A 72,089-nucleotide genomic window follows, 5' to 3' on the forward strand; every position below is an offset into this window, starting at 1 on the left:
AATTTCCTGTGACTGCTTCTTTTGATGTCTGGCTGATTTTCACTCCTGTAGCACTTTCAAAGAAAACCTGTTGATATCCTGCAAAGCTGGACAGCTTTATATTGTTTTTCTCCTTTCTAAAAGCAGTTCACAGAACGACCTGGTGAGATTCCTATAATGGGTGTTCTGCTGTACAATTTAGATAGCATCTAGGGAGGATATTTTGTATTACAAGCATCAGAAAATTAATATTAAATTGGCTAAGCAAAATTGGGACTACACTGACTTCTACATAAGATAATTTCAGGAGTAGAATTCAGCTTCACTTATGATCCATGGACTCAGTAGTGATCATCAGGGACCTCCTGCGCTGTTTCTCTCACTTCTGTTTTCCTGTGTGTTGGCTTCACATGCATGAGGTCTCCCACGTGGCCACCTTATTGCCTTATTGTCTTAGGACTTCTTTGAGTCCAGCAGAATGAGAAGGCTTCTCTTCAACAGCATTTCCAAAATGTGCTAACTTGGATAAAGGATTATTCCTGAACTATAACAGTGGCCAGAAAGTGGCAAATACCACTGATTCAAATCATAATGACACAACAGTGGAGAGAGTTTCCTGAAAAAATCAGGCCTTTATAACTGGAAGTGGGGTGGATATTGTGAAAGCCAAAACTGAAAATCACAACAGTTCATGAATGTATTTTTCTCAAAAGGGAGTCTGTAGATTTAATAAGATATTCAATGTTATCAAATTCCCTTAAAATATCTAGGAACTGTTGACAAAGAGTCAAACTCTGTAAAATATTTGGAGAGATTTATTTTGAGCAAAATATGAGTGACCATGGCCCATGACACAGCCCTCAGGAGATCCTGAGGATGTGTGCCCAAGGTGGTCGGGATGCAGCTTGGTTTTATACAGTTTTGGGATGCATGAGGCTTCAATCAGATGCATTTAAGAAATGCATTGGTTTGGTCCAGAAAGGCAGGACAACTTGACGTGGGGGAGCTTCCAGCTTATAGGTAGATTAAAACATTTTCTGGTTGACAATTTGATGAGTCCATTTAAAGACCTGGGATCAAAAGAAAGGGATGTCTGGGTTAAGATAAGAGGTTGTGAAGACCAGAGTTCTTATTTGCAGAAGAATCCTTCAGGTAGGTAGCAGGCTTCAGAAAGAACAGGTTGTAACATGTTTCTTATCAGACTTAAGATCTGTGATGATATTAATGCTGGAGGGGTATAATGAGGCATATCTGACCCCCACTTCCCAGCAGGGCCTGAACCAGTCTCTTGAGTTAAATTTTAAAAATGCCCTGTCTGAGAAAGTCCATTCAGATGTGCGGGGAGTGGGTGGGGGTGTTACAATTTTAATTTTAGTTTACAGAACTAATACAAACCAATGCTCTTGTATAATGTCTGCAAATAGATACAAAACGGCAGAAAGCTGAAATAAAATTATCTCAGGTTCTGTCTAAAAAAACTGTTGGGTTATTTCAGTCTCTACATCTATAATATTAAAACTGAAATATTAACACTGCATTTATCAGAGTATATTATACTTCTTTCCTCAAAGACCCCGTAATTAGCATTTTTAGCTCAATGTCTGCCTCACATAAGCTATATGAAGGCAGAGACCATGCATTTTCTATTCAAATGATTGGTCATTTCCTGGTAGCATGCAATAAGGTATTAATAATATTTGAAAATAAATTTAAATAGATAAGATCTGAATAGGGCTAGGAACAAAAAGCAAATAAGATCAGAATTTTATTTAACTAATAGAAAAGCAGACCATGTACTGAATAGTTTGTCAGAATGTCTGGACTGTAATTTCAGCTCTTCTGTTAGCTAATGGCATAATCTCAAATAATTACTGACTTTCCTGAACCTTTTATTTTCTTCTGTAAGATATGGACTATATCTAAGTGATTCTTCAAACATTTTTTAGAACTGAAATGTATGAGTTTGATATGGGATTGACCAAAGTATGTCACTTGAAATACAATGTTTTAATTAATATTAATGATTAATGATCAATATTCTATATCAAAATTTAGATATAAAATGATTGCTCTAACTTTGTTGAGCATGCATATGAGGTCCTACTCTTGAGAATATCCATTTTATGCTTTTCCCTTCTTGTTTCCCTTCTCCTCTTTCATACATTCAGAATGACTGGACATTTGTTCTGTATGTATGTTGACCCAAGTTAGCACATTTTGGAAATGCTGTGGAAGAGAAGCCTTCTCAGGATCTACACCAATCCTGAGTGTTCTATAATTTAGTCACATTCCTCTGTAACCTGGCCTTGAATTAGTCATCCTACCTAATTGTATCTACCTTTTCATATCATATAATTTCTAGTTATTAATAAAATTCCATGACTTTATTTTAGAAAATAGTTATAAACACTTCTTTTCTGACTTAAATGCTCAGTCCATGACATATGATGTAAATGATAGGAAACGAATTCCTTGTGTAGCTTTATCTTAAGAATATACTCAGCAAACTAACTCAGGAACAGAAAACCAAACACTACATGTTGTCACTTATTAGTGGGAGCTGAATGAGGAGATCACATGGACACAGGAAGGAACAACACACACTGGAGCCTATAGGAAGGTGGGGGATTGGGGGATGGAGAGCATCAGGAAGAATAGCTAATGGATGCTGCACTTAATACCTAGGTGATGGGATAATCTGGGCAGCAAACTACCATGGCACACATTTAGCTATGTAAGAAACCTGCACATCCTGCATATGTACCTCTGAACTTAAATAAAAGTTGAAGAAAAAATAATAGTAATAATCATAGTCATTCTGACTGCTGTGAGATGGTATCATTGTGGTTTGATTTGTATTTCTCTAATAATCAGTGATGTTGAGCTTTTCTTTTTGAGACAGTCTCACTCTGTTGCCCAGGCTAGAGTGCAGTGGTGCAATCTTGGCTTACTGCAACCTCTGCCTTCCGGGTTCAAGTGATTCTCCTACCTTAGCCTCCCAAGTAGTTGGGATTACAGGCACAGGCACCTACCACCATGCCCAGCTAATTTTTTCTGTTTTTAGTAGAGCAGGGTTTCACCATGTTGGCCAGGCTGGTTTCGAACTCCTGACCTCAAGTGATCTATCCACCTTGGCCTCCCAAAGTGCTAGGATTACAGGCGTGAGCCACCCCGTCGGGCCTTGAGCTTTTGTGTGTGTGTTTCTTGGCCACATGTATGTGTCTTCTTTTGAGAAGTGTCTGTTCCTGTCCTTTGACTGCTTATTAATTTTTTTTTTATTAATTTGTTTAAGTACCTTGTCCAGGCATCAACCACTCAGTATTTACCCAATGAAAGCAAATGTATTTGCAAAGTCTTGTACAGAATGTTTATAGAAACTGCAATTGTAATAGTAAAAAGCTGGAAGCAACCCAAATGTTTACCATGAGGTGAATAAATAGACAAGTTTTTAGATACCCTTACAATAAAAACAACACAATACTATTCCACAATAAAGGAATGAACTATTGATATATTCTACAACATGAATGAATCTCAAAATAATTGTGCAGAGTTACAGAAGTCAGACAAAAAAGAGTTTATACTTAATGCTTTCTTTTATATAAAAGTCTAAAAGATCCAAACTAACTTACTATGACAGAAAGCAGATCAAGTTTGTCTAGAGTGGGTTGGTAAGAGTGGGAGAAAGATATTTTAAGGGGAACAGGTGACGACTTGGGAATGCTGACTTTGTTTGCTATATTGCAACAGTGATGGTTTTCAGGTTTGTACATATATCAAAATGAAGTCACTTACACTTCTTAAATGTCTGCATTTTATTGTGTGTCATATAGCTCAACACAGGTGATAAAAAGAAAACAAAACTTTTCAGAAATACAAATGGTGAAATAATTCATCAACACCAGAACCATAGTACCAGAAGTATAGTACAATGAATCTAATATATGTAGAACAAAGACTCCAAGACATTTGAAATTCTCATTGATGGTGAGATTTTTTGGCATAGAGAAGAATAATTTTCTCTAAAAGAAGTATGCCTAAAAGCTGAGTTTCACTGATACCATCATTCTACCCTTACCACCCAGACTGAAAATGAAAATCCTTCTTGACAATCAAAGGGAAATTTGACATCCTTTATTTATTTAATGACTACAGATAGGCTTAAATTATGAGCAAGTTTGGAAATCACCATTCTAGCCATAGCCAGTAAAAGAAGCCTTTCTTGCTTCTATAGCAAATGACAGGGATGAAGGGCTGACCCTTGCAAATAGGTAGCCATCCACAACATGTATCCAAAGGTATGTAACAAACTTAGAAGGGTTTCGGACATGTTCTGATATTCATGGATATCAAATCCAGAAGTGCCAACATGATTCCTGTAAACACATGTTTCTCTAAGTTTGAATTACTATCCCTCTGGGTAATATGTTCATTTGCCACAAGACGCTAGCCTATGGGTGATGATGAAAGAAGAAAATTCATCTTTATGGGAGAAGTTGATCACAAAATCAGGATGGAATGTCTAAGACCTTGCCAAGTAGGCTAAGATTCAGAAACCAAATGTGGGAACTCAAGTCTAGTACAAAAAAGCCAAGAGAGAAATGCCCAGTCCTATGGCCAGAACCAACATGGCAGGAAGATGAGGTTGAGAAGGCAGTAATGTTATAGACACATTTATATCCAGATCACACAACAGACATAATAGGCCAGGCACAGTGGCTTATGCCTGTAATCCCAGCACTTTGGGGGACCAAGGTGGGAGGATTGTTTAAGCCCTGGAGTTCAAGACCAGCATCAGCAACATAGGGAGACCCTGTCTCTACAAAAAACAAAATTAACCCAGGCATGGCAGTGCACGCCTGTGGTACCAGCTATTTAGAAGGGTAATAGGGACGATTGCTTTTGCTCAGGAAGTCAAGACTGCGCTACTGTACTCCAGCCTGGGCTACAAAAACCCAGTTTCAAAATATAAAATAAAATAACTAAAAAGTCATTATAAATCCTGTGAATTATTCAGCAGCCAGAAGTGCTACTTAAATTCCATGGCTCAGGAATGTCTCTGAAGTTAATTAGGGGTAGAGAGATGTCAAAAGCCCCGTTAACTCCAGTCAAAAGGAGATGGGAGAAGTGAAGGTTGCTTCAATGTTCTTTTTGATCAAATGGATTAAGCTGGTGGAACTATCCTCGGTCCCTCCAAACTAAGTGCCTGTTACGAGTCAGGTGTATGATCCTATGATTTTGTTATTTTGCTAACTCAAATTCATGACGTTATTATGATCAATATTGCATGGGAACTAAAAAACAGAGAAGTTAAGTAATCTATACAAGTTTACATAGCTGAGACAGTGACAAAACCATGATTCGAAGCAGAAAAGCCAAATTGTAGAACATGCATATTTAGCCAGTATGTTATAATGGCCCCGCTACTTGTTGGGATAACTTTGGCTGGGGGCAAGGAAGCATATTAGCTCACCAGCCCTAAATTCACTGCCACCTGACTAAGGACCCTTGATTTCCCGAAGCACGAGAAGTATTTTCTCTAGAATTCCAGGAGTGTCTTTAAGGTTTAGTAAATAGCAAGTACTGCATTTTCCTTTGTACACTAGAGTGTTATATTGATAGACTAGAGATAATAGTTTTCTAGTTACTGAATTTCAGTTGGAGCCAAAAGGAAAAACAAAACCTCTGTCTATAGCAATGAGATTATTATTTTCTTCTTAACACATACAGAAAAGAGGCATGGGGTGAGTAGAAAATTGGAAAAGTATAAAGAAGTATATAATACCAACCATTTTAAAATGCAGAGAAATTTACAAAATTATATTAAATGGAATTTATCATGTCTATTTTGAAATGCTGTACCAACCTCTTAACTATCAAAATCTGCATAATGGTGTTGCTATATTGTGATGAGCTGTATATTTTATCCAATGAACTATTCTCAGGTACAGAAATTTTCGTTTAATTTTATTATGGCTTGTTTTTCATTATATCTCAAACAAATTAGACTTTGATAAATTATAGAGTGAAAGCTAGATATGAATCCAGCACCCCTTGCACATAAAGCAAATATGATTCAAGTAAATGTATTTTTGACAAATGACTTGCGCCTTCGTGATTTAACAACATGATGTGAAATGGCCCTATAATAGCATGGTATCAGGCCTGTTTTGCATTTGTTTCCTCTATGGCAGACTGAGAGAACAGTGGCAGAAAATATAATTTATTTCCATGAGGAAGGTAGAGAAAAATTGGGTTTGTGTTAAATTCACAGTGTGTGGCTCAAACAACAGAGAAAAAGAAAAAGTAATAAAGAAATGTAAAATTTGCTTGAACCTACAATTATGGAAATTATCTTTGATCTCTGAAGAAAGAAGATGCATCATTAGAGCTAACTGAGCTTATTAAACCATAACACAAATTGCTTTTTTTAATGCGACACACTTCAGGAGGCTACACTCAGCTTAAAGGTAAGGGCACCATTACAGACTTAAGCAGGCTTTTAAAATGTCCTTATTTAGAAACTGCTACAGCAAAACAGTTTGCAGTTATTTACTTGAGCAATGCTATCAAGAGATACTTAGAATTACCAGAAACTGATGAAGAAACTAGATGCAGGGAGGAAGGGAGACAAAGATATGAAGGATGGTTTCTACATTTGTTCAACATAATAAATATTTAGACCTACACATTTGTGATGCTATGCATCAACCAGGTTATGGGAGTATTGACCAAGATCGCAGTTTTGGATTTGCTGAAATTGAGTTGCTTTTTAAATATTCAATTATATATGTTGAACGGGAAGTGGAATATAGTATACTAACCTGGATATCATAAGTAAGCTGTGGGATAAGCTGAAAATAGATACCTGAAAGGAGTTATCTAAACTTGATATCACTTGAGGGTGTGTGTGTGTGTATATGTATACACACAAATACATATATGCATGTATGAATATGTATTTCTGTATGTATGCATTTTGGGGGATATATGCTACAAAACTTCATTTTTAAAAAATCACATAGAAAACAACTAGAAAAGATGGTAGAGTAACAGCAGTCAGTGTGGTGGATGAGAGATCAGGAGAGACAGAAGCCAAAGGAAGTGGAAGTTTCAGGAAGAAAGGAATGGTCAACTGTGGCCACTGCTACTGAAATGTCAGGTATAATGAGGGTGGCGGCTGAATAATATGAGATTCAAGTATGTAATGTTTATTTTGTTTACATAAAATTGTTTTATTGTATATATAATATATATTGTATGTATATGTGTATGTATACATGTATGCGTATATATATATATGTATGTGTATATATATGTATTCATATATATCACATCATATAATACTGTGCCACACAATATAATTTGATTTTGGTAAGAACACGTAACATGAGGTCAATGCTTTTTATGAATACTGTATTTAAATGAACAATATTGTTAACTAAAGGGACAATATTGTACAGCAGATCTCTAGAACTTCTCCATATTGCAGAATTAAGACTTTATATATGTTGATTAATAATTCCTCATTTCACCCTCCAGTCAGCCCCTGGCAACAATCAACTGTACTCTGATTCTGTGAGTTTGAATAATTTAGATATCTCATATAAGTGGAATCATGCTGTATTTGTCCTTCTGTGATTGGCTTATTTCACTTAGCATAATGTACTCAAGGTTTAACCATGTTATTATATATTGGAGGAGTTTAAGAGTAAATATTATTCCACAGTATTTACATACCATATTTCCTTTATTTATTCATCGATGGACATTTAGGTTGTGACCACATCTTCACTATTATGAATAATTCTGCAATGAACACTAGAGTGCTAATAACTCTTTGACACCCTGATTTCAATTATTTTGAGTAAATAATTACCCAGAGGTGGGACTGATGAATTATATAGTAGTTCTAGTTTTAATATTTTTGAGGAAACTGTACTGTTTTTCATAGCAGCTATATCCATTTGCATTCCCACCAAGGGTTCCCTTTTCTCCTTATTCTCACCAACAATTATTATATTTTATCTTCTTGATAGTAGCCATCCCAGCAGGTGTGAGGTGATATCCCATCGTGGTTTTGATTTTCATTTCCTTGATCATTAGTGACACGGAGAATCTTTTGATATACCTGTTGCCCATTTTTATGACCTCTTTGGAAATGTCTGTTTAAGACTTTAGCCCATTTTATATATCACATCATTCATATTTTTTTGGTTTTGCTTTGTTTTGTTTTTGCTATTAAGTTGTAGAATTTCCATATAATTTGGAAATTAACTTTTTATCTGATACATGGTACACAAACATATTTTTCCATTTCATACATTGCCTTTTTACTCTGTTGATTATTTCCTTTGTTTTGCAAAGCTTTTTAGTGTGATGTACTCCCACTTGTCTATTTTTGCTTCTGTTGCCTACTGTTTTGGCGTCATATCCATAAAATCATTGCTAAAACCAATATCATAAACATGTTCCACTATGTTTTCTTCTAGGGGATTAACAGTTTCAGGACATACATTTAATTCTGTAACAGATTTTGGGTTGATTTTTGTGTGTAGTGTAAAAGAGGGATCCAATTTCATTTGTTTGCATGTGGATATCCAGTAGTCTTAAATCAATTTGTTGAAGAAGCTATCCTTTTCCCATTGTGTACTCTTGGCACCCTGATCAAAAATCAGTTAGCTATATATAGAGAGAGATTGGTTTCTGGACTCTCTATTATATTTCATTGAGCTATATAGTTGTCTTTATGCCAGCATCATACTTTTTTAGGTACTGTAGCTTTGTAATATATAGATGCTCCTCAACTTACAATGGGGTTACATTCCAAGAAACCCACTGTAAGTTGAAAATATCCTAAGTCAAAAACACATTTAATACATCTAACCTACTGATATGGTTTGGTTCTGTGTTCCCACCTAAATTTCATCTCAAATTGTCCCCCCGTGACAAGGTAGGAACCTGGTGGGAGGTGATTGGATTATGGGGTGGTTTTCCTCAAGCTGTTCTTGTGATAGTGAATGAGTTCTCTCAAGAGCTGATGGTTTTATAAATGTTTGACAGTTCCTTCTTCACACTTGTTCTCTTGTCTGCTGCCATGTAAGATGTGTCTGCTTCCTCTTCTGCCATGATTGTCAGTTTCCTGAAGCCTCCCTAACCATGCAGAACTGTGAGTCAATTAAACCTTCTTTTCTTTATAAGGTTACCCAATCTTGGGCAGCTATTTATAGCAGTGTGAACATGAACTAATACACCCACAAATACACATAGAAAACAAACTAATACACCTACACTAGTACACTAATACACGAACACACTATAGCTTAGCCTAGCCTACCTGAAACATGCTTAGATCACTTACGTTAGCCTAGAGTTGGGAAAAATCACGTACTAATATTAAAAGTGATTTACCACCCTGGTGCAGTGGCTCACGTCTGTAATCCCAGCACTTTGGGAGCCTGAGGTGGGTGGATCATGAGGTCAGGAGTTCAAGACCAGCCTGGCCAAGACTGTGAAATCCCATCTCTACTAAAAATACAAAAATTAGCCTGGTCTGGTGGAGAACACCTGTAATCCCAGCTACTTGGGAGGCTGAGGCAGGAGAATAGCTTGTACCCAGGAGGTGGAAGTTGCAGTGAGCTGAGATCATGCCACTGCAATCCAGCCTGGGCAACAGAGCAAGACTCCATCTCAAAATTAAAAAAAAATGATTTACCAGTCCCAGCTACAATACTGCAATATAGTTATCCTTATTATATGCAGTGGATTGGTTCTAGGACCAACCCCCCACCATATATACCAAACTCTGCATAGTCAGGTCCTGCTATTGGCCCTGTAGAATCTATGCATGTGGAAAGTATACAGAAGTTTCATGTGTATTTTAAATCTGCATTTTGTTGAAAAACATCCACATATAAATGCACCCACACGATTCAAACCTTTGTTGTTTAAGGATCAACTCAATTTGTATTTGTCTGTATATTTACCTTTAGCAATGAGTTTTATATGTTCTTATGTAGTCTTGTTGTGGTTTAGCATCTTTTACTTCAAGTTGAAAAACTTCCTTTAGCATTTCTTGGTAAGGCAAGTCTCCTGATAATGATCTCCCTCAACTTTTATTTGTCTGGAAAAGTCTCTTCATTTTTGAAGGACATTTTTGCTGAGTATAATATTCTTGGTTGGTAGTTGCTCTTTTTGATTTTGTGTTTTTAAATTTGTTTTGTTCTTTCATATCTTTCAATATATTATTACATTTCTTCCTGGCCTGCAAGGTTTCTGTTAAAAAAAAATTCATGGATAGTCTTGTGGAGATGTTCTCAAAAGTGGCAAGTGATTTTTTTCTTGCTGCTTTCAAAATTTTTTCTTTGTCTATCAGTTTTACTGATTCTAATGTGTCTTAGTATGGATTTCTTTGAATTCATTTTATTTATTATCTTTTGAGTTTCCTAGATTTGGATATCCACTTTCTTATCCAGATTTGCAAATATTTTAGCCATTATTTCTTTGAATACACTTTCCAGCCATTTCTCCCTTTCTTCCTTATTTTACTTCCATACACACATATTGGTCCACTTAATGGTGTCCTGTAAGTCCTTTAAGCTTTCTTCACTTTTTTCCCTCTTTTTCCTTTTATTTATTTTATTAATCCTGTTCCTCAGCTCCATGATTTTTGTTTGGTACTTTAAAAATATTACTATCTATTTTTTGATATTGTAAATACTCACATATTGTTCTTCTAACCTTGCTATCTTTAACAGTTATTTTGAAATCTCTTTCATATAAATTATAATAACTCCATTTCATGAGGGTCAATTTCTAGATATTTATTCTGTGTCTTTGTTTGGGTCACATTTCCCTGTGTCTTCATTTTCCTTGACTCTCTATGTTGGTGTCTGCACATTAGACAAAACACCCACCTTTCGAGTCTCCAAAGAGTGGACTTTTACAAAATAAGACCCTCACCAATTAGCCTGGCCAGAGATTCTGGGGGCCTCTCCAAACTTTATGGTGGTTCAGCTTGCTTTCTTTGTTGTTAGTGGCCTACTGTGGTCTGGAGAATGCTGCATTTCATTAGTTCTCCAAGATAAGCAAGAATAAAGAAAATTCCTTAGGGAAGCCCCCTCAAATTTAAATTTTTGGATGCTCTGCCCAAATCGCTCCCTCCCCAAAGAGAAGTTAGTATCTGGAGTTGAGATATTACCTTTTTGCTATGGATTCATAGTGGGGAAGGGCTGTGGCGGCTAGTTGTGTACTAGGTCCAACTATTAACTCTGTTCTCACTGACCCCCAAGTGGCTAGATTATGTTGGGTCCTATCAACACTCTGAGACAGACTAGACTGAAGCCAGTTCTCTGAGTAACCCCTGGAAATGTAGGGTAAAAGGTACACAGCCCATCTCTTTCCCTCCTCAGGGAGAAGCTGGAAGTTGGGTTATTTGCTTCCATTGAGCTGAAAGGAGCAGCTCTGGTGACTGCCAGCTTAAACAACTGCCTCTGTTCTGTCTCTTAAGTGGCTAGGTTATTTCAGATCCCATCAGTGCTGCAAGATGGGCTAGACAGAAGGCACTCCTATGGTTACCTCCCAGAAAAGTTAGGTCATTGGATGCAGTCTACTCTTTGCTTCCTCAGGGAGAAGCTGAGTGTTGGGGGGTTTCCTCCTAATTGTATGGCACTGTGCCAAAGCTAAGGAGTATTGTAATATGGTGTTTCAATTATCCCTACTCCCTTCAATTTGGGTAGCTTTGTTCTCATCCAGAATTTAAGAGAACTAGGGTTCTACTAGTTTCTAGATTTCTCACAAAGATAATTTGTTCATAAATTTTTGCTGAATAGGTATGTTTGTAGGGGAAAGGAGGGTCCAGGCCTTCTTATGCTACCATCTTGCTGATGTTCCAAGCAAAAAGTGGTTTCAGTATGTTTAAATGCTATGTTGCATAAAGAGGGAATGTTTGAAGAAATGAGAGAAGTAGGAAATAAATGAAAGCTTGGGATTCTTAAGAAGATGAGAAGAAATAGGATGCAGAACACAGGCAGAGGGATTGTTTTATTTTATAAAAGGAATTTATTTATGTATTATTTTCATTGAGATATATTGTGCGTGTTATACACACTGCTATTTGATAATTTTTCCATGGCTATTAAACCATCAACATTATGCAAAACCTGAATATTTTCATCAGCAGCAAAAGAAACCAACCATTAGTGGACATCCACTATACTCTCTTACTCTATTTTCTAGTGAACACCTATCTACTTTCTTTTTCTATAGATTTGCTGCTTCTGGGTACTTTATATAAATGAAATCTCACTGTATCTGGTTATTTAAATCAGTGCAGTGTTTTAAAGTGTCATTCATATTGTAGCTTGTAATACTGCTTCACTCATTTTTAATCAGGCAGTATAATATTCCATTATATGAATATATCATTTTTTCGTCCATTCAGTTGATGGACATTTTTCTTATTTTTACTATATGAAAAAAATTCATTATTATGAATAAGGCTACTATGGAAATTGTTTACTGGTATTTGAGTAAGTTTTCAATTATCTTGTTAATGTAAATAGGAATGAAATTGATGGGTTAGATAATGATTTTATTTTTAACTTTCTGAACGAATGCCAAAATGTTTTCAAAGTGCTTGGACCATTTTACATTTGCACGTCCAATGCAGGAGGGTTCCAATTTTCCCACATTTTTTCAACTCCTATTATCCATCTTTTTTATCATAGCCATCATAGCAGATGTGAAGTGGTATCTCACTGTGGGTTTGTTTTGAACTTCTCTAAACATTAATATTACATTTGCTTATTGGATAGTAGTATATTTATATTGGAAAAGGTCTATTTAAATTATTTGTTCCATTTCTAATTATTTATCTTTTTGTTGTTCAGTTGTAAGTGTTCTTTATATATACTTATACAACTCTTAATAATGGAATATGTTCTTTGAAATGCATCTTTAGGCAATTTAGTCCCTGTGAAAACATCATAGAGTGTATTTCCACCAACTTAGTATAGCCTACTACACATCTAGCATTTATGTTATAGCTTATTGTACCTAGGCCGCTAACCTGTACAATATGTTGCAGTACTGAATACTGTAGGCAATTGTAAAACAATGGTTAAGTATTTGTGAATCTAATCATCTAAACATTGAAAAGGTACAGTAAAATGTGGTTAAAAAAAAGGAAAGATGAAAAATTGTATACCTCTCTGTAGTACTTACCATGAATAGAGCTTACAGGACTGGAAGTTGCTTGCTCTGGGTAAGTCAGTGAGTGTATATTGAGTAAATGTGAAGACATAGGACATTATTTTACAAAAATGTAGACTTTATAAACACTATGCTTAGGCTATACTGTGTTTATAAAACTATTTTTCTTTCTTCAATAATAAATTAACCTTAGCTTATTGTTACCTTTTTATTTATAAACATTAAAAAAACCTTTGAATCTTTTGCAATAACACTTAGCTTAAAACACATTTCTGCAGCTGCATAAAATATTTTTCTCATCCTTATTCTTTAAGCTTTTTTCTATGTTTAATATTTTTATTTAACTTTTTAAACTGTTTTTATTAAAAAACTAAGGCACAAGCACCGCATTAGCCAAGGCCTACACAGGAACAGGATTATCAATATCACTGTATGTCTTGTCCCATTGGAAGCTCTTCGGGGCAATTACATGCATGGAGCTGCCATCTTCTATAATAACAATGCCTTCTTCTAAAATATCCCCTGAAGAATATTCCTGAAGCTATTTTACAGTTAAGTTTTTTATAAGTAGAATGAGTGAACTCTAAAATCACAATAGAAAATATAATATAGTGAATACATAAATCAGTAACAGTCATTTATTATCATTATCAAATATGATACACTGTACATATACACTGTACATATGTATGTGCTATACTTTTATATAACTGGCAGCACAGATTTGTTTACACCAATATCACCACATCATGTGAGAAATGTATTGTGCTATGATGCTATGATGGCTATGATATCATGAGGCAATTAGAATTTTTCAGCTCCATTATAATCTTATGGGATCATCATTGTATAGGCATTCTATCATTGACCAAAATGTCATTAAACAATGCGTGACTATAATCCTGATGCCTGATGCATAACAGACACATGATTTGACAATATTTTCTCTTCTTCTGAGGCTTGTCTTTCACTTTCTTGGATGTCCATTTTGAAGGATAAAATATTTTATTTTTGATGGAGTCCAATTCATCTATTTTTTTGTTGATTTGTCAATTTTTTTAACCTTTTCAAAGAACTGACTTATTTGTCTTTATTTCCTCTATTGTTTTTCTATTTTTATTTACTTTTGCTTTTATAATTACTATGTTCTTACTTCTGGGTGCTTTAGATTGCTTTTTCTTCTTTTTTAGTGTGTAACTAAAAAAGTTAAGATTTAAGTTTAGAATTTTTCATTTTAGATTTTAATTTTCTAAATATAAACATTTATAGCTATAAATTTCACTGAATATTCTCAATTTTGATATACTGTGTTTTCATTTTCATTGATCTCAAAGTACTTTCTAATTCCTTTGTGACTGGTTCTTTAATTATTTAGGAGTAATATTTAATTCCATGTATTTGTGAGACCCTCAAGTTTTCTTCTAATATTGATTTCTAATTTCATTTTTTGGTTGTCAGCAAACATTTTTTGCATAATTTCAATCATTTTAAATTTTGCCAAGGCTTGTTTTATGGCCTAAATATAGTCTACTCTGGAGAATGTTCCATGCATGTGTGCTGGAGAAGAATGTGTATATTCTGTTGTTTTGTTTTGTTTTGTTTTTTGATGGCTCTAGTGTTCTATATATGTCCGTAAGGTCAAGCTGGTTTACAAAATTGTTTAAGTCTTCTGTTTCCTTCCTAATCTTCTGTCTGATTGTTCTGAAAATGTCTTTTCAATTTTTATGATTTCGCTTTCATTTTAAACTAGTTTCTCACAGTGTGATAATTCTGTTAGGCCTGGTATCCATTATAACTTCTATAGACTATGTCAATGATGTTATTACGAGGATTATGGTATCATGATACTAACAATAAACAGTATTAATATCAGCTGCTTTTTAATCATGCCTTACGATAAGAGTTTTTAAGGTAAGAGTTTTCTTATGACAAATGATGATAGCAAGGGAAAATTCTAATTCTGAAACTATGTCCTTATATAGTCCGTGATACCTATAACTGGAAATATATTTTTTTTCTTTTTTGAGATGGAGTCTCCTTCTATTGCCCAGGCTGGAGAGCAGTGGAGTGATCTTGGCTCACTGCAAATTCTGCCTGCTGAGTTCAAGCGATTCCCCTGCCTCAGCCTCCCAAGTAGCTGGGACTACAGGTGCCTGCCACCACACCCGGCTAATTTTTTGTATTTTTAGTGGACACAGGGTTTCACCGTGTTAGCCAGGATAGTCCTGATCTCCTGACCTCATGATCTGCCCACCTCGACCTCCCAAAGTGCTGGGATTACAGGCATGAGCCACAGCACCCTGCCTGGAAATAGGCTTTTAAAAGATAGTCTTAAAAAGCTCTAAGGAGGGGTTGGAGAAACAACTATTAAATATTAGTTTTCCTTGAATAGCTGTCGCTGCCACTTTAGCAATTGGTTGGAGTACAGAATTAGCGCAATGACATCCACTATTAAACAATGTCAGCCTAATATTAATATGAAGATACATATCAGACACAGCAGACGACTCTTCTTCAGTTTATTTCCCTGATAAACATGGCCAATGCTTTTCACATGTTATATAGAAGAGAACAGTTTACAAGTTTGCAGTTATGATTGCCTTCAGCTCCAGAGAGAAAAGAAGTTACTGTGGCTTAAAATTGCATGTAGCCATCTATACAGTAAATGGTCTTATCACTAGATTCAACGTATGACATGAATGAAATGATTCAAAACGCACTTCTAAGAGAGAGATGGTAATGTTTTGCCTTTAATTTTTAAGTATTTTTTTCAGCTAAAAGATTTTTGCTGTTTTTATGAAAAATATCATTTTGCTTTTTAGATTCCTCTTTGTTCAAAATAAAAAATAAAGATATCTCTCTTTCCAAAATACTTTCATAGAAAAGGTGATGGCCCAAAGCTAAAGAGGAGAGGGAGTAGTAAGTTCCCGAAAGCTGAAGAGTGACTTGACACCTGCAGTGTCCTCTGGCTAAGTGACTGGGAGGTTAGTTACCTGGGCCCATGAATTGTGAATTGTAGCCTAGAAGACTCCTTCCCATGGCACTGCCCCATAGCTCTCTTGGAGATGACTACCACTGGCTTCCTAGCTGGTCTCTGTACTCAATTTTTCATAAGATTGCAGGATCTTTTGGTGAACTTAATGGACTCTTGTTTTATCTTCCCCAAGATCATTTTTTTCTCCCATCGTAGATCTTTTTACATGTGTATCATTTTTTTCCTCCAATCATAGATCTTTTTATATGTGTATCATTTTTTTCCTCCAATCATAGATCTTTTTATATGTGTTTGTTCTCTGGCTGCACATGCAGGGGCTACCTTGCTTCAATCGCCTTCACAATCATTCATAGTCAAGTGTCTCCACTGAGTGGAAGCCTGACATAGATGGTCACCGGACCTGTAATATCCCTAAATATGACTGCAACCCCCTGCCCTCCCCAAAACTGCCCAAGACAGGCACGGGGATTTTCTTTCTGCCTGCATGCCCCACTATGCCACTTCGGTTTCTCATCTGTCTGCTGCTGCTATAGATTTTACACCCCCCTCCCTCCTCCCACCATAAACCTGCTTGCTCATCTCTATCCAGGGAAGCTTTTATTTTAGCAAAACTGACAGCCGAAATAAAGAAGAGACAACTTTGACACATTTTTTTTTTCTCTACCCCATGACTCCCTTCTATCCCCAAGCTCTTATCTTTACATCTTCTAACCCTCAGGCCTTCTCACTTCATTTGTTTATTCCTTCTTTTCTTCATTTATTCCATAAACATTCACTAAACATGTCAATGTGCTTGGTATAGAATGGTGAATGAGAAAAAAATTCATGTTCTATCAAGATTTATATTCCAGTCAGGAAGGCAGGCAAAGAATAAGTAACTAAGTAAATACATAAATGGCAACATTTAAGGTAATAAGTGCAATGAATAAAAATAAAGTAGGGTAAATGAAGGGAGGTAACCAGGCTGGTGGCAACTGTGGCTATGTAGTTTAGATTAGAATAATCAGGAGAGACCTCACAGAGCACTTCTCATCAACCCATAGATCTTATCCTGCTGGATTCCCAAAGCCCCTTTCATCATTCATCAAGTGGAAGAATTTGAAGTAAAATGGAAGATAGATTCCTAGTATTAGAGGTAGAAACTTGAAATTCATTATCCACTAAATATTGTTCTGCAGTGGGGTAGAGGTTTTGTAGCAATTCATGCCAGCTGCTTATATAACATCCATTATCTTCTTCCATAACAGAACACCACTTTTTCTTAAAAAGTAACAAAGATGCAAAAATGTATACATCATAAGTACACAGTTTAATGAATGAATGCATGATGAACACACTTATTTATCCATCTCCTCTCAGACTTTCTTTTGTCTTGTCCTAATCATCATTCACTCTGTTCTTGACAAAGTTACACTTAATTTTAACTTTGAATACAATTGATTGGTTTTGCCTATTCTGAATTTTAAAAGTAATGATACATTTTGCATTATTTTTGTCTTTGGCTATTTTTGCTTAATATTATATTGGTGAGATTTTCTCAAGTGGTGACATATATAGGAGATTTACTCATTTTATTGAAATATGGTATTCTCTTATGTGAATATAAAGACACTTATTTAGGCATTCTAATTTAAATGAGCATTTTCATTTTTATTCAGATTTGGGAGATACAATAGTACTACTTTGAACATTCTTGTACGTGTCTTCTGGTTAAAAAGGTGTATGTATTCTGTTTTTATATGTCAGTAATGAAATGCTGGATCATAATTTATACATATGTTCAATACTGATTGTACTAATATAAATGCTTCTGAGCAGTTTATGAGTTTCTGCTGGTCTACATCTTTACTAGCATTTGGTATTGACAAACTTTTTAACTGTAGCCATTTCAAGTTGATAATTTTTCATATAGTTATTATCCATTTTGATATCATTAAAGTGACTATTCAAGTTTCTTATCTCTTTTTCTATTGCATTTTTTTATTTATCAGAAGTTCTTCATACATTCTTGGAAAGCAAAGCCTTTTGTTGTTTATAAATACAGAAAATACCATTTTTTTCCATATATAGGGACGCCTTTAATTCTGCTAATGGTATCCTTAAGTAAACATAGGATTTGTGGCAGATGAACTCTTCTGTATGTAGGTATTTATTTCTTGTACTATTTGCTAACACAAGTCACAGCTGTAGGAAAAAATAATTCTGAGATGAGAATTTGGTCTATTTTTTATACAGATTAATTTCATATTTTATGACTCAACAACTAAAAATATTAGCCTCAAGTTTTTAATCTCATCCATATTCCTTTCATAACTACACATAATACTACCTAAATTTAGTGGTTTTGCTCAAATAAAGAAGGGCTTTATGCAACATTATTATTTTCTAATAACATTGTTCTCTAGCTTAGTTCTTATGAAATATGAGTACCTTTTTCTTAGGGATAAACACGTTTATTTTATTGAAAATCCTGTGAAAGTGTGAAGTCAAACTTCAGGGTTTAAGATTGGTGTCCTGTTCAGAGGATTCTTATCAACCTGAATCTCATTCTGGGGTGAATTTTTATTACAGAAAACAAAAATACTTCTTTCATTTAGCCAACAGTGCAAGAAGCGTAAACATTCCAAGAGCAAAGGAAAAGCAAATTAAAACAAACACACACCAGTTCTTTTCTATACTAGGGATTATGTCATATAATCAGAAAGATCTTTAAAGGCAGATGGTTTCCCTCATTTTGAATTTCAGATGTTTTAGGAAAATTATCTTTTCACATTTGGGAACAATCCTAAAAGGAAACCCCTACTACAGTGTAGATAACCCTTATCTGAAGCTACTTTCTTTATCTTACAATTTGTATGTGAACATCTACTAGGACTGGAAAAATGTAATGGAGTCGAGAAGCAGGAGGCACAGAGAACAAACTGTGATCAGTTCAGTCCAGATCAGTAAATGGGCAACAGTTTAAAATTGTTGGGTTCAGAGGAAGATCATTTCAAATGGAACCAGAAATAACTTGAAGTTCAGGAAAGAAACAGGACATAAAATGATCTGAAATCTGTGACCATTTGAAGAGGAATATGGACAACTCAAGAGTTCAGTAACTAAAACCAGGATAGTACTGTGATTTGGTAACTACACTTCTTAAACACATTGCAGATAGGTTTGTTTAGATTACAGGTTGGTGGGAAATTGAGTAGCATCTGTGGATTAGTGGAAGCCCCTTTTTGGGATGAAGCCAGCAATATCAATATTTGTGCATGACAAACTAATGTCCTGAGATATTTCTCCTTCCACACTGTAAAATATTTAATAGAAAAGGTAGCTTTGGGGTCTCACTACTCCTCACTGGCAGACATGCATGCACATTTGATCTCTGTCCTATAGCCCCTTTTCCTGTGCTTCTGTTTCTCCCCGTGAGGAGAATGGCTCTCCCTGAGGTGCATTCTGGGGATGCAAGTCAATCCAGTTGGCCGTTATTGTCCAAAGGAAGTTGAAAGAGGCCACTACCAGGAAGAAAACATTGGAGTCTCTTCTGTATAGGAGTCAACCTCCTAGTTTCTGCTTCCAGAGAAGACTAGTCACACGTTGAATCCTCTCTCTGCCTCATTCACAATCCTTAGGCCTTAATCTCCTGTGAGCCTTTCCCCCTGCGGTGACCTGGAGGCATGGGCTGTTTGGGATTGCCATTTGGCTTCTTGATCACTTCGGTTCTGGGGTTCTGTGATACAGAGAAAAGGCCTTGGACAAGTCCACCTGTGGTGGTATCACCAGAAAGATGAGTGATGATGGTGTTTCTATAGAGCCCCATGAGGCCCTCTGCCATTGCTGAATTTTGTGTTGAACACAGAAATGATGTTAATATACATTTTGAAAAATCTGAAGTTGCATTTGTCTTGGAGAAAGTTAATCATTGTAAACATTTAAATGAAATTATCTTTTTCATTGGGTAGATCCAAATGTTTCCAAGCATAAAAGAACAGATGGGTCAACACTATGTTTGTGAAAAGGGGAATCTGGGCAGTCATGGCCAAGATTAACAAAAGAGCAAAGCATGTTTGGCTTAGTGTTGACTCACATAACTGGAAAGAAAAGAAAGATGATTTAGATATGTTTAATTCTGACCATTTCTCTGAGACGATAAACATGGGTGGTGATAAGGATGTATATTTACCAGAAGTACAGGGAACAGATGATGATCCAATGATGATTTTAAAAGGCCAAATCTGGAGTAAGGAATATTGCTGTCACCAGGATTGTGAGAAAAAGAAGCAAATTTTCTGCAAGATTCCATAATTGAGAGAATTTCTGAGTTGATAGCTATAATGGTAGAAGCTGTATTTCTCCCCTTTAACCGATTTTTTAACTTGTTTGTTTTTTAAAGGTCTTCACCAAGGGTTGAATGGGACAACTTTATATTGTGTAGGATAATTTTAAATCAGCTCAGGCAATAACCTTACACATAAACATTTCCCAGACTTCTATGAAATTGTTGAGGTCCTAGGCAATTGATATCACAGTTGTAATAAATAAAAACATTTTTTCTAAGTCTTCTTAACTTCCCAACATAGATATGGGCATGTAGAAAGTTCTCAGCATATGGAAAGATAACCAAATTTTAGACTTCAGAAAATGGACTTAAAAGTTGTGAAACAAATTGCCTGACACTTTAAACTGGCAACCTATTGTTCCTCTGGGGTATCCTTCAGGACTTTTTCACTACAATTTTAGTTTTATAAAAAAAATACACCTTGTTTTACATAAGAGTCACTTATCAGTGTTGCAGATACATAATAATTAAAACTAATGAATATCCTAACTTACATGGTTGTGAATCCTGTACATTTAGTATGGTTTGACCCTTAAGCTTTGACAACTTTGAGCATGGGGTACAAAGATAAACTATGTTATTTCTGGAAAGTCTGTATATTTAGAACCAAATTTGTAATTTCTCTATTGATATGGAAAATGAGAGATTTAAAAGGTTGACACGATATTGTATCTTTTTCATCTTTCTATTAAGCTTACATCAAGGCTGAAACACCTCAGTTTGTTTTCATAACAGTGGAGATATTTATTCATGTCCACATTTTTATAATAAATTATTAGAAGAATTAAAAAAGCATCCAGTGTTAGAATATCCCTCTTCTTACACAACCACACTTTCTCCCTCAATACATACACGCAGGTAAACTTAACATATTCTACTTTTTAATCACTGAGCATATTCGAACAGAGGTATCCACAATATGCAATTATCACTATATCTCTAAATTTAAAATTTGACCTTTGTCTTTGTCAGAGGCGAGAAAATGCCACAGTTGAAGAAGCACAGTATTCTTTATTCTTATTCAAAAGGCAGGGTCTTCATTTCCATTCCTGAGTACTTTTCCCACTTGAATATTTTCTTTATTGTTACAGCTAACAGAAGATGGATCCATTTTCAGTAAATATGATGATTCTAATTTTCAGTCCTTTAGTTTTCACCTGACTCTGTTCATTATTATTCCTCTTATTGTTTAATTCTACCTGAGGCTGCTTCCTCTAAGGGAACAATTCACTTAGATTCTTTAGAGTACAAACCTATAAATGCTGTATTTGCATAGTTTGGGTCATCCTAAATATTCTAGCTACTTATCTATTAAATTTTTTCTGTTTATTCTCTTAGAGTTAGGTAAGCTCAGATAAAGTGAGATAAAAGTGACTCTAAGAAAACTCAATTGTTTGTATTTTGACTGTAAAATATATATTTCAATAAAAGGTACTGACACTTTATAGATGTTTTTAATAAAAATAACTTGGGATGAAGTTAGTTGAATGTGAAGCCAGAAAGAACCATGTGTTATCATTTATGAATTATGTTTACATTTCCATTGATAATTCTCAAGTGTTATAAATTTAAACTAGATTCTTTGTTGTTATTTGTAACAACAGTAAATGATGATCATTTGAAATTCACAGTTATATTGCAGGATCTCCACAAGACTAACTTACCTAAATACATATGTATTTCATACAATTATTAAGAACATAAATATATAAACTATGACTCATATTTGCTAAAAGTTCTTTCCCACTGTGAACGTTAGTCTTTGTCTACTGTCTTTAAGCAAAGGTGATAAAATTGTCCACAGTTAAAGTGGCCATTAGGCAACTCTGTCATTCTGTGAACATCACAGAGTGTACTTACACAAAAGTAGATGGTATAGGCTGGGCGCGGTGGCTCATGCCTGTAATCCCAGCCCTTTGGGAGGCCAAGGTGGGCAGATAACCTCAGCTGAAGGCTTTGAGATCAGTCTGGCCACCACAGTGAAACCCCGTCTCTACTAAAAATACAAAGATTAGCCAGGCTTGGTGGCATGTGCCTGTAGTCTCAGCTACTCGGGAGGCTGAGGCAGAAGAATTGCTTGAACCTGGAAGGCGGTGGTTGCAGTGAGCCAAGATTGAGGCATTGCAGTCCAGCCTGGGTGACAGAGTGAGATTCCCCACCTCTCTCAAAAGAACAACAACAACAAAAAGATGTTATAGCCTACTATACTACCCACCTAGGCTATATGGTATAGCCTATTCCTCCTAGGCTATAAATTTATATATCATGTCACTGCACTTAATGCTGTAGGCAATAGTTACACAATGGTGTTTGTGTATCTAAACATGAAAAGGTACAATAAATAGGGTATGAAATATTTAAAATGATACCCCTGTATATGCAACCCATTATAATCTTATGGGGTCACCATCACATATGCAGTCCATCATTACCTGCAATGTCATGTTCCCACGGTTTGCCATGGTTACTATGGGACTGAATGAAGGGGGACAAATGCAGAAATGAAAACTTAAAAGAAACTGTTTTAGAGAAGGGGTCTGGGGAAGAAGAAGGGCTCCCTGCTTCTAGTGAGCAAAGGCAGCAGCCACCCTGAGCTTCTACAGCCCTTTGTATTTATTGGGCAGAAAGAGCAGCCAGGAGGAGGTAATGATTGGTCAGCTGCTTAACTGATCATGGGTTCATATTATTCCTAACAGGCTTCAGATGTGCCTAATCACAAGAAATACTGCACTTGGGGTGTGACTGCCCTCAGCATTCCTTCTGGGTGGCAGATGCAGTTTGTCAGTTTCCCAACATTCTGCATTCATGAGAACAGTCTGTTATTTACTCATATAGCTTCCAGTGATACACTGAGTTGATCACTAACCTCACTCTTTTGGCCTGCAACATCATGTGGCACATAATTATAAATTGATAAGTATTAATAAGTAGTTTTTAAAAAACTCTCAGTTTTACTGTATAATAGATTGGGTGTTGATAGAGATATAAACCACATAAACAAGAGCTCTTTGGGGTCCCCAGTGACGTTAAAGAATGAAGGATTTTTCAGTACAACAATTGTGAAAATAACAGCCTTAAATGACAGTTCACTGTTGTTATTACTAGGGCAGGTGGAAGCCACTGCCAGTTGAGAACTCTGTGACTGAGAAACACATTTGTTCCTTGAAACCTTGGTTTCATCATTTGTGGAATTAGGATAATAATGGTGCCGTAATATTAAGTAAATAGTATTACATCTGTAAAGTGCTTACTGAAGTGCCTGCACAGAAATAGATATTGAGCATTGCTAGTGATCATTTCTGTCATCACATAAATGAGAATTTATTGAATGTCCACTTCATGGCTAACACGAGACTCCTCTTTTGGAGATCAAAGAAGCACATGATGATGAACCAAATTTCCCCAATTAAATACTCATTGAGACAATGAATAGCAACACACACACATTGCTAAGAGAACAATAACAGAAAAACAAGAGAAAAATAAGATGAGGCACATTTAGCACAAGACACCTTGTAATTACTCTAGGTGTTCAGCGACCAGAAAGAGGTTGGAGTAGGCAACATTTCCCTGCTTTTATGGACTATTGAAAACTTCTGAACTTCTCAAAGAATGGGAGCAATGTGAATATCAGAGAGGAGAAAGAAGGGTATTCCAGGAAAGGTCATAGTAGAAGCAAAGAAATCTCCAAGAGAAGTGGCTGCTGGAGAAGAGTAAGAGAGACATCATATAAGGGTAAGGGAGTTAAATTAAAGAAATAGATTGAAAAAGTACGGAGAGGAGATTTAATTTGAAGAGGTGAGTTATAGGTAATTTATGCAGGATCTTGCACAAAGGAAACTATATGAGGAAAGTTGTAGTTTTCTTCTTTACAGCAGTGCCCACTCTACAACTTGTTTACAACCGTGTACTCAGAACAATGTACGTTACTAAATGATTTACATGCAGTATTGCTTTTAATCTTATGATCACCTCATGAAGTGCTGTCATGAACATTGAGATTTCCTCCACAAATTTATTCAAATTCTTCCTCTTGATATACCAGCTACATGGTTTGATGTCATTGACTCCCTACTTTTACCACACCCGGAGAGTGGACCTTGATTGCTCTCACGGTGTTTGTTTGATGGTTGTAGGGAATTATAGGCACTCTCCCTTTAGTTGAATAAAGGCACCTTGCAATGATTAGGAGAGTCATGCTGAGGACAATGCAGACACATTGAATATGGTAAAGCTAGGAAAAATGCAGAGCCATAGTTCTGTGATTGATGCCTATATTCACATTTATCAACTAATACAGTCCTTTGTTTAATCTGAGTTGTATTTTCTGTAACCTGCAACTAAAAATATCCTGTCTGATACAAATAGATATTTTCATCTATTTTAAAGTTGCAGAAAGTAAAGCTTAGAGAGATTATGTTAATTGCCTAAGACCTTTAAGCCAGCAAATGTCAGTGCCAGGAATTGAACTTGGCTGAATATAACAGAAAAAACAATGAATTTTTCATTTAAGAATGTTTATCTGTCTAGTAGGACTTCAGCTGAGACTGGCAAATGCACAGCAGGCTAACATGCTAATAAGCACCTGTGGGTTCAGTCAAGTGTCAGCATAATTTGTGATAATGGGGGAGAAGAGAAGAGAAACCTTTGATACACACTTCCTTCACCTTACTTGCAGGCACCAAATTGCTTGAGCAAATAATTTTACCCTCTTTTCCTGTTTCCCCTCCTATACTATGAAGTTACTCTCCAATGATGACAGATGACATGCTAAGAGTAACACCTAAATAAACATGCAATTCTTTTACACACGTTTAATTTAAAATGGTAATTATGGTGATGATTCCAGATTTTAGAAAGAAAAAAAAGGAAAAGTACAGATTATGTCACCCCTAATCATACATCGGAGAAACCAACATGATATTCCATTTATTTTGTGATTTTGTGGTTTTGCATGTGTGTGGTTTATAATTATGGTAGTGACATATAAATGTACATATTCATTTCTCTATTTGACACTATAAATGTGTGTCTCTTCACTTAGTATATTTGAAAAGAAGATTGTGAATGTTGCATGATAGTCTATTCTTTGATGTAGTAATATTTAAATATATTGAAATGTATTTAACCGTTTCTCAATATGTAATAGATTAATTCTAATTTTTTTGAAGTAAAAAACAAAACTGTGTGTGTAACAAACTTTTCTTACACTTAAACACAGATTAGATTCCTACATGAGTAAATATGTGCTATTACTTTTTAAAGGATTTTTTTATATAAAATGCCAAATTACATTTTAGAAAGTTTGGGCCAGTGTAAAATCATGTCAGGAGCATAACTTAATTGCCCATTTTACTTCACCCAGACCAATATTGAAATTTATCATTCTTTTCATCATTTGTTATTTGCAAGGTAAAAACAAAAAAAAAACCAAACCTAAGAATTCTTGAATTAGTTTTACTTAATAAACCAAAAGAATTAAATTTTTGTTTTCATTAGTGTCACTTATATTATTTATAAATCACACATTTTCCTCTGGCTTTAATATGTAGGTACTTTATTGTTTTATTTTAAAATGTCTTTAAATATTATCATTAATTTATTCAAACATTATTTCTGGTTTGCTGTTGGCTTTTAATTTGTTTATGCATTTAAGTGTAAACAGTTTCTAAACTCATTCTTAGAAATTGATCACACCATGCTATTTTTCTCTTTCTTATTTATTTAGTTTTTCAAATCCACAAAAAGAAATCCATCAATAACTCTGTGAGATATTTAAGGATATAGTTCTTTTGTTTGGTTAAGGTTACGTTTAACTTTTAACCATTTGAAATTTAAATTGGTGTTTTGCCAGAAAATGGCCTACTTTTTCATAATCTTCTTCATCCCTATTAAAGGGAATAGAATCCAAATGGTGAAGACACGAATGATTTTTGGAAAAGGTGATAAACACATTATTCACTTGTTGACATTCTTCTATCGACATTAGTCAGGTATTATCTATATATGAATGAGGTCTTGTGTTTAAGGAATATGCACTTCAGTAGGATATGATATACATAACTGATTGTGGTGCAAACAAACAAAAAGTTCACAAAAGATAATTAAATACGGTGCTGTAACAAGAAAGAAAAGAGAGAGGAAGGAAGGAAGGAAGGTCAGTCAGTTAGGAAGAGGGACAAATAAGAAAATACTATAGTTGCTGGGAGTAGAATCAGACAGAGAGTTTCAAACAGACAGAGGGCATCCCTTAATTTGGCCATGGAGAAGGAAAAGAAACGATAGGTAGAGGAATAGCTGAAGTTTTGTAGGCTCAGGGATATCATTAATAAGAATTTATGAAACCTATTTGGGGAATTTTGAGTAGTCAGTTCTACTGCAGTGACAGAAAGTAGTGTACAACAGGCACATTATGACTTTAGGGCCTCAATATGGAGAGCCTGTTAATTTAAGGTTCAAGAATATTCTTTTTAAGATATATTTTTATCAAAATGCAAGTAATGAATTGTTACAAAACATTTTTAAGGGAGTGGTAATAAGAGGGCTCTACAAGTAAGAAAATAATCCGGTAGAGAAATACGGTTTTCTAGGATGGAGAAGCCAAAAAGTACAGAGACTACTGTAGATAAGTAGTATTGGGTCCCTGAGTTAGGACATGTTCAGGGGAACTGAAAGTGAAGCTTTAAATGAAAGAAAAAGGTGGAGGCAACAATCTAAAGAACTTCAAAATTGATAGCACTTGGAGACAGCAAATGAGTCAGAGTTGAACCCAAATGTGTCATATGAAGTATTGATTAGTCACTGGTTTCAGGAACTTAATATGTGCTTGAAATAGCGCAGCTGCAACTTAGGATAGAGACCATGGCTACAGATGTAGATCTGCAAGTCATTAGTATAGATATGTTAGAGCTGGGGAATAGATAACATTTCCTAGAAATGCTAAACAATTTTGGAAAATACTTAAGGAGCTTAAGTTGGAAAAGAAGTCAGTGGAAAAAACAGAGAAGCCAGTGAAAGGTACAAAAGGAATGGACAGGGAAGTAGGGGCACAACAAGGCAAAGGTTTGATGCAGCTTGGTGCCAGGAGGTCCAGCAAAATGCCATCAAGAAAGGGCTTTTAGAATTGGTGTTTGGGAAAATATGTAGAGTATTAATATTAAAGAAGCTGGCCAGGCGCAGTGGCTCATGCCTGTAATCCCAGCACTTTGGGAGGCCAAAGTGGGTGGATCACTTGAGGTCAGGAGTTCGAGACCAGCTTGGCCAACAAGGTGAAACCCAGTCTCTACTAAAAATACAAAAATTAGCTGGGCGTGGTGGCATACACCTGTAGTCCCAGCTACTTGAGAGGCTGAGGAAGAAGAATTGCTTGAACCTGGGAGGTGGAGTTTGCAGTGAGCCGAGATCCTGCCACTGCACTCCAGCCTGGTGACAGAGCGGAACTCCGTTAAAAAAGAAAAAGAAAAAAAAAAAAACTAAATTACTATGCAAACACAAGAATTTCATGGTGGAGGGAGAAGAAATGTGAGCTATTTTAAGCTTTTTTTTTTGAAATTTCTATAGCACAGAAAAGGAAAAAAGGCCAAAATAACTTACACATGCATCCAATTAGAGGAAATCTCTCTTAGCAGGAGAAACAAATAGTTTGATGTTAATGATTATTTTGTTATTGCTCTCCATTTGGCATGGAAAACTATTAAAAATATAGAGATAACTATGAAAAGAAGCTGTCCAAGAGGCCAGTAAAAGATAGGCAAGAACTAATCACGCAAGATAAAAAGGTGGTAGTAGATGAAACATAGGTATTTAAAGACAACCAAAAGAGGCAACGCTATATTATATAATATTGACCCAAGAAAGCATATGAGATGTTATTTCGTGAGCGTAAAGGGTCCAGAAGTGAAACTGGAGGGTGAAGAAAAGTAGGAAATATTTGTAAGAGTAATCACTGAAAATAAATCCAACATTCAAAAAGAAATAAATAAAAATATGTATTGGTAGTAGGAAGAAGCAGACTATGATGAAAAAATGTAAACTTTTAAGTAGGTACAAAAACAGATCTGTGGATTTACCTAGCAATATAAGAATGGGTTTGATTCTTTGCAGCTGAGGGATAGATAGAGCATATATCCTAGATAGATAGATAGATAGATAGATAGATAGATAGATAGATAGATAGACAGATAGCAAGCATACATCATAGATGCTTTATCATAGATAAAGCATACATCAACATTCTTTATTTCATGTATTTGTTTAGTAACATTTAATGGTCATATATTTAGAACATATTATACACTTCTACTAGATAGGGTGTGAGTAGAGATATAAGAATACACAGGACACAGTTCAAAGTATTGAATAATTGAGAGTTTGGAAGGCATGAGAGGCTAATATATGGACATGCACAGTGAAATATACTGAGTACTTGGATGCAGATATGCTCTGGGATTTTCAGGAAGTTTTTCCATAGGATCACGAGCTGTAAGTCACAAAGAATGAGTAGAAATTACCCAGTGTGATAGGATGGTCTAGGAGTAAAGAACATTCCATACAAATGGAAACATGCAGACAAAGATTCACAGGGCTGAATGAGGACTGAAAGGAGAACTGAATAGAGCTTCATATGTCTTCAACACAGTACACTATTGGACAATTGATGATGGGCAGATGAGACTGATGGATATTCAAGACTCAAATGGAAAAACTTGGTTTGACATACTAAATATTTGAACATGAAGACAAAAGGAATTTATTGAAGGATTTTAAACAAGTGACCAACATGACACATTTAATATTTTAGAAAGATTACTCTGTGATGGGTTAGTGAAAAAATTGGAGAAGGATATACCATATGTGTTTAACATTAACACAAGTTAGAAGATTATCGCAATAGTCCAAGTGAAATGTGATAAGGCTAAACCTAAATCAATGACAGCAGGAATAAAAAGGGAAAAGATTACAGATATGAGAGCTATCAGGCAGTCAGACTTAATATGAATGATGACTGACTGGGTAAGAAATGTGAGACATGGGAGGAGTCATTCCATTGGAAGAAACTAGTGATACCATCTGAAAATAGTAAAAGAGAAGTGAGGAGCATGGAGTATGGAACTAGAGGCATTGTTAATGCAGCAATGGAAAAAGTTGGAGGAGTCTGTGATTCTAGGTAGGACATAGACACACAGTTGAAATAGCAGACCTCGGGATATATGTTAGGGCAAATGAAATAAAAAGATAAATCAGGGAGGCCGAGGTGGGCAGATCAGGAGGTTAGGAGATCGAGACCATCCTGGCTAATATGGTTAAACCTTGTCTCACTAAAAATAGAAAAAATTAGCCAGGCGTGGTGGCGGGTGCCTGTAGTCCCAGCTACTTGGGAGGCTGAGGCAGGAGAATGATGTGAACCCAGGAGGCGGAGCTTGCAGTGAGCAGAGATCGTGCCATTGCACTCCAGCCTGGGCGACAGAGCGAGACTCTGTCTCAAAAAAAAAGAAAAAAAAAAAAAAGAGAGATAAATCCATGGAGCTAGAGGTCAAGGGGTCACACAAAGGCAGTGTATACCAGGAAGTGAAGAAAGTAGAAGGCTAAAATATCTTATTTTCTTCTCAATATGCCAACACTTACTTGATGGTCTATTTTTAGCCTTTGCTTCTAGGACCATCCATATATTAATGACTCCAGCTCTTATGTCCTCCATCCTGGTTTCTCTCTAAACCTCCAGCATCATATTTCCAACTTTCTTTTCTTAATTTCTCTATGACAATTTTCAACAGGCACTTCGAATTTAACCCATATCCCAAACCGATCTTGTGTCTATCCAGGAATTATATTGCAAATATTCACAATCAGTATGGTACAAGCTCCTACTCATTGCAATAGGTCTTCAATTAATCAGAATGAACAATAGCAGTAAACAATTGGTGAGCCAGACCAGTGTATGCCAGCTGAATATCAAGTTCTTGCATTTGCACTTTATGTCAGTATCTCTACCATATGGCAGTTTTCAGTTATTGTAAAGACAAATTGTCATTCCTGACAATACAAACACTTGGATAGCAAAAAAATTAAGTACTTAGTTGGTTAAAATCAATTCCCATTCTACAGGAATGTGCTAGGAGCTAGAATAACTGTTTTTTTTGTTTTGTTTTGTTTTGTTTTGTTTTTTGAGATGGAGTCTTGCTCTGTCACCCAGGCTGGAGTGCAGTGGCACAATCTCGGCTCACTGCAAACTCAGTCTCCTGGGTTCAGGCCATTCTCCTGCCTCAGCCTCCCAAGTAGCTGAGACTACAGGCACCCGCCACCATGCCCACCTAATTTTTTGTATTTTTAATAGAGATGGGGTGTCACCGTGTTAGCCAGGATGGTCTTGATCTCCTGACCTCGTGATCCGCCTGCCTTGGCCTCCCAAAGTGCTGGGATTATAGGCGTCAGCCACCGCGCCCAGCCCTAACTGTGGTATTTTTTTAATAATCAGAAGAAAATAGAGCATAGTTTTAAAGTGTATATCAAATTTAGATATATAAGGGGCAAGGATATATATTTCAAAGGAGAAAAATGACACCCTAATGTTCTAAAATAGTTGTCGATTCAATTTTCTTTAATTGGTATTCATTATTGATGATATCTGTCATTGAGTAGTAAAGGTAGATTAAAATGACAGCCCACGAAGAGCAAGAGGAAAGGCTTTCTTGTGTCAGATAATTCTGAAACTATTTTCTATTTAAGATCCAGGATCTAAAAACTGGGAATTCTCCCTATGACATTGGGCTTTAATAATTTCTTCACATACTAACTTATTAACTTTTTGTTCCAACTCTAGTCACGGTTTTCTCATATATCACAGAACCATTACAAACAAGTAATAGTTGATTTGCTAAGATCTTAAAGTATGAAGTAAAGCTTTCCTAATTTTCAACCCACTTAGCTTTGTTTTATGGAAAACTCAAGCCTATTACATTTTATTTAATATTCTTAGCCTAAAATACTTTATAGATTTTGTGCCTGAGTAAAACAAAAGAAAAACTGTTTTAAGAAATTCTTCATTTGACATCAAAATAAACTCAATAATAAATTACAAAAATATGTCATTTTTGGACTAAAGTCAACAATATAATAAGCCTCGTTTATCCATTGGCTTTGAGTCACAGAAAGTCACTTGATAATGTGTGACAAAGTATTAAACTTTAACAATCAAAACAGAGTGTCTGTTGAGGAATAGAACTTTCTCAGTGGACATTATATTGATTTTCATTATTTTTACAGGCAGAAAAGAAAAAAGGAAGATAGTGATTACTAACAGTAAGAGTTATACTGACATGACTATATATAAAATATTGTGGAAGAATTCTGCCCTTTCTACTAAGAATCCCGTTAAATACTCTCATTACTTTGCTTTATCATGTAGATTATAGTGATATAAAGAATGGGTAATTTGACAGTTTTCTAATTATGCAGTGTCCTTTTTTTTTAGACAGAGTTTCTCGCTCAGAGTTGCCCAGGCTGGAATGCAGTGGTGCAATCTCAGTTCACTGCAACCTCCAACCCCCGGGTTAAGTGACTCTCATGCCCCAGCCTCCCGTGGGACTACAGGTGCATGCCACCATGCCCAGCGAATTTTTTACTTCTAGTAGAGATAGGGTTTTCCTATGTTGCTCAGGCTGGTCTTGAACTCCTGAGCTCAGATGATCCGCCCGCCTAGGTCTCCCAAAGTGTTCAGATTACAGGCGTGAGCCACCGTGCCCAGCCTTGTCTTGTAAATTTTAATAGTTAATTTATGTTTATTTCATTTATTGAGAAGTTAGTGGGGTCTTCTGAATTTGGCACGCACCATCCATAATTATCTGCTGTTCCTGGGCACTTATATAAATGAGGTGAATGGTGGCAATAGTGACCTAAAGCAGGAAGTCCAGATAACCATGCTGGAGAAGATTCTGTTGTACAATGTAAATGAAGCTGGCAGACCATAAAGTACTAATGAGCCTAGAACTATTTGCACAATATTATGGAAAGGCCCTAAAACTGAGTGTTCGTCTACTATGTAGTTGTAATAAAGGAATTTCCACTTCTGTGGCCAAAACACTAGGAAAATCTATTAGAATATACGAAACAAAGGTCTTCAGAAGTTGAACCACATACAGTACAGTATTGTGATTCCTAAGATAAAACATGAGATTAGCCATAGGGCTGCCCAGTTTACTTCTTGGAGGTAGTTTCCTAACTGCAATGCAGGAAAGGGGAATCCGAACAGAGCCAGGTGGAGTTTTTCCATTTAGAAAATATGATTTGAGTTCAGGGATCCCAAAGTGGCTCAAATATGTAGAGCAGGCTACTGTAGAGGAATGAACTTCTTGGAAAGACAGTTCTGGAGATCTGAAAGTCCCCACTTGAATCCTTAAATGCATATTAAATTGCAATTGTGTGAGAGGAAACAGCCACTAGAATAGAGCAGACAGGACCCTTTTCAGCACTCAAATAGGGCTGGGAATAGTTTATGTGTTTCCCAACCGTAGGAACAAGAACTCATAATACAAGAACATTAGGTAAAATTATCAGATAAGTGTTGGCTTAATTGTGGGAAAAAGTTAGTCTGAAATTAAAAGCATTCTTAACTAACCTGAGAAAAAATTAACAGCCAGTCTTGGAAGGACCAAACTAATTTCAAGTAGCTTAACTACACACCATAACAAAATGAATTGTATTTAATGGAATACAACAGAGCCCAGCACTCAGGGTGCAAAAATTTTAAATACCCAGAATCCCATAAAAATTTAAAGGCATGAAAAGACTTAGAACAATTTAACACTATAATTAAAAGGAAATAATTCAATAAAATTGATTCAGAAATGGCAAAGATGATAGAATTAAGTGACAACAGTGAGAAAAACAGCTACTATACAAATGTTCCATATATTCAAGAGAGCAGGGGGAACCATAAACGTGATAAAGTAGAAGGAAAAAGTTTAAAAGAAGTTCAAAATAAAATTACGTGTGGAAAAAGGTAAATAAACAACTTTAAAATATATTAATTGACACGACGAAACCCTGTCTCTACTAAAAATACAAAAATATTAGCCGGGCTTGGTGGCAGGTGCCTGTAGTCCCAGCTACTTAGGAGGCTGAGACAGGAGAAGTGCTTGAACCTAGGAGGCAGAGGTTATGGTGAGCTGAGACCATGCCACTACACTCCAGTCTGGGTGACAGAGTGAGACTCCATCTCAAAAAATATGTATATAAATATAAAATATATTTTGATATATGATGTGTAATTTTATATTGCAATATATTTACAATATAATATATAATTATATATTATAGTAATCTCATATTATATTACAGTAATCTATATTATAATATTATTCTAACATAATATATAATTATATATTATAATATATTACATATCATATTTATATATTGTATATAGGTATATATTATGTATTATATATAATATATAATTATATATTATATATTAGATATAATTATGTTATAATATACGATTACATATCATATGTTACATATTATAATATATATTATATATTACTATTATATATTATATTTAATATATTTTAATATATAATATATTACTGTAATATAATTTATAATATATTTAATATATCATAATATATCATAATATATTATGTAATTATATATCATATCATAATATATTATGTAATTATATATCATATCATAATATATTATGTAATTATATATCATATCATAATATATTATGTAATTATATATCATATCATAATATATTATGTAATTATATATCATATCATAATATATTATGTAATTATATATCATATCATATTATGTAATTATATATTATATCATATTATGTAATTATATATTATATCATATTATGTAATTATATATTATATCATAATATGTAATTATATATTATATCATAATTATAATATAATGTATTATATATTATAAATATATTTTATATATATGTATTTTCTGAGATGGAGTCTTGCTCTGTCACCCAGGCTGGAGTACAGTGGCATGATCTCAGCTCACTGCAAACTCTGCCTCCTGGGTTTTATTTATTTTTATATTATATATATATGTATCTTTTATTTATTATATTACATATCCATTATAGATAATGATATATTATGATAGATAATAAATATATTTTATGTTTATGTTTTATATCTTATATATAATAAATGTATATAATTATTATATATTATAAATAATATATAATTAATATTTAACTACATACTATGAACATATAAGAATATATTCAATATAATATATCACATAAATATATTATATTTTCATATATTTTATATATAAATATTTATATATTATATAATATATTTTTAAAATATATATTATATATTTTATGTATAAGAAATATATTTATATATAGTATTATTATATACTTGTATATTATGTATAATATATAACATATTATAATATATAATAAACATGTTTATATTAGTATATATTTATATATATTATATATATTAATTGAGAGATAACAGAAGATGAACTATAAAGAGGAAACTGATTCTTCCTGTTTTGTTTTATCTAAGTTTTCCCCAGACACCAAGGGCAAGTAAGGAAATTTTTTTTTAAAAAAAATTCACGATACACCAGTAGAAAGTGTAAAATTAATTACAGATGAAAAATATAAGGAAGTGATCCAAGCATCGGTAAATCTTGAGACAACAGCATGTGTCATAATATACATGAAATAGAGGAACCAGAAAATTGGGGAACACAGTAAAACACTCATAGAAACAATGGTTATTTTGTGATGAACATGAGAAAGCAGGATTGGCACAGTGCCAATTGCAGGCCAAATTCAGTGTGAAGCCTACTGTGTATGGCTTTTTAGCTATAAATTAACTTTATACTTTTGTTGGGAAGAAAATGGACACTGTTTTATGTGTACAGAGACACGATGTGGCTACAAAACCCAAAATAGATACTATTTTGTCCATTATACAAAGAGTTTGCTAATCACTGTGATTAGCTAATCACTAGTCACTAGTACCAATTTAAAGGATAAAATGAACCACGAACAAAATAAAAATAAAGAAAAACATGCCAAGAAAACTCGTAATCTAATTGACAAAAATTAATAAAAATAAGAAACTCTTCAGACAGGTAGATTAAAAATGAAGAATTATCTGCAGATGACTAAACGTAAGAAAGATAGAATTTCTTCCAAAATTATTTAAACCAAGAAGATATTTGTTAATATGCTGATGGAATAACAAAACAAAATAAAATATGTCAACTGAACATTTTATACCAGGTGGAAATGTCTTTTAAAAATAAAGAAACAGTAAAATTTGTAAACAAAAAAAAATAGCTGGAAGAATTTGTTGCCAGCAAGTCTGCACTACAAGAAATGTTAAATTACGTTCTTGACACAGAAGAGAAATAATAACAGGTGTAATTTGAATCTACACAAGTAACACTGGAAATACTAAATGCACAGATAAATATAAAATATTTTTCTCAGTTTATTATCAACTTCTTAAAAGATTATGGTAATAACAATGTGTTGTGAATGTCTAATGTATCTGTGATAGACTGGATGATATCACAAAGTATGGAAAACATAAAGAGAAGTAGTCTGTAGATGTGTATAGCTTACATTACCAAGAAAAATGTATAATATATTTGGCTACAGACTTTGACAAGTTAAAACTGTGGTGTACTTTTGTATACCCTAGAGTCAGTACTAAAAGTTTGTGTGTGGTGTGTGTATACATATGTAGATGAGTGTGTAAGTATGCACATGATATGAATAAGAAAACAAATTGTGGAGGTAAAATTAAATAATTTTTGAAAAACAAACACTATAGTCAATACAACAAAAAACTGGAAGAGAAAGGAAATAAGAATACATGGGACAAACTGCAAAATGTAAATATAACCAATACTTATTGATTAAAAACCAATTAAATGTAAAAATCACCAATACAAAAAATGAAAAAGAAGCTATCACAACAAACTTTACACATACTAAAAGGACAATAAGGGAATATTACAAACACATGGGTATCTGTAGCGTGACAAATTATGTAAAGTGGCAAATTATTTGAAAGCCACAAACTACTAATGTTTCTTCTAAAAACAATTGAAATATTTAATAGTATGCACCATATTTATATCTGAGAGAGAGAAAGAAAGATATTAAATAAATTAAATTTGTAGTTAAAAGCCTCCCAACAAAGAAAACCCCAGAGCTAAATGGCTTCTCTTGAAAATACCAACCCTATTAGAACTCTTCCAAAAAATGAAAGAGAGAAAATACTCTAATTTATTTGATGGGGCCAAGTTCTACTTAATACCAAACCAGACAAAAACATTACAAGAAAAGAAAATCACACACCAATCTCCCTCATAAATATAGGAACACAAACCCTCAACAAAATAGTAGCAAATTTTATCTAGCAATACATTAAAAAAACATATTATGACCTAGTCATATTTATCCTGAAAATTCAAGGTTGATTTAACATCTAATAAAGATCAACGTGATTCTCCATAGCAACATAATAAAAAAGAAAAATCAACCATCTAAAAAGATGATATAAAACATTTGAAAAGAGTTAGCATCCATAGTCATGGTGAAAAGCCTCAGCAAACTAAGATAGCAGGACATCACCTCTGATTAATAAAAGACTTCTACACAATATCTACAGCTATCATATTTAATTAACATTCCTGCTGAATAGTAATGAATATTTGTTCTTGAAGTTGGGGAAAAACATTAAGTGTTTAACATATTTAATTAATATATTTAATTGTTAAACACTTAATGTTTTTCCCCAACTTCAGGAAGAAAGAAAGTATGTTCACATTTTGCTATTCGATATGATTCAGCAGGACTTATCATCTCAATAATGCAAGAAATATACATAAAAATTGGTAAGAAAGAAATATAATGGTCTTCAGAATAACGTGATGGTGTAGAAAATCCCAAAGGATCTAGCAAAAATTCTGTAAGAATTTTTGTAAAATTCAGTAAGAAACATATTGTGGCTGTAAGACTAATGATCCCCATAAAGCCTGTTTAGATATCTCACTGGGCCTACACTATGTGTCACTTAGCAACATCATGCAACCCGGCCTGGGAATTACAGGGCCTCTATAATAATGGGACCTAAAAACCTTGGTTATCCTAGAGACAAGGCTTCCTCAACATGAATGAAAGTTTTATGAGCCTTAAAACAAAGCTTACCTTTACAAGAAAAGATTAACTTCCTTTTATGAGAGAAACACCTGGTAACTGATCTGGCCTAAATACAGGTATAAGAAAGGTGGAAGAATCTTTCAAACTCTAAGAAGAGTCTTCTGACTGAAACCCTCCTGGTCAGGAGGTCATCCGACCCCTGACTGTACTTGGCTCATGCCACAGGTCTATTCCTAGTATCCGTCTTGTAGGAGCACTGACAGGATAAACTGCTTAAACATCGGACGGTGGCTAAGATTCATCTTTGATGTGAGTTGGACGGAAGGGGAAAAGTCCATGAGGAAGCTGGTTAACCAGAACCACTCAAGAGCTCTGAGTGTGGCAATAGTTATCAGACCTAGTAAGTCAGTTTAGCAAGGTCAAAAGGCACAAGCCAATGGAAACAAATCTATTGTATTTCTTTATACTAGCAATAACAATTGGACACTAAAAGTTAAAAAGAATCATTTATAATATTACAGAAATTCATGGAATACCTAAATAATATGAAATGCACGTATATCTAAGCAAGTACGTGTAAGATTTACATGCTGAAAAAAACATTGATTTTAAAAATCAAATATGGCCTAGATAAACAAACCCATATTCTGTGCTTATGGGCTGTAAAAATCAATATTATTAAGATATTAATTCTCCTGACTCTGATAATGCAATCATGATAAAAAAAATACTGCAGGATTTTCATAGGTATCAAAAAGCCATTTCTAAATTTTATATGGAAAGGCAAAGTATGTAGAATAGCCAAAATAATTTTGTAAAGGAAGAACAAAGTCAGGGAACACAATTTACTTACAATCTATGTGATTTCTAAGATGCCCCTAATGGTCGCAGGAGTGAAGCCGTTGAAAACCTAGGGGATTCTAAGCAAGGATAATGATTGACATGGTAGGACTGCATTATGTAGGTTGAAGGGCCTTATCCACTAGAGGTGCACTGCTAATTTTGGATTGTGAGCATCTGCCTTGGCCCTAGCCTAGTTCACTGCTTACCTGTGTCCTTCTGGACCTCAGTGCTTTCACTCTGGCTCCATGACTCAGTAACAGCTTGTCAGGCACTGCAGACACCTTGCAGTTTACCAATGAAGCTGTGCTTATTTGGGCCCTTCCTTTTGCCTTTCCACACACTTCTCTTCCTCAGCTGGTAGATTTCTACTATCATTCAAGGCACAGATCAAATATCTCAAATTATTCTTACTTTCTTTCCATTTAACACAAATTTCCCCATCATGTCTAGCTTCTGGTGAGACCCTGGGACTGAAACTCAGTTGATGAGTTTCAATGCTTCACAGCTATGAAGCCCAGTGGACCAAAAGTGAGACCAATTGCAAAGGTTCCCATCCTCCCTGTGTGTCTTAACACTGGATCTACATAGGTTATTGGAAACTAATGGTGCATTTCATGTTCTCCAATTTCCCTGTACTAACGGTCTGCTTTAGGAGCAATTCAGGAAATTAGAAAGAATCACAATGCAGAATATTCTCATTCCTCAACAGCTTTTATGTTATCAGGGAAATTTAGCTCTACCCTTCAAAGAAACAAGATAAAACAAAATCTCAGAGGATCTGAGAATGTGGTTGTGTTTGTGTGTGTGTGTGTGTGCATGTGCAATTTTTTTTCTCATCTTAGTGTCTGCCAAATATAAATACATTCCCAGGTTACCAGGTCCAAGTTTAGATGCTTAATCATTTCCTTTATGCATGTAAAATGTCATAACACATTCATAAACTTGAAAAATAAAGTCTCAAATTTAAAAATGCAACTTTCAATTTTCCCCTTAATGGCTTTGCTTTTTACTACTATATACATCTCATTCAGAGTAGGAAACAATGGAATACTGCTCTTTTGTTTGTTTTTTTTAGATGGTCAGTACAAGTGCTTGGATGTAATAACAAATACACTCTTTTGGTACCAAGAAATAGCTGTTAATTTATCAACTCTGCATTATTTATTATGCTTAATACCAGTGCCATGGACCTTCATACCTGGAATTTAGTAAAACAATGGAAAAAAGGTATGGATTCAAATCTGGGAAATGCATTATGTGCTCAGGGCTAAGAAATAGTAGGATATGCTATTCTAAACTTACCCATAGGACACAATGATCTGTTAGCAGGTAAACCAATTAATCACCAGATTGCCTCATTTTTACTGATTTTTATTCCTATCACTCCAACCTCTTCATGAGCATCATCTTCTATTATTCTTGCATACTTTATATCAATCCATTTTTTTCACCTTTATTCTAACTTCACATTTATCTTTCAGTTAGTGTAGAAACTAGATTTGTACTTGTATTAGGTTCCAGACACTCTTGGAGATTTTCAAACACGGAGAGCCTGAAAATTTACTTCAAAGATCTCACAACATGGTGGTAGAACTGGACACAACACGTGCACATTAAACAATTGATGGATAATTTACAAAGCAACTGTCAACAAAACAAAATAAGGCACTTGAATACATAAGTATGCCAATTAATTGTGACTTTGTGCTATTCTTGTTACATTGTTCCATCATCATGTTATTCCATTCAGAGCATAATGTTTTCAAGTAGTGGGGATAATGATATCTTGCAGAGACACATGTGGCTTATCTCAATAATAATTATGTCATTGTTTCTTTTATTCGTACAGTAAATGATTATTAAAACAAATCCTTAATGAGTTGAAACTCATAGTAATTCATCTCCAGTTTCATCTCACGCAGAGCTCTAAAGATTCATGAATAGTGATGGGCTAGACTTTTTACCATGCTTAGTGATTCCTTCGATAGAAGATGTTATTTTAATATAAGATTACTATAATGAACCACCTCCTGAGTATCAACAGACATTCACAGACTCAGAGGCACAGGTAATGAAGGAAATGTACCATAATGAATATTTTGTATTAGAGTTTAATTACCAAGGCAGGAACTTGGGCTTTGATGATTTTTTAATAGAAGGTAGAATGTTTTTCTAATTTAGCATTTTTCAGTTAAAAAAGCTCATTAACCACAACATTCCATAGTGTAAAAGATCACCCATGTGAGATAAGGGTTAAAGATATGAGAACTACATTTTTAATAAAAGCCATTGTTAGACTGTTACATTTTTCCTTGATGCTGATGTTTCTCTCACACAATAGATGGTGCCTCGTGCCAATCTGTCCTAACTGTGCGGTAGAATACTAACCCTTATTGCCTCCCCAAAACATAGGAAGACTTGGCATCACTGTACTTTGTACTAGGGCTGTTTTGGTTGCTGCCAACTTTGAGAGATGAAATTAATCTAAGAAAACTGAAGCTGAGTCTAGTGCCTCAAGGACGTAGAGAATTTGTTACTTTGAATACAAATCTCTAGGTCCTTGTGTTACCAGTGGAGGGTCTTGACTAGGAGTTGTCCAGGTCCTTGGCATTTTGAATAAAGGATTGAACAGAACGCACAAAGGCAGAGGAATGAAATGCAGCAATGAAGCAGAGAAAGCAGGGATTTATGAAAATGAGAGAGCACTCTACAGGTTGGGAGTGGGCCCGAGCAAGCGGCTCAAGGGCCGCATTGCAAAGTTTTCTGGGCTTTAAGTACTCCTTGTGAGGCTCTTATTGGCTACTCCTTATCTGGATGAAGGATTTGTCTGTGACTAATTAAACCCTGAGGGGAATTGGCACCCTATGCAGATAAAGGGATGGTCCCTGCTTGGACCATGGCCAATTGAAGGCACTCTCCCTTTCCACCTGAGACATGGTGGAAGGAGGAGGGTTGTAGGGAGAGTAGCGTTTGATCCTTTGTTACTTGGAGTGGGGAGATGGGGGTTTTCCTTCTGGTTTAGCTTTAGGAAGTTTGTGTTAATTGGCTTAAGTTCTCTGCCTCCAGACCCTAATCTCCTGCCTCACTTGAGATTTGACATTATGACCCACAGGAAAGTGATCTAACCCTCTCCACAATGAAAGTCTCAATGCCCTGGACTGTTGGATATCTATCTGTCTGTCTGTCTGTCTATCTATCTATCTATCTATCTATCTCCTGTATCTGATTCTGTGGAAAAGAATGATATTGTATATAGAAAGGAGATGAAGCATGAGTTAGTTACAAGATAAAATAAAGGAAGAGGAGGATGAAGAGAAGAATGGAAATAAAGTGGCAGCAAAAGGAGAAAATGCTTAGCAGGAGCAGATGTTAGTCACTGAAGTGTCAGCGAAAGTACAGTCAGGGATCTTTGCTGCATGAACTCCGCTTTCATTCATTCTTCAGAAAAAATTTACAGGAAACTCAAGGTATTAGAATTTCATTAAGGATGACTTTCTTTCTATTTCATTTCTTCCTTCATTGATGCTATTAATGTTATCATTAAATTGAAAATATATTTCCACCCTATTAGACTTGTTTTAATGTTTCCTAGACACAGTCTTTGAATATTTGATGATAAGAAATAAATAAATGCTATCTGGAGAGATTTTCCTCAAAATGAAGAAAATGGCAGGGGTATATTTATAATTATGAAGACATGCCCAATATAATTTAAATATCCAAGAGAGGTATAATTTTATAATTCTATATGATGAGGAGTTATTAGAAATAATTATCCCTTTAATAATCACCAGTTATTTTATGGAGATGGATTGAGAAATTTATCTGGAGGATTTGCTTTAAAATGGCCAGATTCAAAGCAGCTATAAAATGATTTTTGGAGGCTAGTTGCAATTGGAGCTCATTCAACCAGTCCATTTCCATTATAATGAGATTTGTTTTTAAGTAAGGTGGGGGGAGAAAGGACCTGTTACCATAAGTCACCTGATCCAGCAATTGCCTATTGTTCAATGGTGAATTATTATCTATGGTAAAGCCTAAAGGGTTTTGGTGAGACTGGTTTGAAGTAGATATCTAAGGAGGCACAATGATCTCAGTGTCCCTTCTCTCAACCCAATCTTATATTTAGCTGATTTTCTGCCTACCTACTCATCTTCCATTGAAGAATAAAAAGAAATGTGTTTGTTAAGTGACTAGACAAGGAACAGAATTGACTCATAGATGGTAGTTGAAGGTACACAAAGATTTTTGACCTTTAACTCAGTTAGCAAATTGGGGATTTTTCCAAAGAGGAGCTGGCAAAATAAAGTACAGCCCGAGGAAACTGGAAAGCAGCTTGTATGGGCTGTTTGAGTCTCAACTATGGAAAAGCACATTTTTCCTTCTACCAAAACCAGAGAAGTATATTTTGGAGATTCCACCATAGCTTCTGAAAGTCACATCATTTGGTGCTGAGATTCACTGTCACATATCAAATTACAATTGCTCAACTGACTGCACTGGTAATTAAACCGTGGGGGAAGTCAAAATTCTAGAGCACACAACAGGAAGATATCATGGCTTCCACTAAGATTTTTTAAATGCGAGCTATGACCAAGAGGAGTTTTACGACTGTTTTCTCTGCTGTTAATTTCTGCTTTCTCTCAACAGTCTTTTACCCATCCTCTGTGCAAGGTGAGATTGCCATCCACCAGGGCAATGCAGTAGACACATGAGTTAAAAAGAATAAAGTACAAAGAAGAAAGATGAGGACAAAGGCAGAAGGAATCTGCATTTGCATTATAAGCATTTTCAATTATTTCCATCATGGGCATGCGTTCCTGTTGTGTAATGATTTTCTGATATTTTGAGTGTAAATTCTTTTGATAAAGTTAAATCCTATTTTAACTAGTGTCATAGTTCAATGAAGAGAATGCTTGGAAATCCTGTAAGTCATATTTAATGGATGTTACTAATAAATATCCAGAAACAACTGAGACAAATTTTCATATTAAGGGAGGGGTAATGTGTAGCAAGAAAATGGAGGAGTTGTAGAGGCCATTGAGTTCAACAATAAAATGCAAATAGAATCTCATTTGTCTCCAAACTCCTTGAGGGTAGGAATGTTACAGGTAGTTAGATAGGCATGAGCAGGGTAGGAGAAGGCTCTTCTCCCCCACCCACTGGAAATGTCACGTGATGGATCAACAATTATCACACTGCCTCTCTAAAAATGATAATTCCGCAGAAGTGCCAGGGTGCCAGGGAGAGAAAATCTCCTGATGTTCCACAGCTGTTAAAATTAAAGTGTTAATTGAGTGCAGATGCCAGGGAGAAGCAACTTCCTGGACAAATGTGTTAAGAGACAAAATGGCAAAGTATGATATTCCAGGCACACTCCACCAGAAAAGGGAAGAAAGCCTCGGGCGTGTGTACAACGTCCTAAACACACTGCGCATGCTCACTTCCTAAGGGTGAGCAGGGCATTGTGCATGCAGGCAGCCCACACTACTAGAAAAATCATAGGAAAAGGGTGCAAGATAGAAGCCTATAAAATCCTAGAATCATGGTTAAACACCACACTTGACATTCAGGTGCTCACTTGGGTCTCTTCCAAGTGAATTTTCCTTTCTTTCCTGTTCTAAAGCCTTTTAAAATAAACTTCCACTCCTGTTCTGAAACTCACCTTGGTCTCTTCTTCTGCCTTATGCCCCTCAGTCGAATTCTTTCTTCTGAGGAGGCAAAAATTGAAGTTGCTGCAGACCTGTATGGATATGCTGCTGGTAACTCTGATACCTTCCACTGGTAACAGGAACAGTTTTATCACCGCATCCCAAACCTATCCCCAAATTTACCATCGAGAGGGCACCAATAACTGTCTGTCGAATAAAGTAATCACTGCATATTGAATTAATTACACACATTTCTATGTACATTATTCCAAAATATCAGGTATCTTACCTAACTTTAGTGGGTTTTTAAATACATAATAAAGGCAATAAATATCTCCTCTCAAACTGTATCTTTATTTTCTCCTGCATATACTTACTGGGGTATATATATGAGTATATGAGTATAAAGTATAAAAGTTTTAGCTAAACGAGAAAAGAGTAAATGAATTCATAGCCAATGGTTACAAATATTTAACAGATTTATAGCAAATGAATGAGTCAATGAAGACTTGTCCCAAAGGTTCTTGTTTGAAGCTTTGTAATAAGTATGATGATAAATCCTAGCTCAGTTCTACTTCATACTTGCCCTCCTTCTCTCCTTCATTGTGAAGGCCTGGATTGAAGTAGTTCTTAGTCCTCTCTGCCCCTGCTCCCAGAAACCAAGAATAGAACCTTGTATAATACAGCAACATATTCATCAGTTTTTTTCTTAATCATCTTTGTTCCCAGGAAACAGTCACAAAAAGAAAAGAAAGAAAGAAGAGGAAGAGAAAGGAGAAGAAATCAAATCAGGTTAGAAGTTATTTGTTGATATTTTATATCTAAGAGGGGCAGAGTTTGCATAAAAGCAGTAGGAAAGGATTTGGATGTAGATGAAAATAGCTTGTTGAAGTTGTGATGTAGAAGATGCCACCGAGTCACCTAAGAATTCAGCTATTAAAAAAATTATAGCAAAGCATGGCCAAAGAAAACAAATCATTCAGATAATAAAGTGACAGATGTATCTGGTTAAAAGTTAATTAAAAAGAACTTCTAAAGTTTATATAATGGACTTAGCGTTGGTGATTTATTCATGGCTGCTTAAGGCACTTCATTCTTCCGATTCACCTAAAGGGTAAGCAGAAGTGAGGGTCAAATTATTTTACAGTCAGAGTGACCTAAATATTGATCATTAAAAATGGATGTCAGCTCATTGTACTGGAGTCACATCCTGGGGGCTGTTAGGCTTTGGCCCTCACAGCAGTCTGGGGTTGATCTCGCGGATTTGGCTATTTTTAAAGAATGTGGCTTTGGAGTCGTGTGGCACTTAAAGACAAGATACTTTCTGAGAAATGTGTTGTTAGGCTATTTTGTCATTGTGTGAACATCATAGAGTCCACTCACACAACTTACATGGCATACCCTACCACACACCTAGATTCATGGCTTAGCCTCTTGCTGTAGCCTATAAATCGGTACAGCATGTTACTATACTGAATATTGTATACAATTGTAATGCAATCGTAAGTATGTTTGTCCCCAAACATATCTAAACATAGAAATGGTATAGCAAAAATATGGTATAAAAGATAAAAAATAAAAAGGTAAACCGTGTACGGAACTTACTATGATGTAGCTTGCAGAACTGAAAATTGCTCTGGGTGAGTCAATGAGTGAGTGAGTGGTGAGTAAGTGGTAAGTGAATGTGAAGGACTAGGATATTACTGCATATTACTGTACATTACTGTAGACTTTATAAACACTGTACAGCTAGGCTACAATGAATTTATTTACAAAAAACAAAATAACTGCACTACGACATTACAATGCCTATGTCACTAGGCAATAGAAATTTTGCTGTTCTATTATTATCTTATGGGACCACCATCATATATGCGATCTGTCCTTGACCTATATTTCATTATGCAGTACATGACTATATTTTAATATTTAAAATACAAAATATTCATGATTTTTCATGACTGAACATCAGTCCCTTGAGATCATACTACATATGTTAAACAGATGAGAAAATGGGCCCACATAAGATACTGTTAGGCATTTCATAGCAAACAATGAGAACATTTTTTTCAGTTTTTTTGTGTGACAGAGGATTTTATATTGTATATCATGGGGAAAAAAAAGAGCATTACAGTTTGAAAGATTTATAGCCTGTGTGATGGTTAATATTTAGTGTCAACTTGATTGGATTGAGGGATGCCTAGATAGCTGGTAAAGTATGGCTTCTGTGTGTGTTTGTGATAATGTTGCCAGAAAAGACTGACATTTGAGTCAGTGGACTAGGAAAGGAAGATGTACCCTCATTGTGGGTGGGCACCATCCAATCACTGTCAGCATGGGTAGAAAAAGGCAAGGTGGACAAAGGTGGGATGTTTGCTTGCCTAATCTTCTCGCTCTCTTTGCTCTTCCTGTGCTGAACACTTACTTCTGCTCCTCCTGCCCTTGGATCTCAGACTCCAGGTTCTTTGGGACCTGGAATCTGGGACTTGTATCAGCAGCTTCCCAAGGGCTCTCGGGCCTTCAGCCATAGTCACTGTTGGCTTCCAGTTTTGAGGCCTTCAAATTTGCACTGAGCCACTACTGGCTTTTCTCTTTCCCAAGCTTGCAGATGGCTTATCCTGCCTTGCCTTGTAATTCTGTGAGCCAATTCTCCCTAATCAACTCCCTTTTATATATACATATATCTTATTGGTTCTGTCCCTCTGGAGAACCCTGACTACTGAAATTGTCATTAACTAAACAGATTTGCAGAGGTCAGGTTTGCAAGGATTAGCTGTGGGTTGGTGATAGCATATTCTTTTGACATACTACATTTCAGATTAGCTGGATATGTTGAGTTAAACATTAGGCATAAGAACATAATTATTAAAAAGCGGGGTTAGAATAAAGATGGAAATTTGGGTCTCTACTAAAAATACAAAAATTAGCTGGGTGTGGCGGCATGTGCCTGTAGTCCCAGCTACTTGGGAGGCTGAGGCAGGAGAATTGCTTGAACCTGGGAGTCAAAGGCTGCAGTGAGCCAAAATTGCACCACTGCACTCCAGCTTGGGCGACAGAGTGAGACTCCATCTCAAAAAAAAAAAAAAAAAAAAAGGTGGAAATTTGGGAGTTATCACCATCATACATAAAGTCACAAAATTGACTATGACTATCTAGGGGGAAAGGTTATACAGAAACCTAGGACTCAGGTATTCCAACTCCTGAGTCCTAGGGTGTTTGAATACATGGAGTGAGTAATGTGAAGAACAATTAGCAAAGACCAAGAAGGAGAAGTCAAAAAGGCCAGGAGAAGAAACAAGGCATGTGGTAACAGGGGAGCAAGTATAAAAAGTATTTCATGGAGTGATTGAGTCATATGGTACTAAGAGTTAGAATGACCTTATAATATATTACCCAAATCTGGATGCATTGCAGAATGAAAGCAGCAGCTATAAATAATTAAAACAGGACAATAGACAGAAATATGATTGTCCCAGGAAAAGTATAGGATGTATACTCAAACTATTCATAGGCCAGTGTAGATGGTCTAAGAATTAATTGTTAGATTCAGTAAAGTGGTGGCCATAAATATCCATCAGAAGAGTAATTTCAGAGATTGGCGATGATTGGAGAATGCTGGAGAGAAAACAGAAGTAGGTAAAAATTGGAGGACAGTGAATACAGACAATTGTCTCAACACATCAAAGGAAGGAGACAGAATAATGATAGTATGGTCAAGGAAGACAAAAGAGGAGTGCTTTTTTGTGTGTATATGTGTATTTGCTTGTGTGTGAGTGTGTGTGTTTAATAAGAAAAATAGTAAGTCATTATTCTCATCTTCCTACTGGGCAGGCACTACAACCATACCATAAAGCAATCTGTGTCCAGGACAGGAAGCATCCAAGTGAAAAATCCTTCACTGGCTTCAGATGGATGGTGGCCCATATTTTGCAGACGGATGCTTTAATGCTGTGAGCCTGTGCAGTGTCATTTGGAATATTTTGTTACATCTAGAAGTAGAATTTAGCACCTTGATATTAAAGTTCCCAGTCTCTTCAAGACCTAAGATGCTATTTGTCTGACATGAGAACTTACTCCAATAACAGTAAAACCCACCAGCAAGACTAACTGAATAAATCAGGAAAGGCTTGCCAGACAACGTACCCTAAATTCTAGATACCAGAGTGTTAGACATGCAAAGGAGGCAGAATCACAGAGCGTGAATAGGCACTGTCACCCAATAGCACAGACTTGAATCCTGTCTTTAACATTATATGGCTATGTGACCTAAGGCAAGTTCAAATCTCTCTCTGATTCAATTTTCTGAGCTATAAAATAGAAATACAACAACAAGAAGACACCTACTTGTATTTGTTGTGAGCATTAAAAGAGTTAATACCCATTAAGTGTTTGGAACAATATCTGGCACAGAATAAATGTTCAAATAGAGTGAACTACAATGATTTAAATGTTGCACTTTGAGCAATGAATTTGGAAAGCGACCTCAGTTTCTATTATCAAAAAGCAAATAGGTTTTAATTTCTAGATGGAATTCAAAGGCTGCTTAAATAAAACCAGTAGAACAGTGTAATGTAAATGGTTAGAGCCAAAGTGATGAAATTTGAGAAACTGCAGCACATCCTGGCTCTGCTCTCAAAAGTTGAGGAACTTTGAATAAAAAACTCAGGTATTCTAAGTTTTAGTTTCCTTTAGGATAATATGAGATAATAATATATACTCTACAGTTTCTTTGTTGAGAAGAACATATGAAGAACCTCATATGTGGGGATATAATTACTACATATTAAATTATGCTTTCTTGTTTTCTAAGTTTTATTTTTATTTTTATCTTAAGTTTTGGGGTACCTGTGCAGGATGTGCAGGTCTGTTACATAGGTAAATGTGTGCCATGGTGGTTTGCTGCACCTATCAACCTTTCACCTAGGTATTGAGCCCCACATGCATTAGCTATTTTTTTCTAAAGCTCTCTCTCCCCACATCCCTCCTGCCAGCAGAACTCAGTGTTGTTCCGCTACCTTTGTCCATGTATTCTCACTGTTTAGCTCCTACTTATAAGTGAGAACATGTGGTGTTTGTTTTTCTGTTCCTGGGTTAGTTTGCTGAAAATGGCTTCCAGCTCCATCCATGTCACTGCAAAAGACATGATCTCATTCTTTTTTATAGCGGCATAGTATTTCATGGTGTATAAGTATCATGTTTTCTTTATCCAGTCTATCATTGGTGGGCATTTGGGTTGATTTCATGTCTTTGCTATGGCGAGTAGTGCCACAGTGAACATACATGTGCATGTATCTTTGTAATAGAATGATTTATATTCCTTTGGGTATATACCCACTAATGGGATCACTGGGTCAAATGGTATTTCTCGTTCTAGATCTTTAAAGAATTGCCACACCATCTTCCACAATGGACTAATTTACATTCCCATCAACAGCATAAAAGTGTTCCTATTTCTCCCCAACCTCACCAGCATCTGTTGTTTCTTGACTTTTTAATAATTACCATTCTGATTGGCATGAGATGATATCTCATGGTGGTTTTGGTTTATATTTCTCTAATGATCAGTGATGCTGAGGTTTTTGCCATGCATTTTTTGGCCACATAAATGTCTTCTTTTGAGAAGTGTCTGTTCAAGTCCTTTGCCCACATTTTAATGTTTTTTTTTCTTGTAATTTGTTTAAGTTCCTTGTAGATTTTTGATATTGGAACTTTGTCAGATGGATAGATTTGAAACATTTTAGCTCACTCTGTAGGTTGCCTGTTCACTGTGATAATTTCTTTTGCTGTGCAGAATCTCTTTAGTTTAATTGGATCCCATTTGTCAATTTTTGCAATTTTTGCTTCTGTTGCAGTTGCTTTTGGTGATTTTGTCAGGAAATCTTTGCCCATACCTATGTCCTGAATGGTATTGGCTAGATTTTCTTCTAGGGTTTTTATAGTTTCGGGTTTTACATTTAAATCTTTAATCCATATCAAGTTAATTTTTGTATAAGGTGTGAGGAAGGGGTCCAGTTTCAATTTTCTGCATATGGCTATCCAGTTCTTCCAGCACCATTTACTAAATAGGGAATCCTTTCCCCATTGCTTGTTTTTGTCAGGTTTGTTGAAGATCAGATGGTTGTAGATGTGTGGTCTTAGAGTTCACTATTCTATTCCATTGGTGTATGTGTCTCCATTTGGACCAATTCTGTGCTGTTTTGGTTATTGTACCTTGTAGTATAAAGTCTGGTAGCATGATGCCTCCAGCTTTGTTCTTTTTGTTTAGGATTGTCTTGGCTATATGAGGTGTTTTTTGGTTCCATACTAATTTTATCTTATTTTTATTTATTTATTTTTTTGAGATGGAGTCTCTCTCTGTTACCCATGCTGGAGTACAGTGTTGTGATCTCGGCTCACTGCAGGCTCCACCTCCCGGGTTCAAGTGATCTTCCCATTACAGGTGTGTGCCATCATGCCTGGCTATTTTTGTGTGTGTATTTTTAGCAGAGATGGGGTTTTACCATGTTGTCCAGGCTGGTCTCAAACTCCTGACCTCAAGTGATCTGCCTACCTCAGCCCCACAAAGTGTTACAATTATAGGCATGAGCCACCACACCCGGCCCCATACGAATTTTAAAATCGTTTAATTCTATGAAGAATATTAATGGTAGTTTAATGGGAATAGCATTGAATCTATAAATTACTTTGGGCAGTATGGCCATTTTCAAGATTTTGATTCCTCCTGTCCATAAGCATGGAATGTTTTTACATTTATTTGTGTCCTCTCTGATTTCCTTGAGCAGCGGTTTGTAGTTCTCCTTGAAGAGGTCCTTCACTTCCCTTGTTAGCTGTATTCCAAGGTATTTAATTCTTTTTGTATGCTTTCTTGTTTTCAATTGTTTTCACCTTATCGTTTTCCCTCCACCTCCTCTCCTACTTAAGCATATGTGAAGGCTTAATATGTGCACTACCATCAAGGTAGGATAAAACACAAAGAACCAGGAGTCGGATGTCAACTTTTAGTTTGTTAGGGATACTTTGGTAAATTTGTAACCATTTCTTAATGGTTGTTGTTGTTTGTTTGTTTTTAATTTTTAGGAGTCTGGTGCTTGGGAAGAAAAATTGTGATTCTTTTTGCCCTGCCTCCCAATTTTATTTAATTTTAAAATTTGGTTTTAAATATGAAGAATTAATGCTTGGAAAACAGAGTTTAAATAGAGTTGAAACAACAAACTAGTAAGTGGGGAACAAAATGCATAATTATATAAGGATCAATTTCTGACCTAAAGGTGAATATTTTGAGCAGTTAGAAGGAAATACAGAATAAGAGGAAAATAAGCAGGTATTAAAAGCTGGTGGTATCTAAACAGCAGACCATCACTGTTTAGACGGTGTTCCCATCTGCACATTTTTTAAGTTGGTAGAAACCAAATAGAAATATCATTAACGTTTGACGTATCACAAAGCTGAATTGCAGAAGATGGCCACTTACAGAGAAGCTTCATGTGCTCTCTTGTCTAAATAGCAGAATGTCAGTGCTTGGAAGATCTATGCAGGTATGAGGGTATGTGAACTTTGCACACATTCCTGCTCAAATTCTACGTGCTGCAGAGGATAGGCATGAGGTTGAGCACGGTGTCCTGGGGATGCAAGTGTAGCATATGACATAAACTAGAATGGGCCTCATAATCATAGCATCACAGCTTTTTAAAAACTGTAAAGTTCACTCCTAAAAACCCGACTTTGGAGTAAGAACCCCATTTGCGCTCTTTAATGGGAATAATAAAAGCACTTAGAGGTTTGTGTAAAAATAAAATGTACTAATACACTGAATGACTTTAGCACAATGTCAGGCACATATGAAATGTCCAAAATGTAACAGCACTTACTCTTAAGAGTGTGAGAAAATATTATCGTTAAAATTTTCTCAAGTAAACAAAAGCAGAGGAGACCTTCCTAGCATTGGTTTTGATCTTCTGTCAGTGACAAATTAAACTGAATTGCATTTAAAACCAGTTTCTGAAAATACACTGTGAAGGGAGTAGGTTGAAAGTGTGAATTAATAGGTATGGAAGAATTCCACAACAGACCTCTATGATTTTTCTTTTATCACCTCTATTTCCATCTATATGTGTTTCCGTCTGTACGAGTTTTCCAGAAAGTTTTGGTTGTTTATCCCAAGTACATGGCTATTATTTTGTGACAGTATAACACTCAACATTCTAAATATTTGACAATGTTCGTTCTGTTTTTCATTCCTCTCTTTTTTTGTGATATATTTGGTTGCATACATACTTACCTGCAAATTTACTTTTTTTATATTTTAAAATGTGATCATTTATCTAAAATAAATTCTACTTATATTTTCGTTATTAAGGAAGAAGAATTTCATTGAAGTTATGAATTATGTTGTTATCTTAAGTATTATAGAAGCTGTCTGTGAGCCCATCCCACTTAGTCATAGAGAAAGTAGTTGGTGCTTATACTTAAAGGAGAGACTTTCCTTTTAGGAAAATATTTCTAGCCATCTAGTGACATCTACTTGGACCAAATCAAAATGCTGCCTTTGGAATAGTGAATTTAAGTCATACTAGAGAAAGTTGTCCTCAGTATGTTTGGCCTACAGTGAACAGTGTGAATATCCGCAAACAAATTGAAGCTTATTACATATTAATTATATTCTTTATGCATTCAATACTATTACGGTGCCATCATGCACATATCAGGCACTTTGTCAGGAATTAAAGATATAAAGAAGAATACAATTTTGTTCTGGCCCTTAAGATGGAGAGACAAACAAGTCAACATGTTAGAATGTCACTTTCTTTCATCTGTTAATCTCTCATTATAAAATGTACTTATTTATATTTGTACTGGAAACTGTACATTTCAGGGAATTTCCTTTTAAGGGTATATAAGATATATTGAGGAAGTTTGGTCATAGAAACAGGCTCAAGAGATAATGGGGAGGTGTCTCTAATACCTGAGAGTAAGCAAAAGTTCCCTAGAGATGTCTCCTAATCTGAACCTTAAGAGTATAGTAAACAGAGCTAGCCTGACAAAGAAGAGTAGAAAGAACATGCCCAGTACAAAAGGCCATAATGATCAAAGACACAGAATCTAACAACAACGTAACAGGTAATTGAGCTGGAGAAAAACACAGGTCAGGACTGGGGAGGAAAGAGCTCAAGTCATAGCAATCTTGCTTATTATGTAAACAAACTGCAGTCTATCATTATTTTTAGTTGATTTTGATAGGTTAAAGTTACACAGAATTCTGGTTTATAAAACAGATTGAAAAATAGACTTTATTTTGTTAAATTGGTGTGTGTTATAAGGAGGCACCATGTTCTTCACACAAAGATGTTATGTGTGGAGTGAGAGGGTCAACTTTTCTTATACTAGGTCACACGCTTGACCATGTGGGATAGATTTAAAGGAAATATGAATGTGAGCAGAGAGAACACTAGGAGCCTCTGATTGTAGTTTAAGCAAGAAGTGATAAGGACCTGGAGTACACTGTATCCTCTACTTCTCTCTTAATGAATAACTAAGTCATATAGATACTATTTTTTTCCTTCAAAATCTAAAGTATTCATTTTTTTCTGGAGAAGGTCCATCTTTAGGCCTCTAATGGTCAAGACTAAATATAAATATCTGAATCCTCATATGATTTGTGTAAAGGCTCCTGCTCAAGGACAAACTTTGTTTGTTATCCATGACAGGAGCCATCGAAAATCCTGTTAATTTATAAGGTAAAATAAGATAAATTTTAAGCATCATTGGGAAGAGAAAATAATAAATTTTAGAATCATTATATTTAATGGCTAAAACTAGGCTTGGTAACACATATAATCAAGTAATAAGCACATTGTAACCAATTTTTAATTGTGTTTTAATGATCAATAAAGTTTGCTTTATTCCTTGAAAAATCTGTATTATATACCTGTTTTATTATCTGCCTTAGAAAATAATCCAAGTTCACATTGCCACCCCACAATTTCTTTAGCTATGTTCAAGCATATCTAAATCCCTGAAGAAATCACAACACAGGCTCACACTACAGTTCCCCCTGCATCACTACCCTTGTCTTCACATTCTGCTTGATATAATCCTTAACAATTTATTATATTCAGTTATATTTTGTTGAATTCAGAAGTTGGTTCTTTAAGTAGTTGATTAACGAATTCATCATACCTGAAGTTCCAATCTCAAATCACATTAGTGATTACTGGAATGCTTCATTTCACATAATAAATTCATGACATATTCTTGAAATTTATACATAAATTGATTTTTTGAATACACTATATTTTCAATGAACTCTAGAGAAAGTTGTGGCACATCCTTTGGGGAAAATAAATTATCTCCTCTTAATTTATATAATTCATAAATTATTTTAATAAAATACCTCCCTTTTATTTCTGTAAAGCCACCTATCGAGACCATTTGGTCCAGGAAATGAGATGTCAGGTACCCACAGATTTCTATTTACAGTGGTGAGAAGATTGAAATTCGCGTCTGTTTAAAATAGGTTACTAGAAATTCCTTACCTAATCTCATTTTTACAACTGTCTCTTTTACTTTACTCTCAACAATAGCCTACACAATGATTTTATGAAACTATGAAATTAAAATAGCTCCTAAATGTTAAGCAGTAGTTCTAATGGAATATAATTTCATATCTTGGATAATGTTCCTTCTTCTGTCATTTTATAAGTGAATTGGAAAGATAAATTAATTGGAATGTATTCAGAGACTGTGAGAAGGCTGACAAGGAAACTATCTCCTACATGGAATAGGCAATGGAATAAAACATATTTAGCTCATGGAAGGGAAGGTTCAGAACAGACATAATAGCTCTTTATAAATTTCTGAATAATTGTTCTCTGGGAAAAAGTAGTAAGCTTATTGTAATCCTTCAGGAACTCAGACCACAATTAGGAATTAGAAAAAAGAAAAATGAAAACTTCAGAAAAATTACTAGAGTTGCTCTAAATGGGAATAACCTGCTTCTTGAAGTACTACACCTGTAGTCACTGGAAGTGTTCAAAAGAAAAGCTAAGTAGCCACCTCTCCAGCACCTCTTATATGAAATGAATCTTGAAGCACCCTTCTTAGATTCCAGTTCAAAGAGTCTGAGTATCTAGTAGATTATAGCAATGACTATAATACCCATAGCCCCTCCTATCAAGGCATGGAGTTGATTTCCCATTAAGCACTAATTCTGGGCTTGGTCATATGACTTGGTCTAGCCAATGATGTGTTAGTAAGCAGAGGCTCAGAAAGGACTTGAGTAGTACCCATGGTACTGTGTTGCTGCTTTTGGAGCCTTCTACTGAGTGAATAAGGCCATACTACCCTGTTACATGGTGAAGTGACTACACAGAAGAGATAAGCCATCCCAGCTATAGACCTCCACTACTACCAACACAATGGACCCTCGTCCAGCTGAACTGACATCTGACCAAAAGGCATGATTGAGTCAAGAATATCTCCACCTTCACAGATAATTCCAGACCAGTTTTCCAATCTACAGGGTTGAGGGCCAAATCGATGGTTATTCCTTTAAGGCAAAAAGATTCATAGTTGTTTGTTATGCAGCAGTAAAAAAATGACAACTATGTACAAAGTGGTACAGACCAAAAAAAGGTAATTATCTTCGGAGTGAAAAACGTCATGGAGTCCTGTGGTTCTCAGGAATTTCTTGAAAGGAAAAAGCACATAAATGAGTTTGAAGGATGGGCAGAATATAAATAGAGGGATAATTAGGAACTGCAAAGTAGGAAATATTATGAACAATATGACCCAGTTGTTCTTTGATTGCAAGAATAGAAGACAACTTCGGCTAAAGATAAAGAGGAATTTGTGTGGAGACAGGGAAAATAGTTTAGAAAACCAAAGGAGAGACTAAATAAACATTCCCTTCAAAGGGCAATGCAGTAATAGGGCAAGTATGAGACTCCAAGTGGCAAGAACTAAACACCATTCTCTTAAGAACACTACTCCTGGTATAAATTACCTCTAACTTTGCCTTTCAAAATCTGCCCTGGTATAATTACTCCATGTTTAAACTCCTGGGAGAGGAGTTCTAACTTGCCCAAGATGATCACTCACTCAACCCTTGGCCAGAGAAGGAAAGGCACCTCAGAACTAGGAGAGGCATGTGTAACAGAGAATTGGGTCTGAAGGAAATTTAAGGAAGTGTTACCAAAGGAAAGGGGAGGGGTGCCTGAACAGCAATTCAGATGGGGTAGACTACACATGATCAATTAGAGGTCAACCACAGTTAAATCATATAATAATGAATAACATGCCCAACACTGTTGTAGATTTTTGAAGTATTAACTCAACCCTTTGAAGAAGAGTACTAATATTGACCTTATTTTACAGATACGGAAAGGGAGGTTAAGTGACTTACACAAACATACGTAACACACACATACACACACACACACACACACACACCCTACACAGTGACACCACATGTAATTGGGAATTTGATGTCTGCATTAAAAGCTCACTATTTTCTTCATTAAAACACAGGAGATTTACTGCTTACTTATTATCAAAAAAGTTCATTTTATGTTTATTCATAGATTAGAATTTCTATAAAGCAGGTAAATTCGCCAAGGCCATTTCATTGTATGTTTCTTCTCAAATTTGAAAAAAGTTACATAATTGGAAGCTTAGTTGAGCATAATATACCACTCTATATTTATGCTTGCAAATTTAGGCTATTTCACAGTGGATATAAGTGATCAGTCTTGAATGTGGAGGCAAGATAAGGCAAAGAATATGAAGACTTTAAAAGGGAAAGTTTACAATGGCAGTGATACCAACACAGCAAGTGACTGAGTGAATAATTAGGACTAGTCAATCTGTATGCTAAAAATGTAAGAATGTTATATTAAATAAGATATTTTTATTGGATTGTACTCCAAAATGGACAAACATCTAATAGTAGAGCTGATACAAAAATTAGTTTTCCATCAACCATTAAACAGATCAATGATCTATTAACTAAGTCTTGCTAGCAATGAAATTTCATTATAATCTGTGACCTGCATTTTGGACATTCTACTGACAAAGTTTAGCTTTGAATGAAATAGTTATTTTTTTACATAACCAACACTGATAAGTTTGTTCCTAATTGACAAGCATATTATATCAAAGTGATTTTGTCCTTTACATCAAAGACTATTTCAGCTTTGTGTATGTTCAATATCCTTACATAATGAATAATTATATTCAGCTTATTTTGTAATACTTTTGTAGCCAAAACTTCACAAGAGACTCAGATGATTTTTAGTAAATCTCCACACTTAAGACAAAATATTATAAAGCCCTTTCTGTCAAAACACATTTTCAAAGTTATTTCCATAGCAGTGCAAATCTTTTCATTCTCTCCCTCCTCCACCCACATGCAATGTCCTCAACAAAGTCAGCAGGAGTTCACAAATACACATGCAAATTGTTAGAGAACTACAGGGAAGATGGGGTTGGAATAGTTTGTGAATAGTAGCATTATTCTAATTTTTAAATTAATAGAGAAAGTTTATTAAAATATGGAGAATGATTTAATACAATTGCAATAATCACTTTCATATATATAACATTTTCTTCTTATGACAAACTTCTTAAGGATAGGGAGAAAAATCAGACCTTATTAATAAAGGAAAAAAAACATATTATTGGAAAAATATTCAACCAGTCATACAGATGTTAGGAAGACTATCCAATCTGTATTTTCTATAATGCTAATGAAGCAAAATATGGAATTTCCTTTCCATAACTTTGAGCTAAAATACCTGTCCTAGTATTAAGACCTACTCTAAGGAGCAGTAGAAAAACAGAACTTCAATTAGAACTGGGGCTTGAGAAGGCAGAGAAGGTTGAGCAAAGGTTTGTTTGTGTTTTGTTTGTTTGTTTGTTTTTTGTTTTTGTTTTGCTTTTTGTTCGTTTTTTGAGATGAAGTCTTTGCTCTGTGGCCAGGCTGGAGTGCAGTGGTGCAATCTCAGCTCACTGCAACTTCCAACTCCCTGATTCAAGCGATTCTCCTGCCTCAGCCTCCCAAGTAGCTGGGATTACAGGCCCATGCCACCACATGCAACTATTTTTTGTATTTTTAGTAGAGATGGGGTTTCACCATGTTGGCCAGGATGGTCTCAATCTCCTGACGTCATGATCTGCCTGCTTTGGCCTCACAAAGTACTGGAATTACAGCCATGAGCTACTATGCTTGGCCACAGCAAAAGTTTTAAATAAATTTTACCCCATATTAGTGAAAAAAGTAGACTTAAATAAAGTCAAGAAAAAGATGAAGAAAGGAGGTAAGCTAAGATTAAAAATAAGAGCTGTGTGACATTTGGATAAACATATGTTAAGTTTTCTTTGATAAGGTTAATAAAACCACTAAGCTAATTACAAATACTAGAGAAATTGTACATTTTCAATTTTCCCACCACAATATGTACCTGTATTATATATTAATAAAAATAAATTTTATTAGGCAAAGGACACCCTATTTAATAAATGGTGCTGGGAAAACTGGTTAATCACATATGGAAGAATGAAATTGGATATCTATCTCTCACCATGTAAAAAATCAACTGTAGATGTATCAAAGGCTTTAAGACCAAAACCATAAAAATTCTCGAAGATAACCTAGGAAAAACTCTTTTGGCATTGACCTAGACAAAGAATTCATGACTAAGACCCCCAAAGCAAATGCAACAAAAACAAAAATAAATGAGACCTAATTAAGCTAAAAATCTTCTGTACAACAAAAGAAATAGTCATCAAAGTAAACAGGCAAACCACAGAATGGGAGAAAATATTTGCCAAGTATGCATCTGACAACGCACTAATGCAAGGAACTCAAACAAATGAGCAAGAATAAAAGAAATAACTCCATCAAAAAGTGAGCAAATAACATGAACAGACATTTCTCAAAATCAGAAGATATATACATGGTCAATAAACACATGAACAAAATGTTCAATATCACTAATCATCAGGGAAAAGCAAATTAAAACCTCAATGAGATACCACCTTACTCCTGCAATAATGGCCATTATTAAAAAGTCAAAAAACAACAGATAGTGGCATGGATGTGGTAAAAAGGGAATGCTTATACACTGCTGGTGGGAATGTAAATTAGTACAACCTCTATGGAAAACAGTATGGATATTTCTTAAAAAAATAAAAGTAGATCTACAATTTGATCCAGAAATCCCACTATTATTTATCCAGAGTAAAAAAAGTCATTATATCAAAAAGACACCTGCACATATATCTTTATTGCAGCCCAATTCACAATTGCAAAGACACGGAATCAACTTAGGTGCCCACTGACAAATGAGTGGATAAATAAAATGTGGTATATATACACCATGGAATACCACTTGGTCATTAAAAAGAACAAAATAATGTATTTTCAGCAACTTGGATGGAGCTGGAGGCCATTATTCTAAGTCCATGTGCTGCACACCAGTCAGAGCGATTACATAAAACGTAAGTTAACATTATGCTGCTTCTCAGCTCAAAACCCTCCAAGAACTCCCCTTTTCTCATTATATAAAGTCAATGTCCTTACATGACCTGGCCTAATCCAATCTTTCTGGCCTCAGCTCACACAATTTTACCCCTTGGTCACTCGGGCAGCTGCACTGGCCTCTTCACTGTTCCAAGCTATTTGCTTTGCTTAGACTTCTTTCCTGCAGATATTTCCATGCTTTAATTCTTTACCTACTTAAAGTCTTTCTCAAATGTTACCTTAAATAAACCCACCTTTATTCCATAATACAACACATTTTTGCTTGCTTACTATGCTATCATTTATTGCCTATTTTTCCTTACTAGAATGTAAGGTAAAAGACAGCAGAAAATGTTTTTATGTGTATCTTTTATTGTTGCTGTATCCCCAAATTCAACAATTAGTGCCTTTCATATAATAGATACCTAAAATATATTTTAGTAAATGAAGAAAATTTAAAGAAAATATTCAAAAAATAACACTTATGAACACTTTGGGAAGATTTCATTTTGAGAGAGTAGTGCAGGTGTACGCAATGCACTACAATGTTTATATCACTTAAAATATTTGTGACACATTCCATTTGATCTTCAGATAAAATAATAACAATAAGTTGTAAGTGGTTTAGAGGTAGTCATCTGTCTAAAAAAAATCCATACAATATTATATCTTGGGATCACTCATTTTTCTGTTGTCCTCTAAGGAAGAACTTTAGATAAGAACTGAATATAGGAAACTTCCCCAGTCAAACACGAGAGAGTTTAGTTTTCAGGCAGTTTGCATGAAGTTTAGTTTTCATGAGTTTAAGTTGCATGAGTTGAAGTTGCATGAGTTTAGTTTTCAGGCAGTTTAGTTTTCAGGCAGTATACATACAGCATTTGAAATGTTTTCTATTTAAATAGATCAAATGCTCACAGCTACTCCTATTCTGTCTATGCCATTCAAGTTATCTGTGTACATCAATGTTTCTTTTTTGAAACAAACAGTTTTGGAGCTACTATAAGTATAATAAGTATGTATTTTATATTGGATGTTGCATGCTTGTGATGAAAAAATAAGTCTTTAACATCGGACAAAGCTGAGATTAAATTCAGTTCTTCTCTTTACAAGTTGTATAGCCTTGAGCATGTTGCTTAACTTCTTTGAATCTTTAGTTGACTAAATGTGATTTGGGGGTGGTGCTATCACCCACCACTTTATTGAAAAGATTAAATAAGATAATGCTTATAATATACAGTGGAGTTAGACAGTGACTGGAACAAGAAACGATCCATAATATTACTGATCATAACTAAAATTTATTGAGCATTTATATTTCAAACAGTCTCATAAGTGCCTTATGATAATACATATATATAAGATGTAAAAGGTACATATTATCTTATACACTTATATAATACTTGTAAGGTAATACTTTCACTCAAGCATCTCTGTAAACAGAGGAGGGAGAATTAATCCACATTTTGTACAGGGCTTACAACTCCACACAGAATTTGCTGATTCTCTTTCCTATTTCCCTCAGATTCAAGAATGAACTGCACTGTCTTGAATTCCAGAGCAATTAAATAATGTTTCTCTACCTTTTAGGGTTTTTTTGAGATAGAGTCTCACTCTGTTGCCCAGGCTGAAGTGGAGTGATAAGATCTTGGTTCACTGCAACCTTCACCTCCCAGGTTCAAGCAATTCTCCTGCCTCAGCCTCCCAGGTAGCTGGGACTACAGGTGCACGATGCCATGCCCAGCTAATTTTTTTTTTTTTTTTTGCATTTTTTAGTAGAGACAGAGTTTCACCATGTTGCCCAGGCTGGCCTTGAACTCCTGAATTCAAGTAATCCGCCCTCCTCAGCCTCCCAAAGTGCTGGGATTACAGGCATGAGCACCCGCACCCTGCTTATTTTTATTTATGTATTTTTTAAGATGCTAAGAGAGTTCGTTCGTTCTTCATTTTTCCTTTGTTGTCTTTGCAAAGACATTGTCATTTAGCTCCCTCACTCGAGGAGAGGGAGCTTCTGCTTTCCAAATTCAGTGCACACGAACTCCAAAATCAAGAAACAAAATCTTCCCCAAACTGTTTGGGGTGGCTGTGGTTACGGGCAGCAATCACAGGTGTAGGCTGGTATGAAATCCAAGTGAGGGAGGATAAAGACAGGCCTGAAGTATACTTCAGGATGTAAAGCAAAAGAATAGACAGAACAAAGGGCCTCTGAAATGTAGAGGCCTCTCCTGCTTGAGTGCCCAAGGAAAACACTGAATAATAATTTGGGGAAACGAATCCACGCATAACAGTAAAACTTGAAAACACTGCACAAGAAAACTGCTCCAGCACTGTTGAACGGAAACACAACAGGGACAAGAAAGCTGAGAGGCTGACCTGTATATATTATAAGCATGGGCCTTTTCAAAGAGGTATGTAAATGCTTTGAAGCTACACACAGCAAAGGAAGAATAAATTTCTCCATGGACAGTCAGAAGCTGGCTAAAACTAAAATAAAGGGAAAAATAAACAGAAAGAAAGTGAGGTGACAGAGCTTCAATCCCGATCAGAAGAGTGACACTAATTACAAAATACATGAACTCTGACTAGGTATCAGACACTATTTTACTATATACCTATACCTATATTTGTGTGTATATCTATATGTATTATCTCATTTGATCCTCAGACAACTCTGTAAGAGTGAAATTACTACCTACTTTACAGGGATTCTGAAATTGAAGCTTGAAGTTATTAGTAATGAGGCCTAAGGTTACTCAGCTATTTAATGTAAAAGCAGCATTTAAACTCAAACATACATTATGTCTAAGTTCCTTCTCAATTACCATGCTGTGTTTTTAAGAAAGTGTCTTTCCAGTTCTTGTTGGAATTACTGCCAGAGCCCTACTAGTAGCAGCCATTCTTACCATCCTGAAAGAGAATATGCCATTCTGCTGTTTTCAGCAATTTGTTGTTCATGACCACGTAATGTTTACACATGGCCAATTAATTACATATCTTTCTATGCCAAAAATGCGAATCCATTTAAAAAAAAGTTGAACTTTATTGTTATTTTATTTTTGTGTACCCCCCCCTCCACTAATCTCTTTCTCTAAAGCAATCAGGAAAATATTACATTAGTTATCTTCAGATTATATGGCAATATCAAAGCTATCAGGAGAATTTAACTACAGAGGATAGACATATAAACAGTCTCTGTTACAAGGTTTCCTCTCTTGTTGGCCAAATCTCTTCCTGGAATATACTGCAATATCACATTTGGTTTGGCATTTAAATTTGTAGGGAGAATGCAAGGAATATGTGTTGGTTATATGTATGGTGAACATAAAATGTATAATTCTACCTGAAAGTTTTAGAGAGTAAACTGCTGGACAGAACATCTACTCAATACATGTATATTGGGACTATTCTTGGAAAACTGAGACCATTTGCCTGGTTATGTGTTGCTTCATCTCTTAGGAAGTGTGAAGAGTTTTAGACACATTTTAACATTTTTGTACTTTTCCTGGCAAGTCACAGATATATCTTTCCAATGTCAGCTACTTATTTATAGCCCAGCAACGCACTAGATCCCTGAAAATGACAGACTGGTTTGTTCAAAATGAAAGGAAAGTTGAGTGCTGGGTGGTTGTGTCCTATTTGATAGGAAATTAAAACATATCTTTGCAGATAACTCAAGCCTTTCCTCCTCTGCTAAGTGAAAACAATCATTAAAGTTCTCTCCTCTACTTATAAAATGGTCTGAGCTCTCCAGTTTGTACCAGGTTCACAAAACTCAAAGACATAATTACCTTCCCCTCTCCCTCCAATTCACCTACAGATGTGAGCTTTATGCTTTCTCTCTTAAACTAGGGACTTTTATGTATTTCATATATTGTTAGCCACTCAAAAGAAAGCCTTCATTCATGTGCCTCCATTATTACTTTAGTAATATGTGTATTTTTGAAAATTTAGATTTCTTGGTATTACCTACCATACCCAAGTTTTATCAAAAATGGAGAAAAGCAGTCAAGTCTTATGTTTATGTAAGTCACGTGAACTCTTTAAAGGCAAGGGAGCTTATTTTATGAATAACTTACATCTCCTCAGTATGCACGTGTCAGTGAATATTGTTGAATGGATAAATTAATTATTTGTTTAATATTAATGGTTGAAATTGAGAGGGTCTTGAATTATCTAATAACAATCATTTTTAGCAGAGGTATCTGAGGCAAATTCACACTCATAATGCTCTAATCCCCATTCCAGTATCTTTCAAATTCTTTTTTACTGGGGAAAAAAACTATGTATTTGAAATACCTAAATTAATGTGTTGCTTAAAAACTCAACCATATTGACCCATGACTTCTTCTGAGACCTAGATGGGTGGATCGATTTATTTTATGGCAACCCATGAACAGCTGTCCACAATAATTTCTAATGAGTTCATTTGATTCTGACACACAATGTCTTGACCTCATCATCTGGGCCCATCTGTGAGAATGGCAGGAAGCCCTCAAGCAAGGTGGCAGGCCACAGGCCATCTGCAGCCTGGCACAGGTAGGAGGGTGGGTGGAGTGGAGCTGGCAGAACGATGTTGTCACCAAGCCAAGTCCTTTCATAGTGGCAGCTTGGCCACCTCTCAAATTTGCCTTTTTAATACATTTATTTTGTATTTTTATTTTTTACTTTTATTCGTGACCAGTAACAACCAGGGAAAAATAAAAGAGTGTAAAATAAAATCTAGTGAAGGCTGTGAAATAAAAGGAACTAAAACTCACCAAAAGGTAGACTGGGTTGCGATTAAGAACTAAAGAAAAAAAAAGGCACTAAAAATAATTATCATGGCCATAGAGTGCTGGAGCTACAGGATAACTTAGAGAAAAAGTTCTACTTCTGTATTAGACAAAACTGAGGTCCATAGAGAAATGCTGTATTTATGTACTGTAATAAATCCACAAAACTCCATATCTTTATATTACTACAAAGTGAGTCCCAAGAAGGTAAGGATTATCTATTTTGTTCAAGGAAGTATCTCTGAACTTACAATAATGCCTTAAACGTAGTAGCCATTTATTAAATGCGTGTGAATAAATCTCAAAGGTTTTTGTTGTTGAAGTCAGTGTAACACACTTTTAAGATATTAAAGTCAGAGTCAAACAGATATGGTATGAATGCTGATTATTACCTACTAGACATGTAATTCAGGGCTAGCAAGTGTTCTGATTGGATGGAGAAGGAACAAAGCCTTGGATAGAGTTAATCCACATATTATATCCTGCAAGGAAGAAAGGAAGAGAGAAAGGGAGGGAGGGAGAGAGGAAGTGAGGGAAGAGGGAAAGAGGAGGGAGGAAGGAAGAAGGATGAGAGAAGAAAGGGTGGAAAGGTGAAAGTAAAAAGGGGAAAACAAGGAAAAGGGAAAGAAGAAGAAATGAAAGAATGTGAAAGAAAAATAAGAAGGAAGGAGAAGTCAACAACCCTATAAAAAGATGTTCAACACTAGTGCCATTAGAAAAATGCAAATTATAACCACAATAAGATAGCACTTTATACCCATTAAGATGGCTATTATTTAAAAATTCACACACCAAAACCAGAAAATATGAAGTGTTTGTGAGGCTGTAAAGAAATTAGAAGCTTTGTGCACCACAAGATGAAATGTGAAATGTTGCAGCCACTGTGGAAAACACTTTGGTAGTTCCTCAAAAAGTTAAACGTGGGACTTCCATATGATCCAGCAATTTCATTTCTAGGTGCATACGAAAAGGAATTGACAGATACTTGTACACCTGTGTCCCAGTGTTCTTCACATTATTCACAATCGCTAACAGGTAGAAATAACCCAAGTGATCATCAGCAGAAGCATGGTAAACAAAATATGATATAAGGATACAACGGAATATTAGTCAATCTTAAAAGGAATAAAATTTTGATACATTCTACAACATGATTGAACCTTGAAAACAGTATGCTAAGTGAAATAAGTCAGACACAGATGGACATATCATGTGATTCCACTTATATTAAGTACCTAAAGCATTCAAATTCAAAGAGAAAGAAGGTAAAATAGAGGTTACTAGGGGCAAGAGGGTCTTCCAGAGGGAGGGGGAAATGGTGAGTTATTGCTTAATGGGTAAAGAGTTTCTGCTTGAGATGATGAAAAGTTTTGGAGATGAATAGTAACAATGGTTGTACAACACCATTAATGTACTTAAAGCCATTGAATTATCCAATTAAATATGGTTAAAATGGCTAGTTTTATGTTACGTGTATTTTATCACAATAAATACATTAAAAATAAAAGAGAGCTAATATACAACTAATGAACAATTAGGAGGAAAAAAAATTAATGGACAGTGCTTTGTTGCCTAACCAGTTTTTATTCCCTCACTTTTCTTATATCTCTTACATTTACCACTGGATGATACTAAAAGGAAATGAGGATAATTCCATCCAAATTGCCAGAATGATAGTTTAAGAGATTTTAAAGCAGGGACAAGTCAATTAGATCATTGAATTGCTCTGGCCATATAATTTTCTAATAATGTTAAAATTGAGAATTTGTTGTTGATATTTATTAGAAGCAAATTTCTACTGTTCTCCAGTTGTAAGTGAGAAGAACATACATAAATCTAATGGCAGGCACTTTACAACCACAAGGAAGGCATCCTTAGAATGACTCAGCCACATGGAGACGGGTATGTCTTAGGAAATCAAATCTCAAATTAAAATGGAGCTGGCATCCTGATAGAAAGCTACCTGGATCCTACACTGCCCCTAGTCTTGTTTAAACAATAATGACATGGTTTTCAATTATTTTTCAGGCAAAATAATTATATTAGAAAATTAGAAATACCGAATAAGTCTTTCCTTAGACTAGCTCTCCTCATTCGTGCATTTTTATAAAAATGTTTGAAAAAATAATGAGATTTCCACAAAGATATCCCCTAACACTGTAAATCCATAATTCCTTCAACCATAATCTAAGGCCTGAACGGTCCTCTTCTTGGCCTCAGAGATTTTTGATATCCTTACATAAAAAGACAAAGTAACTTAGGAAAGGCGATGGTTTATTTGTAAAACTGCTTAATAACAGCTGCATGATCATATGCTGAACATCTTCATCATTAGATTAGGTGATCTCTTTTGCAAATAAAGCTTTTTTATTTTCTTATTCAAGGACCAACCTAGATTGATCTCCTGTAGTTTTTTGTTTGTCTGTTTTTTTTTTTTTTTTTTTTTTTTTTTTTTTGAGACGGAGTCTCGCTCTGTCGCTGGAGTGCAGTGGCAGGATCTCAGCTCACTGCAAGCTCCGCCTCCCGTGTTCACGCCATTCTCCTACCTCAGCCTCCTGAGTAGCTGGAACTACAGGCGCCCGCCACCACGACCGGCTAATTTTTTGTATTTTTGGTAGAGATGGGGTTTCACCGTGTTAGCCAGGATGGTCTGGATCTCCTGACCTCGTGATCCGCCCGCCTCGGCCTCCCAAAGTGCTGGGATTATAGGCATGAGCTACCGTGCTCGGCTGATCTCCTGTAGTTTTAACAAACGAACTCATATGAAGAATTATGGAATGTCTCTGACTTTCTTGGAAATGTCAATTAAGATGGTGTCTAAATGATCTTTCTAAATGTATGGAGTATTTCAACAAACAGACCAAGATGTCTTTCTAAATAACAATGTAATAGGATGAAAAAGCATAGCTGGCATAAAGCTTCCTGGGGTATGAGCTTCCATCTCTTTTTCAGCTTCTAATTAGCATGTGATACTATCATTCCCCAACTTACAGGGCATGAAAAATAACACTGACTTTATATATACATGTGTACTGCATGAATACATGTATACACACGTACATAAATACATACATCACATAAAGTGCATGCATATGTAAAATAAACCTCCTCCCTTCCAGATCTATTCTGAGAGTGGAATTTTCAAGCAAGAGCTTAGATGGAAGAAAAGCATTACATGGTCAACTTATCAATTTGGAGGATCCTTGGGGACACTAAATCTTCTGTTACCATGAGAAGGAAGATCCTTATATACCCAAAGGTAAGTCTGACCGTCATGATAAAATGCAATGTTGTACTTACACATAGGTCAAATAAAGTATTTTCCCACTTGAATCCACTTCAAAAGAACGAGAGAGTTCTGCTTATTCAAATGTACTTTCTCAATGGCCTACTGTTGCACAGAATATCCAGAGGATACAAATTTCCATTTACCAGTATAGAACCCCTAAAGTATAAACAGACCTCTATGAAAGTTGTAATATTATATCATTTATTGAAATTTGCATTTTAGAAAAATACCTGGACCCAGAATATTACCTGAGAGTGTGTTTTAATTGTGAAGGGCTTAGTAAAAGAGAACATTGCATGGAGACAAAATGATGGCTTTTCAAACAATTTTTTTTTTATTTTTTGAGACGAGGTCTTGCTCTGTTGTCTGGCTTGGCATGCTGTGGTGCGATCTTGACTCACTACAACCTTGGCATTCCAGGCTCAAACGATCCTCCCACCTCAGCCTCCCCAGTAGTTGGGTCAACAGGTGCATGACACCACTTTGAGCTAATTTTTGCATTTTTTTTTTTTTTTGAAGAGACAGGGTTTCTCCATGTTGCCCATGCTGGTCTCAAACTCCTGGGCTCAAGTGATCTGCCCGCCTCAACCTCCCAAAGTGCTGGGACTACAGGGGTGAACCTCCGTGTCTTGCCGGGCAATCTTAAGAATTGACTTTGGGCTGGGCGCAGTGGCTCACGTCTGTACTCCCAGCACTTTGGGAGGCTGAGGCAGGTGGATCACCTGAGGTCGGGAGTTCAAGACCACCCTGACCAACATGGATGAATCCTGTCTCTACTAAAAAAACAAAATTAGATGGGCATGGTGGCACATGCCTATAATCCCAGATACTCAGGAGGCTGAGGCAGGAGAATCACCTGAACCCAGGGAGGCAGAAGTTGCAGTAAGCCGAGATCACGCCATTGCACTCCAGCTTGAGCAATAAGAGCAAAACTCCATCTCAAACAAAAAACAAAAAACAAACAAACGAAGAAAAACACTTCGGTACCTTTTGCACTTGTGACCATTGTAAGTCATTTAATCTCTGTGAGTCCTAAAGGGTTGTTTCCAGGATTTTATAAAAGGTAAAACATCTAGCAGAATCCCTGGCATCAAATAGTCAATGCTTATTATGGAAAGCACCGTGACTTTGAGGACCTAAAGGAAAAAAATTGCAACAAAAATGGGGAACCAGTAGCACAGAAAATAAGAGAGGCTGGGATGTGCAGAGAGAATGAATGGACACACCGGACTATTAATTCCATATATGTTTCGCCAGTGGCAGGGCCAGTCCTGAATGAGGCATGGAGCCCACAGTGAGCCTGCAAGATCTTGCCAGCTCTACACTCTTCAGCAGAAAAAAGTTCGTCTGATTAAACCTCACATGTTCAGTTTTAGTGTCCCACTAGGATAATGATCTTCATTCCCTAGTCATTTTAATTTTTAATTGGCTGCCAATATTGGGGATTTGCTGAGGTAGACATTGCCCAATGTGGATCAAGGGAAATGTCATCATGAGGCAGCAATGAGTCCATAAGTTTCCATTGCTAAATCAAAAATAAGTGCAGGGATCAATTTTCCATTAAATGGAAGATAAATTGTTATCCAAGAGTTGATCAGAATGTGTCAATGGCTAAATATAGAGCAGAAAGCACACATTATTCATTATCAACTTGAAGTAATTCAAGGACAAGTAGATATTCACTAGCTCTCCTAAAGAAATGAACAAAAAAAAAAGCAACAACAGAAATTTTTAAAAATCCAGTGGGTTCTAAAACTGCTATTTGTACATATTAAATAATAGCTCAGTGATTAAATTTGGATGTAATCAGGCAGATGTGAGTCAAAGCGTAACATCCACAACCTGCTACCTTTGTAATCTGGAGAAATTACCTAAACTTCTCTAAATTTAAAAAATACACCTGCAAAATGGAGATAATTATAATTTGAATTATATAAGATTATTGTAAAAATCAAATGACAAATGCGGGCAAATGATGTAACACAGTCTGACATGTATCAAGAGCTTAATAGCTGTGAGTTTCTGTTATTTTACACTTGCATATCAGTGCTGAATCCCTAAGATAATCATAAATAGAAATAAATTTCCTAAGCCCCAGCTAGGAACAAAAACAAATCATCATTCTTAAGTCCAGGGTTTTACCTATACAGCATCTCTTAATGAAAGGTTGTTTTCATTCTCATATCCTGTCATTCGTAAACTAATTTAAAGATTTGAATGACTCACTCCTTCACATTACCTTTGAAAAATGAAATGTTCTTCCAAATTTGACATTCTATTTATAAAAATACATGAAGGGAATGTGTTTAAAATTAACATTCTAAGACCTTAATGTCACTTGCTGAATAGCTTGACAATTACGGTTGTTTCTTGAGAAGCATGATTACTCCCAAGTTGTTCATAGATTTAAACAGATAACATTGCCATAAAATCAGAGAACATTCTCAGTCAAGGGTATGAAGATAAAAGATTTCCTGTGGGAGAGGCGATTATTGAGTGATGTTCCTGGCTGTATAATGGTATGTTTCAACTTTAAGAAACTGACTCCCCAAACCTATGTTTATTAACTGCAATGAAATATAAGCAACTCTAGGGTTATATTCATCTAGGAAGATATAAAACAAATGAATGGGGAAAAGAAAAAGTCTTCTGGCCAGGATTGTCAGAGACTGCATATGGAGTGAGAAATAAAAAAATGAAAAGAGGTCAGCTGCAGTACTTAACAAAAACCAGTTTGGACAGTTAAAGAAAGCATACCAAATCAGAATAGCCATCTTGTTTTACATAGTATTATTTTGTTTTTGTAAAAAAGGTAAATGATAATTGAAATATTTAAAAACTTCAAAATAAGTTTAAAAACAAGTTACAAATACCATACTCACCAAAATAAATGCATACTCTCACACCTCGAACATTATTTCACATATTCCTCTGGTCTCAATCTCCATATACATGCGTACGTGTAATTTTAACAGAGGACAGTACTATATATGTGATTTTCATAAGTTTTTAAAATAAGTCATTACTCAACTTAGCAAATATAGTTTTACATTATAATTTTAAGTGATGGATCATATTTCATTGTATTTATATTCTCAAATTTATTTGCAAATTCTTTAAGGAAATGTTCAATTTTGGTTTTTCTGATATTAGAAACTATAGCGGTTGGATGTGTGCACACCTCCTTTCACTTGTGTAATAATTTTATTGAGTCAAAGCATAGACACCATTCCTTAAGGAAAGCCACCGTAAAAATAAATAAAATCAGGTCACCTTGATTCTAGTCCTAGGTAAAATTTCATTCATTCTCTACATCTTTGTCTCAGTTTGCATGCTGGTAAAGTGAGAAAGTTAAGAACGCTGTTTAAGGTCTTTTTCAGCTCCAAACTTCGGGATATAAAAATAGAGAGGGACTGAAACAGTAATTTGAAAGTGACCAGTAAGTAACACAATGAGGATATCAAAATATAAATTCATCTTCCACAGTCAAAGAGGCATCAGAGGAGCTGGGTTATAATCTCATTTCATATAATGAAACTTCAATAAAATATATTGGATTAAGTCTTATAACCATTTTTTAAATGGGGAAACCAAAGCCCAGAGATGGAGAACTTTCCCCTAAATTTTGTAACTAGCTAGTGTCAAAGCCATTGGCTCAAGCCAGATTTCAAGACTCTGATGCACGGCTTTAAGCACCAACAAAACTGCTGATTAAAGAAAAGTCATGAGGTGCTAAATCAATGTCAAAACATACTACAGTTCAAAAGGGGCATGGGCAAGCAATTTGGAGAACATTATGCTAAGTGAATTGAGCCAGGCACAGAAAGCCAAATGCCACATGATCTCACTTATATGTAGAATTTTTTAAAAAGTCAAAGTTTGACTATTAGTAAAAGTCAAACTCGAAGAAATAAAGAGTAGACTGGTGGTTACCAGGGCTGTGGTGGAGGGAGAGTGGAGATAGGCAGTTATTGGTTAAGGGGCACAAAATTTTAGTTAGACAGAAGAAAGAAATTTTTGAGATCTATTGCACAACAGGATGGACTATAGTCAATAATAATGGATTGGATATTTCAAAATAGCTAATAAAATTTCAAATCTCTCACCACAAAAAAATATTAAGTGAGGTGATGAATATGTTGATTGGCTTAACTTAATCATTCCACATTCTACAAATATACAAAAATATCACATAAGTATTTCATTAATGTCTGCAATTATGATTTGCCAACTAAAATACTGCTAACAATAAAGAAAAATATAAAATCTAAATGAAAAACATGAATAGGACTTAAAAGAAAAATCGCTATAGAAATCAAGTGTGTGTGTGTGTGTGCATGTGAATC

Source organism: Gorilla gorilla, chromosome 8 (genome assembly GCF_029281585.2).
Source record: "Gorilla gorilla gorilla isolate KB3781 chromosome 8, NHGRI_mGorGor1-v2.1_pri, whole genome shotgun sequence".
Lineage (NCBI taxonomy): Eukaryota > Metazoa > Chordata > Mammalia > Primates > Hominidae > Gorilla > Gorilla gorilla.